General features: G+C 39.7%; 5 protein-coding genes and 1 non-coding gene across 13 annotated transcripts; 3 read left to right on the top strand and 3 right to left on the bottom strand.

The window, feature by feature from the left end:
- The first annotated feature begins 10,141 nt into the window (after positions 1–10,141).
- On the top strand, positions 10,142–30,223 carry LOC120736030 (collagen alpha-1(VIII) chain-like). The gene is made up of 3 exons (XM_040035997.1): positions 10,142–10,456; positions 25,198–25,456; positions 27,645–30,223. The coding sequence occupies exons 2-3, from the start codon at positions 25,201–25,203 to the stop codon at positions 29,594–29,596; spliced, it is 2,208 nt and encodes a 735-aa protein (XP_039891931.1). The 5' UTR covers positions 10,142–10,456; positions 25,198–25,200; the 3' UTR covers positions 29,597–30,223.
- A 1,668-nt stretch (positions 30,224–31,891) lies between these two features.
- jagn1b (jagunal homolog 1b) lies at positions 31,892–37,036 on the top strand. 2 transcript variants are annotated; one of them, XM_040037170.1, is made up of 4 exons: positions 31,892–32,020; positions 32,581–32,678; positions 33,846–33,918; positions 36,293–37,036. In XM_040037170.1, the coding sequence occupies exons 2-4, from the start codon at positions 32,590–32,592 to the stop codon at positions 36,707–36,709; spliced, it is 579 nt and encodes a 192-aa protein (XP_039893104.1). In that variant the 5' UTR covers positions 31,892–32,020; positions 32,581–32,589; the 3' UTR covers positions 36,710–37,036. The 2 variants fall into 2 exon arrangements, with proteins under 2 accessions (XP_039893104.1, XP_039893180.1); XM_040037246.1 differs by having other exon boundaries at positions 36,320–36,954.
- nfkbiz (nuclear factor of kappa light polypeptide gene enhancer in B-cells inhibitor, zeta) lies at positions 36,816–44,410 on the bottom strand. Of its 3 annotated transcripts, none has more exons than XM_040036781.1 (11): positions 43,594–44,410; positions 43,065–43,161; positions 42,828–42,991; positions 42,344–42,423; positions 41,696–42,042; positions 40,826–40,931; positions 40,599–40,745; positions 38,884–38,947; positions 38,624–38,793; positions 38,360–38,470; positions 36,816–38,203 (listed from the first exon to the last, which is right to left on the bottom strand). In XM_040036781.1, exons 3-11 carry the CDS (start codon positions 42,901–42,903, stop codon positions 37,979–37,981), a joined length of 1,326 nt encoding a protein of 441 aa, XP_039892715.1. In that variant the 5' UTR covers positions 42,904–42,991; positions 43,065–43,161; positions 43,594–44,410; the 3' UTR covers positions 36,816–37,978. The 3 variants fall into 3 exon arrangements, with proteins under 3 accessions (XP_039892715.1, XP_039892633.1, XP_039892788.1); XM_040036699.1 differs by having other exon boundaries at positions 42,828–42,979; positions 43,594–44,408; XM_040036854.1 differs by lacking the exon at positions 43,594–44,410 and having other exon boundaries at positions 36,816–37,947; positions 38,036–38,203; positions 42,828–42,979; positions 43,065–43,587.
- A 5,101-nt stretch (positions 44,411–49,511) lies between these two features.
- LOC120736104 (glycerol kinase-like) lies at positions 49,512–65,178 on the bottom strand. 5 transcript variants are annotated; one of them, XM_040036115.1, is made up of 21 exons: positions 64,784–65,177; positions 62,910–62,983; positions 62,717–62,823; positions 62,550–62,627; positions 61,566–61,645; positions 61,258–61,395; positions 61,046–61,155; positions 60,851–60,917; positions 60,560–60,577; positions 58,845–58,880; positions 58,668–58,735; positions 58,539–58,581; positions 58,365–58,445; positions 57,236–57,314; positions 55,466–55,562; positions 55,304–55,388; positions 55,084–55,204; positions 53,612–53,755; positions 53,413–53,526; positions 52,165–52,251; positions 49,512–51,522 (listed from the first exon to the last, which is right to left on the bottom strand). In XM_040036115.1, the coding sequence occupies exons 1-21, from the start codon at positions 64,874–64,876 to the stop codon at positions 51,512–51,514; spliced, it is 1,731 nt and encodes a 576-aa protein (XP_039892049.1). In that variant the 5' UTR covers positions 64,877–65,177; the 3' UTR covers positions 49,512–51,511. The 5 variants fall into 5 exon arrangements, with proteins under 5 accessions (XP_039892049.1, XP_039892184.1, XP_039892321.1 ...); XM_040036250.1 differs by having other exon boundaries at positions 53,440–53,526; positions 64,784–65,166; XM_040036387.1 differs by lacking the exon at positions 64,784–65,177 and adding an exon at positions 64,006–64,766.
- Positions 65,150–65,221, bottom strand: trnae-uuc. Its single transcript has one exon. It is a non-coding gene; the product is annotated as a tRNA-Glu (tRNA).
- A 253-nt stretch (positions 65,222–65,474) lies between these two features.
- On the top strand, positions 65,475–69,623 carry wbp4 (WW domain binding protein 4). The gene is made up of 10 exons (XM_040036955.1): positions 65,475–65,609; positions 65,707–65,779; positions 65,858–65,920; positions 67,453–67,579; positions 67,657–67,839; positions 67,947–68,017; positions 68,119–68,194; positions 68,281–68,501; positions 68,592–68,824; positions 68,926–69,623. Coding segments are annotated over exons 1-10 (1,251 nt in total). The 5' UTR covers positions 65,475–65,607; the 3' UTR covers positions 69,128–69,623.
- Positions 69,624–70,728: the final 1,105 nt, after the last annotated feature.

Here is a 70,728-nt window from a genome sequence, read left to right as displayed (position 1 = left end):
TTAACAGACAATGACTCAGCAGCAAGAAAGCAAAAAGCTCCATTTTTTTTCTTTTTCTTCTGGATCACCTAAAACTCCTTAATGTACTTCCCACCATTAAACTCCAGGAGTTTCCAGTCTTCTTGGCCCTTGTTCCAAGGCCAACAGAGGAATGAAGTGAAAACCAAAGCTTATGGCAAATAAATAAAACATTTGATAGGAAGCCTCTCCTAAAGTCCTGTTTTTTTTTCTCATACATGTGTAGTAATCTTGATATGCAGCAATTATATTGAAAGTTGATAAAGTGAGTGAGATGATAAAGTGGATAAAAGTGGAGAACACTGTATGTGGGTCTATAAGCCATGGAAACTCTAGCAGTTTAATATCAGAGTACATATTTAATATAGTGCCTCATTTATTTCCAAATATAAAAAACAGAGTTAAACACACAGCTAGGTCCATATTTGGATATTGATACAGTTCTTGTAATTCAGCCTTTTTACAGCACCACAGCAGACTTTAAATCAAACTGTCAACATGTAACTGAAGTGCAGACTTTCAACTTTAATTCAAAGAGTTAGGCAAAAGTGTTCATATCATCTGTTCAGGATTCTTTTATATTTCTGAATTGTTGCACACATTTTCAGATACTAATAACTGGACAAACTAGTTACTGTTTGTTACAACCCGGCTCAAAAGCCGCAACATTAAAAAAAAAAGGAGACGGATACCAGAGTGTTAGTCAGATGAGGTTTTATCTTAAAATGGCATAGCAGGCTGGGTGAAATGGCTGATACCACCAAGGTAAAGACAAGTGAGCTCCTGGGAAGCTTGCCTCAGGTATACTTTTATCCACACCTGACTAGGTGTGGCCAATTAGCACCAGCTGAAAACATTGAGATGATTAGGGGCTACAGAGGGACGTAACACTGTTAAATGTAACTATTGTTTGGCATTTAGTAATGGAGAACCTGTTCTATTGGGTTGACTTATGTGGCCACTGAAGAATAACCTCTGTTATTTGCTTTGAGAAGCTCTTTTCCAGTATCCTTTGTGTCATCATTCATTTGCACCATGAAGCAACGTCTGATTAGTTTTTCATCATCTGGGTGAACCTGCTACTTCTAACAGTGGTCACATCATCAATAAACACGAGTGGCTCAGTTCCCCTGGCAGCTATACATTACCATGCATAACACTGTCTCCAGCATGTTTGACAGATCATGTGGTATCCTTTGGATCCTGGTCTGTTTCTTTTCTTCTCCATATTTTCCCCATCATTCTGGTTTCATAAGTCCAAAGATTTTTTTCCAGAACCATGCCGGCTGTTTTAGATGTTTTCAGGAAAACTTGAATCTCTCCTTCTTGTTTTTGAATATAAATCAGTGCTTTTTACCTTGTTGTAAACTCTGTTTACATTCATGAAGACATCTCATGATTGCATACTTGCATCTGTCATGATTGCATGACAGTGATATACCCACCACCTTGGGAGTGTTCTTGACTAGGTTAAGATGTTGTGGCATTGTTTTTCTTAAAAATGGAAATAATTCTGTCATCATGCATTTTTATTATCTTCTTCCATGTTTCAGGCCTTTTGGTGATGGTGGGCTATCCAGTGCAATCAACACACCTACAGTTTTTGCATAACGGCTTGTCAGACAACTGTCCAATAACTTTTAAGGCTCTGAAAATGGGAGACTATGTATGAAAATTACTGTAATTCTTAATACTTTAGTTAAACTCCTTGAATTAAAACTGAAACTCTGCACTTCAGTCCACTCTTGACTTTTTTATTTTAAAGTGATAGTGTGAACAGTTATATAATTGTTTGAATACTTCTATGAACCTAACTGTAAGCACTCATTACATTAGATATACCCATTACATATATCCGATTGTTCAGTCTGACGTCATTAGCCGTGTCTGAGTCTAAACTCCGCTGCAGGTCCATATATCAAACGATCACTATGGCATTACTGAGAGTTGAAAAACTGTCTAAAGTCTTTCATCTTTAATAAAATGATCAGCGTTCTGCTCTACCAGGTGTAACAATTGAGTTTAACATCCAGGCATCCATGAAAACGGAATTTATGACATTTAACGGAGTTAGAAGTTAGCAGGGAGTTAGCTCGCTAGCTTCTATCTAAATACAATATAGCATGTCCTGACTGCGGGGTTTTGGAAACAAATTCAAACGTACAGCTCTGTTATCACTTCCAGCATAAATGAAGACAGAAAACTAAACAGCAGTGACGTTTGTAGGGTTACTGAAGTTTGGCTAGCTGGTATATAATGATGTGCTACGTGACCGCTAGCGACACAGCTATGTTAGCATAATATAAACAAGCTAACTTTTTTCCACTCGATAAAAGTTAACGTGAGTGTTCTCGGTGGTCAGGAACAAATGTAATCGCATGGCAGGATGCTGTAAAAGGACCAAACTTCAGCCAGGAGAACAACTGAGATAATCCATCCACAATACGAGGTTAGTCATTCATATAATGCTGCATGGGCTGGGCTGTAGTTACATCCTAAGGTTTTAAAAACTGAGCTTAAATAAATGATTAGTGGTAATAAAAGCCGAGGGAGGTCAACAGGGATCACTGACTGTTTTAGGAGCTTTTTGAGATCAAATAGAAGAAAATACATAACATTAAACATGTTAACAACACAAAAGCCATATTAAACGCAGACTACTTTAGACCCGGAAGTAGGATTCGTCGCGTCATCACTGAACAACCGGATAGACTATTTAAGTCATCATTGTTGTAATATCATCATGTGCAGTAAACACACTAGCACAAAGGGATGAAATTATTTTAGAACACCGTAAGGATGCACAAAGCTAATACTGACATGTTTTCTGATATTTTAAGTGTAGTCCAATCACAGTTATCTTCAGGTGTTTGTAAGTGCAATACAGGCCTCAGACCTCAGCCAGGCCTCATGTAGGAGTTGACTAACAGACTGCAGAAATTCAGAAAAAGTAAACAGTTATAGATTATAGTCACCATTTTTCATAAATGTAATTACTCCAATACTGTTAAAGGTAACATACTCCTGAGCAGAAAAGCTGTTCACAGTAGCTCTATTGATAGATTTTTTTTTCAGCTTGTGAAAACAGTCATTTAATGTCATGTGTTGTTCTGGAGGAGTTTTTTTTCCATGTCTGAGAAATTAACTATGATGATGTCATCTGGGTTATCTCAGCTTAACATTTTTAGCTGAAAATTTTTACTGAGCAGGAGGGTCCAGTATTAAAACTGGAAAAGCATGGAAAAATAGGATTTGTTTTGCCACTTAGCAAAATCGTGCCATTCATATATCGCAAGCACTACATCGCAATGTTTGTTTTTTATGGTGCAACACTTGTGTCTTTGCAACAGCGCCTTCCATACGATTTAGAATTACTATAGGGCAAAAGATCATTATTATTATTTATTACTTCATGTGTTAGAAGCACTACAAAGGTATGGCAGCATCCAGCCTTAGCATCTGATCCTGAAATAGGTGGCTATTTTTATATACTAATATACTTTTGGTATTAATAAATGCACTGCATTCCACCTTGTTGTTTAGGTCTCTACAGAGAAAGCAAAAGGCTGGGAAAAAGTTCACTCTATTGAGGAATGTTAAACTGCAGTAGTTAGGCTATAGATTAGATGAGCTAGATTATCAGATTGTCCGCATGCCCCACTAAAGTAATTCCTCCCAGCTGTTTTATTGTCTGCTTGGTGACGAGTTGATCGTCCTTTTAACCAACACCAATGCACCAAAGCAGGAAACCACTAGTCTGAGGCTAACCAGTTTACCAACATGGTGGGTTTCTTCACTCGCAATAACGATAATTAGGAGGCTGTGCTTACTGGGTCATTTAAGGACAAGGCTGAATGCAGCCATAAGAGCATGTTGTATTAAGGTCACCACCACAGAGCTGGCTAATGATTCATGGTTTTATACTGGCTTGATTGAAAGCAAAATAATTCTTTGTGCGACTGTCATTCAAGCATATCTAGGAAATCAGCACCTATGTAGGTCTCGGGAGAATGAGTGCACCAGTGCATAATAACAACACATCTGGAATCATTTTACATCTCAATCAGTGTCTAACAGCACACCAGTACATAAATGTGTCCTGAACTAAAGTCTGGTAAAAAAAATAAAATAATGAATAGGTCTGAGAACCTAGACGATTGCATCATACTTCAAACAGGGAGAGATCTACACGTCAGCTTGAGGTCCCACTGTTGTCCATTCACATTCAACATGCTGATGTATTAACACTACACTAACAGACAACGCAAGAAAGGGTGCTTAAAGCACTAACTGGAGGCTTTTTTATCCTCCCCATACAAATCCCTCTTGTTTCTTTCCTCGCCATACAGACTTAATGACCACAGCAAATGTTGGTAAAGGCGGTTAGCAGCTAACGATCTTTTTCCTGTGCTATCACGTGGAACTGGCATGCTTTGGGTTGCTGGGTAATTGGTCTGACTTCACTAAAAGAAAACATGCTGTGACAAAATGAATTAACTGTATTCGAATGCTTCTCCAACCCAAAAAGTGGCTCAACCAGTATTTTTTATTGTTTTTTCACAGGCCGTGCCACATGGCATGCTACAGTAAATGATTTGAGCGGCATACAGTGCTAATTACAATATTTTACTTCTTTAGCCATTTAAATTTTTTTGAAAACGTAGTTCTGGTATTTGTGAGGGCTCCTTTTTTCTTACTGTTTTACTTCAGAAAAACAACTTTACTTCAAATTCAGTTTTCAACTGAAAAATTATTTTTTTCTTGCATTGTTCTGAGAAGGTCAAGTCTAATGACTAAGTTTTACTTTGACAGTTAATTGAACAACTTACGTATTTGCTATTAAATTCAACTACAAACACACTCCTGAAAGTGGGAAATTTAAATGATTTCTTGACAAATCTGTACCAGATCTTCTGCCTTTCACACCATCTCTTAGTTTTAATGAAGGGAAAAAGTCAAGAATGTCTTCTCCAGGCTTTTGTAGATTCCTTTCCTTGCTCTGCTCATAGCCTCATTGCCAAACTCTCAAACTGTCCTCCAAAGATGGAGAAAAACATTCGAGTTGCAGGTCCAACTCAAAGCAGGCTCTGAGACGACGGGATTAACAGCCAGACAGAAAAATTCAGAGGTGGTCATGAGAGAGCAAATAGCTCGTCACCACATTAAGAAACTGGTTCCAACAAGAATCAGTGGGTTTGCTTGTTTCACTGTGAGGAAGTACTTCAGGCAGCGTTGACTGATCTATAACCTATACTATGTACACCATATGTATGTAGTCACTGGGAACGTATACACAGTTCCACTCCATCACATTAGTACCTTTATCCTACTTATCCCACAGCTGTAACTGGCACTTAGATTGCATTGTTTCATGTAATGACATCATATAACTAAAATCTTTCATCAGCCCCAATCTTAAAAGTGCAGTCTACAAGTACAGAAAGCTGACCCGCTATATACTCAGAGCTAGTGGTACAGTATATACGTCTACCTAGATATTTCTTCTTTTGAGTTTCTCAGATATAACCGAGACTGCCTCACAGGACCTTTTTTCTGCCTTTGACATTTTGGCAGACACAGGGCAAACAAAAAGTGAATGTTAGGAATAATTTTTGCTTTTGAAGAGTGGCAAACAGGACAAGTCGTGACTTCCTTATGTGGAGGCTGGATAGTATTGTCAACTCTTGCGCTTCCACAACTGGGGAGTCAGGGCAACTCAACAGTATGTTGAGTATTACAGTCTTATACAATACAACTTTCTTTATCTTCTTCATTCAGTTGATCCCTTTGAAGGTCACTAAAGTGGACCCATCTCAGCATATCTCTAGCATCCTCTTCTGTTACACCAACCTTCTGCATTTCCTCCTTCATTTTAATCCATGAACTTCCCCTGAGGTCTTCCTCTTGTCCTAATGCCTGGCAGCTCCAACTTCCTTTGTCCAACATATCCACTATATCTTCTCCACCAGCCCTCGTCTGCACTTACCACTCTTACTTTGTCTTCAAGCTGTTCAACCTGAGCTGTCCCTCTGATGTACTCATTTCAACTCTTGTCCATCCTTGTCACTCCCAGTGAAAATGTTTGTGGCTGGGTATACTGGCAAGAGGCAAACTATAAGCAGTGTAAAAATGCAGAATGCATTTGTTTGTTTGTTTTTTAAATCAAAGCAGAAAATTCAGAAATAGCTGAGGATCAAGTGTGTCTGATCAGGTGTGATCAGCTGGTATGTCTCTATTACAGTTGTTAGTGTTTTGTAATTTATAAGTGCTTTTTATTCTAATTAATTTTGAATTTTTGTCTTCACTTTAGTTTCACTGAGTTTCCAGAATGGTTTTGCTCTTATCTGTTTAGTTTTAGTTTGGTGCTAAGATATCACCCAGTGTTAGCAAGCCTGGTTAGCAAGCTCCTTTCATAAAATGTAAGAATGCAGTACAGAGAAACTTAAAGATCAGTAAACTACTAGAATTTTGCTCACCCAAACTGAAGGGCAGACTTCTGGGATGGTATGTAAGCACACAGCAAGCCAGCATATTAGTCAGATAATCCATGAAAAAATGCACATGCACTGAAGTTTGATAACCTCAAGTAGAGGATGAGACCTGATGGCACTAATTAAAGGACTTTTCAGTCAACGTCACCACTCCCCTAACTCCAGATGGATGAGTAATAAAAAAACACCCTCAGTTCTTATAGAGGGATAGCCACATCACCAGCCGGGCGCATGGGCAGAATGGACACCCAACACTGTTAACATGACAATTAGGTGACACAGGATTTTCAAGAATTTTCTCAGACGAGTTTAAATATTGTTGAACTTGACCTCAAAGTTAATTTGTTGGTCAAATTTTCTGAAAATTTTGCGAGTATGATAAGAAGGAAGTCAATTAAGATTTTCACATTTATACAATTTGCATCTAATAAGAAGTAGGAGGGCTAGCAAAGGCAGTACATTTTTTTTTGTACCAGGCTGTAAACATGCTTTTTAATGTTGGGAGTCAATGGGACTGACTTTTAAGTGGCAACTCGAGGAACTGCAGTTTTTATCTCTTCTACATTTCCTCCATTTTCCAGCTCTTGAGGATGGTTCCTTCACCTCAAACAAAAGCAACGACAAGATGAAGGATTAACAAATTGTGAAGATAACAATAAGTATATTATGCTTATTTGGAACATCGGTCAGACCCTGAGCCACTGGTGGAGGTGTTGGTGGTTCAGTCATATTCAGGCATAGCACCAGAAATTCATGCCTGATCAGCACTTTTATTTTTGACATGTCATGTGTGGTACAGAGTTATGTCATATACCCTCAAGAAATATCATTGTCATTATTTGCAAAAGTAAGATCTCTAACAAGAGGAGAGAAAAACCCAAAAACTTCATTTCTATTCTTCTATTTTTTCTTTTCTTAAATTATGTTAGATAAGAAAAAGTTAGACTTATTTTACACAGCCCAAATATATTTTGAGCTTCAGTCGTGTCTAGCCTGTATTCAGGTGGGCTATAATGAAACAAAAGCACCACAAATTTCTGTTTTCTCACGAATTCCTTCTTCCTTTTTTCAATAATCACACTGCTGAATGCCGTACACGTTATTTTGTCAGTCTCACCAGTTTAGCCCCTAGCATTTTTTCAATGCCCATCAGTCTCACCCACAAAGACCAAGCTGGCATCTTTTCAAAAGGCAAGTTACAATTACTTGGCCACAAAATCCACTCTGTGGAGAGTTGTTACTACATTCAATTTGCCCTCAAGTGATCACAACAGAGAGGGAGTCCAAAAAAAAGCTGATTCTTGTGACTGGTTGACCCCCCCCCCCCCCCCCCCACACACACACACACACACACACACACTTCATTTCAGTCTTGTTAGTTTTGGAGCACATCATATATCAAGCTTTTGCCAAATGGTAGGCAAAATACATGCCAGCCAGTAAATTATACTGATGGTGACTGGATAAATCACATTTCAGTCAATCATATGGAACCACTTTTATAGCTCCTTCAGCATCTTTTCAGGGAAACAGTGGGATTGTTTGACACGGATATGCTTCGGGTTTTGAAAGTCATGTCCACTGGAAAGCAATAATCCTATTTCCCAAGTTTTCAGAGAAACAAGAAGAATGGAGCAGATACAAAACACAGCTCCACTTGTTAGTATTATACATGACTAGGAGCTGACTAACCAAGATGAAAGGAGGTTGACCGAGGAACAGAAAAACAGCAAGTAATAAGAAACTTTGTCGGGGTTGTCTGAGCTTTTCATGTTGCTGGAGCGACTTGGCCTCGGGATCTAAGTGGCAGGCTAATGAACAGCAATTCTGCATGCAGACAGGTATGATGTCAGTATTTCCATGCAGCTGACTGCTTCTTGTTCTCTGGTGTGCTGGGAAAACCAATGTCTGCTGTTTGGCCTTTGAGTTGGCTTCGCAAGAGGAATTGTGAAAAATGAAGATTAAGTTTATCTATCAAAATTTTCAAAAAATACACATTTTCTTCATAAATATGGCTGTGACTTCATTTTTCTGTCCACATTAATTAGTAGTAAACAGTAAGTGAAGTCATGGCTACTTGCAAATTGCTGTAATGAGCACAAATTATTGCTGTGAGACTGAGACGCAAAAAAGCTGACAGAGGGGGGAACCAAAATGTTTTCTTTAAAAGCAACCCCTGCATGACAACACAAGAACTAAAGAAGTAAAATAGTAACACGAACAAAAGCTCAAAGAATAATTCTCAGATTTGAAACAGCTGTTCAGAAGGTCCATGGTCACCCCATGCCGTCTCTGTTTGGTTGGCTTTGGACTAAAGCTAACACTGTCAACTTTTCAATGTAAAAGCTGTGGAGAGGAGCTGCATGGGCACCCGATGCAGGTCTGCACAGCCTTAGTTTAGCTCAACTTAGCTTGGCTCCTATTAGCACAAAAACTATATGGTTAAATGTATTGGCACTTTTGTCAGCGAATAAAAATGAGACGAAAATGTTCTGGAGAGATGAGATCCAATTAGAACTGATTAAACTGTGTAGAAAGGCGGTTTGAGTTTGGATCACTGATTGAGAAAAAAATTAGAGGAAAATATTAGAACATTATTTACATTTTTAAGAAAAGACAAATTCGTACTCAGTAAGACATGAAACTAGTGATTAAGACATTGACTTCTCCAGGAAAAAGTTCACTGAGGTCATAGATTGAGGAAGCCAAAGGGCTGTTTTCCTATAAATCTCAATACAAGTGATCTTCCTTTTCAAATCATAAGAGTTGCCCCCTGCTGCCCGTAAGAAAGAATGTTATATACAATTCAGACAACCACAAGCTCTCTTTGTGAGAAAAAAGCACTTGCAATAACCGACTTACACTGTAACTGCTGTATTTTGCAAACTTTTGACACTTGATGAGACTTTGACAGCAGAACTCATTAAATTCTCTTACATTTAATAGAACATTTAAGCACAGATAAACACTGAACATCAACACAAAAACCTCACTCTTTTAAGCCGCTGGTGTTGGCACCAACATTAATCCTCCACCTACTGGCTGGAATTTGGCTGAGTACAAAAGTAAGATGGTGACCACTGAGGATGAGAAGTATTCAGGCTTGCACACGCAATTTTTTCACAGTTACGATGCAAAATCATTCACCGTGTCATTATTTAGCTGTACTTATATGTATAAATGTCCTGAAATACACGTCAGGAGCACATAAGCATGGTATTTGCAGCAACTTAAGGCTTGTTACCGCTCTCATTGTGAGCAAAGAATGCTAGTAGCTAGCATTTAGGTCAAATTTGTGATGTACCGCTGCTCAGTTATGAGTATGAGTTTTATACTAATAGATCTGTTTGATTATTGCTTTTATTTTAAATAAGAAAACACAATTCCAATGTTAAGTAGCTTCATATCCTCTCTTATGTTGTCTCAAAAGTCCTTAAAAAGTAGAAATGTGAACAATTTGACCAGTTTCTAAATAGTCCTTTGTGGTAAGGTTGTTTTATCAACTACTGTGTGTGCACTTTGGTTGCCACAAAAACCTCCCCACTCAGCTAGAGCCTAACCTCAGCTAGCATTGGCTAACCAGAGTAAGACCCTGCCCTTAAATCTTTCTCCATGCAAAGAATGCACTGAGAGGTCCAAGTCAAACGAGAATCTTCCTCCTCGTGCAGCTGATTGGGTTTCTTCTTTCCCCTCACTTTGTTTCTGTGTATAATAACCTCTTAATGCTGCAAACATGGAGTTCCAGTAGTGGTTTCTCTCTCACACAGATCCTGTTTTCTTCCCCCCGTCTCTCCTCGTGCACAGATCCAGCTCCTCTGTGCTCTCAGCCTGTGCAGCTCCACCCACCTGTAGATAAAAGCCAAACCCTCACCAGTGCTGCTGTTCAGCGTCTGTCACAAACTCCTTAAAAGCTCAGTGATACCACAGCAGCAGCAGCACACACAAAGGTAAGTGATGCATCATCAAGCCTTATAGTTAAATGTGTTCATTTTGATTTGGTTTTGCTTTGGCATGGTCGTCTGATTGCAAGGCAGAGACTGGATCATTTTCCTTTTTTGCCTTTTGGGATTGCACATGCAAAGGAACATGGAAACTGAGAAGCAAGTAAATGTATCATAAGACATCCTACTTCACAGCTGTGAAGAATGGGCTGAGATGTCTCCGCAGATCACATCTGACATTTTTCCCAATGCAGAGAAAGAGGGAGAAAGAAAAGAAAATCCAAAAGAGACACCTGGGAAGAATAACCTGGGCTTAAGCTTGTTAAAATAAATGCACAGTGCAGCGTCTCGGCAGGATTTAGCACCAGTTAGTGGAATGCCTTGACATTTTAGAAAGTTTAGGTGCATGTTTTTCAGGACAGGAAAAACATGCACTTTTTCCTCCTGTGTTTATGGATAAGAAGATTTGGGTGTTAAGAGCTTTCTAGTAGTAATCTGTCCCACATAAATAAGAGGAAACAGGATTTAAGAAAAAAGTCTCCTCAGCAGAACACTGGTGCTGCGGGCTGGAGACGGAAATTTTTATGCTTCATTAAATTTTCTTTTAGAAAACCTCTTCTGCTTCTTCTTTGTCTTCTTCTTCTTCGTTGTCTTCTTCTTCACTGTCATGCAGAAGTGAAGGTTTTCAGAGTTTCACACTGCAAGCCAGACTTTAAAATAAATTTTCTGATGTGGTGGTTCAAAATGACACGATGCAAAGCGATCAGACTTATTGTATCTTTATCCTCTCAGCATAGTTTAAGGACATTAAATCTCAATGTGCACCTGTCCGTAAAGCGTAAACAAATCATGTGTCCATGTTATGATCATGTTAAATATGTCAAAGATGAAGTTGTTTGGGTTCATTCAAACAATTTTACACTGCAAAAGTGGCATTAAAGCAGATTAATTTGGTGCCAGCAGAGCCGCACATGTAATGAGCTATACAGACTTGTGTGATGACTGAGGCAATAAGTTTTGTAAGTGGGAGATGTGAAATATCTGTTTTTTCTCTAAATTCATGTACCATTCTTTAAAAGCAGCACCCGTATCTAGGGTTATATATTTATATTAATAAACTACAACTGTTAATATGGGTTTTGGTAATTCAATGAGCTGTGGATATAAAGAGGTCCACACAGCTCACATCAAGATAAGATGATCAACCATTTTTCCTTAGCAATAACATGTCTGGACCTAACAGACATCCAAGAAGCTTGCATGTGTTTTTCATTGTTTTTCTAGGACTGCATTTGTTATGTTGTCAGAAGAGGAAATTTGTAATAAAGTTCAACTCAATCTGCAGATCAGTTTTAAGTTACTTAAAAAGTTTGGATTTTGAGAATGAGACTGTTTGAAGCCTCGCAAATGTGGTCAGTTTGCGTCCAAGGGCCAGGATGTCGCTGTATCTGCTCAAGTGAGCACTTGAGTTTTTTGGCCCCAGAAAAGCTTCGCCATTTAAAACTGTTACAACATGCTGCCAAATAGTAAAGAAAATGTATTTTGGTGGCTTTTTGATGAAGAGTCGCACCTCTATGCTAAATGCTAAATCTGAAGCAGCTATTAGCGTAGTTTGGAAAAAAGACTGAAAACATATATTTAAAAAACCCTTTATATGTGTCTGTAAGCAACAATGTGTAAGCAATGTGACAAAGTTCCTTTAAAAATTGCTGTAGTAAAGATTTTAAAATATGGAGACTTTTTTTTTTTAATCTTTGAACATAACCAAGCTAGCTGCCCCCTCTTGTCTTTGTACTAAGCTAATGCTCTTGCTAGCTTTCATATTTACTTTACTCTCAGTGTTTGCATCAAACTTTCATCAAAAATCACAATATTTCCCAAAATGGTGAAATATTTCTGTAACCATTTCTTACAGTGAACAGAAATCAAGCTATTTATCAGCTATTTGGCTGTATTTTAGGTCAAATTATTCCACTATTTAAGGGATACTTCATCTTGTTTGCTAGGAGTATCTGTGAGCATGCTGTGATTTCACATATTTATTACTCTGTTAATGTCTCTTGACAGCTCTCCTCTCCGAGTCTGACTCCTTTGCAGTTCTCACCTACCAAACAGGAAGTGTTTATGCAGCTCTGAGGGAATGTGCCTCTTGATCCCACAGCTGCAGCCTCTGTGATTTCAGGCCATGTGTCCAAATGGTCTCGTGCTACTGTGCAGAGTACTGCAGCCATAGAAATGTCTCAAATGATGAAATCAGGTTCACTTTATGGCAATCTTACAGTGTTAATCAAATACAGATACTGTTAATGGTTCCACATTAGCTGCTGTCCTGACACGCTTTACTTTCTTTCAAAGCCACAGGTGGTAGCTCTGTTTCAAAACACCACTTTGTAGTTCCAGCTTTAAATTTTGCAGATTTATTACAAAGTGACTCTTATCTAAACTCCTAAGTAGAAGGAGTCCTAGTTCTTATAATCCCTCATAAATAGTGTGCTGCGAAAACATCTGGAAGTAGGAAAAGGGAAGGAACATATTTTTTCCCTGAGTGGCATATTTTATGGTGTGACTGTATAACACATTAAGCTTCCCTTGGCTGTTGTCATGTCACCAGTCCAGGCGATGTATGCATGTCACATCAAGCCGTAAATGCTCCCCAGCCCACTTTATGATTGCAGTAAAATTGATATGAGTGCATTCAATGATTGATCAACTGTAGAGGTAGAGGAAACCATCAAAATGAAATTGCTGGTGATAAAACCCAAAAACAACCCTTCTCAAAGCAACATATAATCACCACCCAGTCATTTTTAAATATTAGACTGCTCCCAACCTCCAAACTACAGCAATTACTAATCCTCTGGAAGGGATCATATACCAACTCGTGCTCGTGATTTTAATATCCTCAGTACTATATTGCAAAACCATTCATCTTAACATGTTGGAAACCTTCTGTGGTTTTTGATGTCAGTTTGAGGACAGAACTTGGCATGTTTGGGTCTTTACCAGCACATTTTCAGAGGTGTATTTAAGTAGAAACACCAATAAAACATAGTAAAAGTTCTAAATTTACATTATGAAAGCTTGACAGAAATTAGAGTCTGATGTTCTTGCCATAAGCATGACTTGAACATTAACAAGCATGTGAAAAAGAGTTTTTACAGTTCTCTATGCAGTAAACTTACTGCTTTTGTAGGAATTACAAAGGTAAGTATCTCAAAAATTGTTTGCTGGTCTGGAGCATTCCGTTTTTGTCAACTCAAAGACAGTCTTCTCAGCAAATTCACCCTAAGGTCAGACCACACAACTCTTAAAGAAACTACAACAAACACAAGAAATACAGACTCTACAGGCCTCAGTTAGCATGTTAAATGTTAAAGTTCATGATAACACGATTAGAAAAAGATGAAAGAAGTGTGACTTGTTTAGTAGGGTTTCTAGGAGAAAGTGTCTTCTCTCTAAAAAAAAACACTTCTGGTGTTGTAAACCTAATGGATGGAGATGTTTGGCATAATCCCTAATGCACAAAAGCAAACAAAGCATATCAACACGAACACTTAATATCAAACGCATCACAGTGGTGGCCAAGTGATGATTTGGGTTCGTTTTGCAGCCACAGGAATTCGGCACTTTGCAGTCATTAAGACGACCATGAACTCCTCTGTATGGACTTAAATGTGAGACCATCTGTCTTTGGACAGCTAAAGCTTAGTCCAAATTCAGGCATAAAACAGGGCAATGATCCCAAGCACAGCAGCAAAATTATAACAGAATGGCTGATAAAAAAAAAACAATTAAGGTGTCACAATGGGTCAGTCAAAGTGCAGGCATGCTGTGGTAGGACCTTAAGAGAGCTGTGCATACATGAATGCTTCCAAATCTCAATATCCTGAACAAACTTTGTAAAAAAAAGAGGGGTCTAGAATTGGCCCACAATGATGTGACAGACTGTTTAAGTCAAAAAGAAAACTGTTACTTTATTACTTTATTTATTTAGTTAGTTATTGCAACTAAAGGTGCTACAAGCTATAAAATCAGTGTGCAAGTAACCTTTTGCTTTTGTAGCCGTTTGATCCATGTTTTTTAAGAGTCAGGCCTCTCCGTGCTTTTACAAAAAAGAACAAAATGCATCTAAAGGGTTAAAATAATATATATGTCATGTCTATATTATTTTTAAGACTTTTATTATTAAGTTGGGGTTTTTTTTGTGAAATGTTATATTTGACCTCATTTGCTTTCCACAGTATTTAAATGAAAACGTGTGAAGACACGAGGGGAAATCACCATTTGGTGCTATCAACTTTCCAACCACCTGTTTCGCGCATGTTTAAAATTTGCATTTTAAAAACAAAGCGAGTGGAAAATCTCCAGTTTTTTTTTTCAAATATGCACTACATCTGGATGGAAAGTTTACTGTGGACATCTGAAATGTGACAGCTGAACTTCTGTTCTTCTACACTGGGCGATGTTTCCCACTGAAATAGGAAGTAGAAAAGCACAAACATTAGTGCTTGAGTAAATATAGTATCTGATTGGAAATTGGAAAAACGGAGGCAACACAGGGTGTGCTACTGGAAATCTATTTATGCAGCTGCAGAATTCTCCAGTGGAGTCTGTGGTTTTAGCACAGTATTACTGATCAGATCTGATTATTAGCCAAACATTGTTATTACTTTTAAAAATATTCTTTCACTGGTCCATTTTTAGCACCAGCTAAATACGAGGGAGACCAAGAAAGATTGTGGCAGAGACCGCACAAAGTTCAAGGGAAAACTCTAAATCTGATGCAAGCATTTCTTTGTTGCTCTACCTATAAATCTTCCCTATTTAAATTACATTCGATAAGATCCAAACATAAACGTTCTCATCCTTTCTTCTCATTGAATTTCTTTTTCTTTAAACATGGAAACAACCTAAAGTGCCTCTTCGGTCTGGGTTGCTATTAGTTGCTGTCCACTGACATCAGATACTCTGTTTTGACAGAACTCAAAAGCTAATAGGAAAATAATTCTCCTCCCACTCCAGTTTTTGCCCTGAAATGAAAATTGTGGGCAGGCACTCTGTGACTTGTGGTTCCTACAACTGCAGGAGAGGGAAAAATATGTCAGTGAGATGGGTGATGAGGTCGGGTGGACTGCGTGGGTGTATGTGCAAGGCTTTTCAAAAGATAGAGTGAGCGGTGAGCAATTAAAAATGCATCCAGGTGCTACATCCATGCATTGTGGGATTTGAGGCTGTGTGTAGATGTGACATCAATGGCAAAAGCTGAAAGATATATATATGTAAGAAAGCAAAGTTAGCAAAGATGGAGAGATAGGAAGCTGAGCTGGGGAAGCGTTCACACCCATTTTGCTTCATTTTTTAACTCACTGCTTAGGGGGAAAGTTAATATTCTCACTATGAAGATGAGCAGGAAGAGGGAGAAATGATCAAAAAGTTACATGATGATTGAGCTGAGATGAATCAGCTGCTTAGAGTGAAAACAAAAGAGAAAAGCAGCACAGGATTGGAGAATAACAAGGAGGAAAATGGGGATGATGATGATGCACAAAACCTAGTATAAATTATGATAAACAACAAAAATAAATCTTATTATTAAAAAGCAGCCTTTGCCAGGATATCTTTTCCCCCCACTGGACTAATGAATCAAGTATCCACCCAGCCTGTGAAAAAGGCAAGTAAACAAAATAGACTGTATTGATGAACTGAAAATCTGAGTAGTAATGTAGTTTGGCACCCTCTATTGAGCCACTTGCCTCACTACAGGTCCTGTCTGATAGATATCATTATTAGTAGAGCTGTTTTGACTTTATTTTCCTATCTTGGTTCTGGATACAGTGAGTTAGTTGTTTTTGGCTTCAGGTGTGTGTTGTTGTCCTTGTCTGCAGAAACTCCAAGCATACCCACAGTGTGAGTACTCCAGACTGAGACTGTAGAAGTGGAGTGTTTTTCTTATAAAGGTTAGCATCAGCTCACATAAATTCATGCAGTGGGTCGCACGTATACTCAGGTACATTCCCCAGATGTCGTCTTGGCGCTCGTGTTCCTGTCAGCTGATTGTTGCATTCCTTTGTGTTTGTGTGTAGGAGCTGAAAAGCGTTTCCACATTACACTGACAGAATTGTTACACACATTATAGTATGAGAATATTGTGTCTTACGAGGTCAGATGGGTTTGTTTTGACCGTCCAAAAGCGATGTTCATATTTTAGTGTGTTTTGACTCAGTCTATTTAAGAAAAAAAAAAAAGGTCAGTTGAAGAGAACAACATCTGTATTGTTCTTGGGTCCGCTGGAGCTCAGGTAGTGAAATCCCCATGGCAGGGTTGTTGAAATGAAATAAAGCATGATGCTGAAGCCTGAATCATGAGCCAGATCATTTCATGCTTTCTTTATGTTAACTTCAATTCAATTCAATTTTATTTATATAGCACCAAATCACAATAACAGTAGCCTGCCTCAAAGTGTTTTACATTGCATTGTAAAGACCCTACAATAATAGAGTCATACCCTAACAATTAGATGACTCCTTTGAGCAAGCACCTGGTGACAGTGGGAAGGAAAAACTCCCTTTTAACAGGAAGAAACCCCAGACAGAGCCAGTCTCAGGGAGGGGCAGCCATTTGCCGTGACCAGTTGGGGATGAAAAGAGGAAGACAGAACAAAAGACACATTCAACAATCCTAAATTCACTTTGACCTATAGTCAAAGTTTCTATGGTGACCTGTCCAGATAAAAAGAGAGGAACCTTTGTGACACTAAGAGCTTCCTAACCCATCAGTATTACTGCATTGTTTACTTATGTTTAGTCATGCTCTTGGAAATGATGCACAGTGAAGTTTGGCATTGTTTTGCTGAAGATAGCAATGTCTTCCTAGAAATGTAAAAATATGTCTGGACTAATTTTCTCACGTGACATCATGTGCACAATGCTTGAACGTTGTCCACCATATTGAACTATTGCTATTAGTGTACTCCCCAAATGGTTGGCAGTGGTTTCCAGGGATTGCTGGCTGTCAGGGGAAATCGAATGCAAACAAGGTGCACCACCAAGAACCTCATGGTGATTGCTTTGATTCCTAGCAGGTTGTAACGGTTGCCTATAGTTTTTCATGTTTGTAGTAAAGCTTGAAAAAGTATGATGCACCTTTTTTAAAAAGGTGCAACGTTTAATTTGAAGGCCAGCAGTCTCCATTTCCAGTTTCTTTTGTGGTTTTCACTGTTTCACTATAGCTCGGAGTGTAGCCAGATGGTGCTTGCCATCATGTCCATCACTTCCATTCCAACTACAACTGCAACAATATATGCTAGCAACCAAAGCAACCAGAAGGACGTTTTTGCCAACCAGTTGGAGAATTTCCTCTAGCAACAAGTTGCCAAGGAGTTACTGTTGTCTGTAAGCTTGCATACCTACACTAGGACTTCATTACTTTCCCTGCAATTGACATCAAGTTCTAGCAGCTACTCACAACCAATCAGGGAGTACTTATTGTTTTCCTAATGACTAGTGGTTGCCAGATGGTTGCAGACCAGTCTCTAGGCTTGTGTAATGGGGCCTTGTTCACTTCATCCACTTGATCCTACATTGTGACCATGATTGCAATGCATCCAAAATGTTGGATAAGTTAACACCACACTGTCAGAGGATGTCTGGAAAACCTCAGTACATATTCCATTCATTTGCTTCCGCTTATCCTTTTCAGGGTCATGGGGGGCGCTGGAGCCTATCCCAGCTGTCATGGGGCGAGAGGCGGGGTACACCCTGGACAGGTCGCCAGTCTGTCGCAGGGCTCAGTACATATTGTTTAGCATTAATAGAGCTTAACACTTTATTTATAAATGTATAAATATTTGAAGTATCATGGTTGTACAAGGCATACACAAGGTACTGATATCTGAACATGGACAGAAAAAAGCTCTGCCTAGTTGTTACCGCTTCACATTACTGTACACCTCAACCATTTTAGGCTCGAGAGAAAAATTCCAATGGTTCCTGAAAGATGACAATTATTTTTTTAATCTTACAGCCAAAATGACAATATGTCCATTAGGCCAGTATAAATCCTGCTCAGTTAGTTTCTGGATATTGTTTTGAAATTGTTTTAGAATTCTGGAGTTTTTCCATTGCATTTGGATTTGTTCACTAACAATGGTCTCAGCCATTCAGCATTAATTTGTAGCCTTAACACTTGCACACAAAGGCTTCTCTGTCAATGATCAGTATGTATCATTGGTGTTGAAATTTCAAAAGTTTGCTTTATATCCTGCAGCACAGTTAGTTTCCCACTCTTATTGGAAAAGAAGGACCCTCTGTTTAAAGTACAAAAGCCAAGCCCGACCACAGGCAATTAAGACTGGCACCCGTGTCTATAAGCAATGACATGCCTCTGTTCCTCACCGTTTGTTTATCAAGCAATAGATTCCCCACATCTGGAATAAGTCAGGAGAGGAACCCAGAGGAGAAATGGAAATGTGATTATTTCCAAAGCCAATCTAGAGGTGATAAAAGACTGGTGGCTCATCACCAGGCAAAGCCAGCTGCGGTTGTATGTATTGGCAAAGAGGCTGAGAGGAACCAGCAACCACAGTAGGCTGAGTAGTCTTTGTTGCATGAGATTGTCATCGAGTGCCGGGTGTGGAGGTGTCTGAAGAGATTTCATCAAAGCTGAGGTCATGCACAAGATGAAAGTTTAAATCATAGAAGGGATTCTAAGTGGATTCTATTTGGTTGTTGTTGCAGAGAGGAAATATTTATTGTCAAGCTATTCGTTCAGGGACACAGCAAGACCATATTGTGTTGAAAAAAGATGTTTGAGAGTAGTTGTTTTTCATCTGCAGCTTTTGTCAGGTTCACTGTGAAACATAATTGTGAATGCATAATGGTCATGCCTAGTTTCCTGACTAGACTAAACTCTTCAGTTTGTCCAATAATTTTGTCAGAAACAATGATTGTGTCGTGAAAGTGTCATTATTAGAGCGTGTGCTTTTACTTTAAGCACCTCATAACTACATGCTTCTTGATAAAGAATTGCAAACCTTTCGTTGTGCCGGGAGAAGCTGTTCCTCTTAAATCTTAAAACGAAGGTGGAAAGCAAATACATGAGAATTTTACTGCAGCCGCTGTGATGGGAAAAATGTAATAACCCAGATCAAAATGATTCAGGTTTCTTTATTTGTTTTGTTATAATGTTTGCCACGCAAGGTACTCAAGTATCAAAGCTAAACACTGAGTGCAATGTCATTAGAATTCAATACTTATTGCAATTTAGTCTGTGGTCTAGACGCTCCAATTGCTTTCCCATTAAACCGTCTGTAAACCAAAAAATGACTGATGATATCGACCGTCTGTAAATAAAGGCTAGCTGTATAATTAAGGGCAGCTACCCTGACAGCGTGACACAATCAGTTAATAAGCTTCAATAAACTCTTCAACTGTATCACAGCACCACAACACTGGTGTAGAGTGGACCGTGCTTGCGTTTTGATTCGGATGTTTGTGTGCACTTGCCTGTATTGAATGTCAGTTGTGTTCATTTCCATAATTTGTTATACTATACTTGCCACTTGGAAAAGCCATTTTTAATCTCAATAATACCTTTTATCTGGATAAATAAATTTTATATATTGTATAAAACATCTGCCACAACATGTCCTACCAAATATTGTCTGTTGCCACCTCTTCAAAATTTGGCTAGACATGTGTATACTTTATACAAAACAGTCGTAGTGTGTATACAGATGTGCCTAAAAAGTGGCCGGCCAGTGACAGGTGTACTTACTGAAATGGTCTGCTAGGTGTACCCAATAGTGTTTAGCCACAGGTGTACCCAATGGGGAGAATAGGAAGGAATTTTTATGATGTTTTTGCAACAAATTGTTAATTAACTGTTTGAAAACGGTAAAACCTAAACTAAAACTGCATAGAAACAGTCGCCTCACAGCTGATTTTTGCTCACTATGACAAATGGTGTGGGAGGCAATGCCAAGGAAGAAAAATAATAATAAAGAACTTAGCCGAGCATAACATGTACTTGGGTTGTTTGCTTTGCAGCAAACCCACCAGTTAAAACTGGGTATGTTTTTGTATGCTTTATGTCTCTGAGCCATGAAGAGTGGCATATCCTTGGAGGTCCTCTTTGTTATTTCCTTGCCAAACATGTGTTCCTTTTTTGTCTGCAGAGCGAATTCCCAACGTGTGAAACCATGTTCTGCTTAGAAGCTCAATATTTGAGGATCAGTCTCCTGCTGGCTTTATAGCTGAAAAAGATTAAACAAGTGACTTTGCTCCAAGATTGAATGTTTGGAGATGCACGAAAAGCAAAAGATTGTCTCGCCTAAAATGTGACATTAAAACGCTGACATGACTGAAATCCAGTCAGTTGGCAAATCGTTTTTTATTGAAGCGGTCTGTTCTTTTTTTCTCTGGAAGAAATTCATTAAAAATGTAAAACAGCAGCTGAAACTCTGGAATTTTAATGACTATTTAAATTAAATGTTCCAACAGTGAGTTTTCAAATATTTTGTGCCTAAGGGTGGATTTATGGAACCATTGCATAGGTCTTTGAGTACACAGAGGAAAGGACTATGGGTATGCAACCAACACAGAACTGCTTGTGTGCAGTCCTCCAAAAACAGCCCAGTAGTGCACTGGTAGAAACATTTGCTCACGACAAGGAAGACGCATGAACAAATATAAAAAGGCATGCATAATGGCTGCAGTGGTCCCACTTTCACTGTATTTAACACTTTGTTCCACATTCTCTTTCCTCCATGAACCAGCTGCACAAATGTAACGGGTGCTTCCCCATGTTTTGACTCAGGTGGTTTCTCTAATTGGGGTGATATCTCTGTAACTTGTCATAGACCTTACCCATAGATTTCCATGTATTTACGTATATGTTTGCCCAAGTTAGCTTTAGCCAAACAACAGAGCATTTGGGTAACAAATATATGTGAGTGCACTGACATGAAAGAAACACAAAGTTTGAATGCTGAGGAAGTTTACTTAAATATTAACGATATCAGTTATCAGTTATTTATGCCATATGGGTAATAGACGGTCAGTGTTGATGGGTTACATTAGGGTAGTAGCAGCAGCAACTGCTTCATAATAATGCTTTCCAACAGCTATACACACATGGCACTTTCAGTTGTTCTTCAATTTTTTACTTCAGGTGTTGAATCTAAAAATTGAACCAAATATATAGAACCACCAACCAGTCTTCTAACAATCTTCCTTACAGGCTTTCCTATTACCTTGGTCTTCCTGTGACCACTATGAACTTTAAACACAAAGAAATAGTTAGATTAGGGGCAGTTTGCGTATATAGCTGTATTTTACCTTGTTAAATATTTGGGGTTCAAGCACAAACCATAAGTCTGAAAAAGTTTCATAAATTAGGTGTGTTTGTTGTTGCTTCTCTCTGAGGTTTAATCCACAAAAGGCAAAGAAATAATGAGTGAACTGATCCTCCACAAACAGGGGAGGCAAACAAACCTAAACAGACATTTTCATCCCAAATGTTTTGCTAGTTCTGACAGTTAGTTACAGTCAGTGATATTAAAGGCCATGTTCTTCTTTGAAAAACAAAAAAGGTGATACAGAATTCATTACAATTTGTCATTCAGTTATGATCATATCAGTTCTGAAGCAAAAGTTCACTTCAGGAGTGGTTGTGAATCAGTGTTGCAGTGTTTAAGTGTGATCTTTTTTATTCTTAATGTTGTTGTTTTTTTAATTAACTTTCAGTTAACTGTGAGTTTTATGGCATTTAGGTTTTTCTCTGAACATTTCATTGTTGGTATTGTGCTTCAAACTTTAACAGCTCTCATAAGAACAGACTCCACAGCTTCAAGCAGTCTGACCTATTTGACCGGACTAGAGTTTCACTCTTTCCTTTCAAAATTAATCTCTAGTCTATATGTGCTGTTTAATCACATATTTAAACTGGTTTTCTTGAAGCATTTAGATCCGAGACTTGATAAATTACCAAATTCTGATAAATATCAAACCCAGCTTCAGTAAGCTTTAGCTTTAGTACTTCCAGGCTACACTTGAGGTGTTCATTCATAGAGCTTTTCACTGTTTACTCTCACTGTTATCCTTCAAAAACTCAGTGAACGCCTGAACTTAGAACCTCCAAATTTCTCCAAACTGACAGTTAAGCTTTTGACTGTCCAAACTGACAAGCAGTCCTCAAACAGTAACTCCCCCTTTTAAAGTTTTTTAATTAGCCTTTTACTTTACTTTATTTTTTATTTATATAGCACATTTAATAACAACAAAATGTTGACCAAAGTGCTGTACAAAGATAAAAATTACACAGTAACAAATGACATCAAAGATAAAAGATAAGAATGATCTCACCTTGGATAAGAGCCTCAATTTTAAAAAGCACCGCTGTACAACAGAGTTAATTTGTTTCTTAAAAGTAAACTTATTATCCAGTATAACCCCCAAATTTTTTGCATGCGGTTTAACAAAAGGTACTAAACTGCGCAGGTCAAGATCTGGGGTACTGGAATTACAGCTTGGTCCAAAGATGATCTTTTTTTTTTCCTTGTTAAAATTAAGAACATTTACGCCATTCAAGTCTTGACTTTATCGGGACACTGAAATGACAGAAACGAGAGCTTAGAAATAGGTCTAAAATTTGCAAGGACAGAGGAATCAAGATTAGGTTTTTTGAGGTTTTTTAGACTTTTAGGCACCAAACTGCAAAAGGTGCTGTGTTATGTGTGTTGGTATTTTGTAAGCACAGTAGTTTGAATGTTGAATGCACAATGTAAAAATCGTCTGAAGCACATCCAAGACTCTTTCTGTCTTTGAGTGCTTTTTAGTAGTTTTTTCAATTACTGGAGATCAACACTCACACAGACTCGAACTTGAACTCTAAAGACTTTACTGAAGACTTTTTACATGCTAAGCTATTATGTTGCCTCTTGGCTTATCTCAGGATCAAACTTATAACCTTGAAATATGTAGATATTGTTCAATAACATTATGAGGCTTTTAGAAAATGGTGGAGAGAAGATTCTGAAAGCTTCTGCTGGTAGTTTTCTCTAGCAATTAATTATTTGATATTGAAATATGTATATAGTTAGATGAGAAGTGCAGTCACTTCACTGTAAGTGGGTCCTTGGTTTATGTCCACTAGTCAGCTGGGGCCTCTCTGTGTAGAGCTTGCCTGTTCCCCCTGTTCCTGTGTGGGTTCCCTCCCACAGTACAAAGATTCTAAACTGGCTGTAAGTGTGCATATCTGAATGGGTGTCCACATCTCAATGTTAACCCTGCAGTAGATGGCAACCTGTGCAATAGCTACTGCAACATATTCAAATCAACCCTAACATCTCTAACATGCTGATTTTGCAGAGAAACTAGACACATAAGTATTTCCATTCTAAAAATAATCCCCTGGAAACATCCAGCCAACACAACTTAGCTTTCTTTTTAGAATAATTGCTCTAAAAAAATGTAAGCAAGCCTTCAGTTATTGCAGCTTTCCAAAATGTTTGATCTCTTTGGTTCGGTTTCAGGACACACAAACACTGCAGCTGAGGAAAACATGCATTCACCCATCAGTGTTTATTTTCACACAGTGCTTTTGGCAGTGCTTAGCTGATCTCCTTAGCGCAGACATGTTTAAAGAATTAAAGATTATGTTTAAAACTGGCCACATCCCCTGTGGGGCCTCTTAATTATAATATGTATGTGTGAATCACTTCAAGGATGTGGGAGGCTTTTACACAGTGTTTCTGAAAAGATGTCTAAGCTAGGTCACATATGTGCAGTGGAGGGTTTGGGTGATTTTCTTTGGTTTGACAAGTGAATTTTGTAAGCTCTTGAAAGCTGGCATTTGAATTCATCTATGTACCAGTATGGTTTAAGAGCATGGCCATAAACTATTAAGAGGCTTAATTATTATTATTTTCTTCTCTAAATAATTAAATGCTGTTTGCACAGCATTTATCCCATTGATGAGTAGCACAAGACACCCTAAATGACCAAACTCTATTCACATTAATTAAGTAAATTACCTAGAAGTAAATACTACATTCAGCACGGTGGTACGGTGGTTAGCACTGTTGCCGCACAGCAAGAAGGTCCTGAGTTCAATTTCACCATCAGGCCAGGGTCTTTCTGTGTGGAGTTTGCATGTTCTCCCCATGTTTGCGTGGGTTCTCTCCAGGTACTCCGGCTTCCTCCCACCGTCCAAAGACATGCAGCTTGTGGGGATAGGTTAATTGGATAATCCAAATTGCCACTAGGTGTGAATGTGAGTGTGAATGGTTGTCTGTCCCTATGTGTTAGCCCTGCGACAGACTGGTGACCTGTCCAGGGTGTACCCTGACTTTCGCCCTATGACAGCTGGGATAGGCTCCAGCGCCCCCCACGACCCTGAAAAGGATAAGCGGAAGCGAATGGATGGATGGATAAATAATACATTCATTATACAAATATATGTATCAATGTCAACCAATAAAGCTGTTTACTTGTGATACAAACTGTGAAGTTTATTTGCTTTTACAAAACAGCATTTTCTGTATTTTATGGGAAGATGTGAAACTAATTGATATTCATCTAAAGAATCAAGATACCTTCAAGATACCCTCAAGGATACCGCTAACGAGATATATAGATATGATATGAAGATAGATATGAAGATCTTTCATGTGTGTAGATGCTTTCATTTAATTTCACTGAAATTTTTATATCTGTCTTATAGTTCCACTTTTTGTTTCTCAATTGCAGAAAATGGTGGCCGTATCCCTCCATTCTTTCTATCTTCTCATCACAGTGTTACAGCTATGTTTATTATACCTTGCTCATGGTGGGGTGTATTATGGACATAAACAGCCACCCCAACAGCCCCAGCCATTGCCACAATATGATGCATATCCACAGCAACAGTTTCTGGAGAATGAGATGCCAATACTTCCTCAGTATGGACAAGAGTTTCCTCAACCGCCATTGCACATGGGTAAAGAGAGACCACTGACAAATGGCAAAGGTGAGTTCAATATGTTTGTGAAAAATTACTTTTAGCTCCTGCATCTTGTCTAATACCATAATTAATAAACTAACAACCTGCTGTAAAACAGATCAAATACGTCAATGGGTCCTTTTTACATATTTATCTATATATTCTTTTGGGTTTTTTTGCCTGTCCCATTTGGCTCTTTTGCCATCAGAATTATTGTCTAAAGGCAAAGAAAGATGCCCAAATCGACCAACCCAGCCTTGCCGTATTGGTCTATTTGATTCGCCTTTTGTTGTTTATTTTATTTTAACCTGCTAAATAAAGGACAGACTTGACTGGGGAAAAGAAAGGGGAGAAAGAAAGAGGGAAAGAAAAACAGTGGGGAAGAGGAATGGTGATAAAGGGCAAAAAAACAAAAACCAACAAAATAAGCAGACAAAAAATACATATATCAATCACCTGGATCACCTGTTGAGAAAGAAAAAAGAGAAAACAAGCAGAAAAAAAGAGAGCAATATAATAAACAACATCATTACGATGATCTATGGGAATATAAAAGTAAATACTAAATATTACAAATTATTGTGCAGCACGTAAGATCGACATCGACATATTTATCTGTATATTCCAACATATGACATGAACTAAATTCTTAGCTTTTTTGCATTGACTAACTAACACCTTTTTACTAAAAAGTGCCTTCAAATTCCATTATAAATACAGGGGAGATGGCGTAAAACTGACAAGATATTAACTTAAGTGCACTGCTACAATAAATTAATTATTTACATGGAGCGCTCCCTGGTTTTTAATTTTCTTTCTTTCTTTTTTTTTTCTTGTTTTTTTTTCCTCCTGTGCTTTTGAGACTTACTTTACAGTAGATTCATTATGTCTGTTTTCATTATTTCAACAGCACTGTAAATAATTGTTTTAGTTCATTATTAGTTCATTTATTTATAATTAAATGACCTAATAAGGGGTCATCCATTTTCAGATGCAGTGAGTAGTAACTGTATTAAATTTTTTTTAGTTAACATCGATCACTAACTACTGATAACCAGTGTTGGGGAGTAACGGAATATGTATCGCCGTTACGTATTTAAAATACAAAATATGAGTAACTGTATTACGTTACAGTTACCGTTTAAAAAGGTGGTATTCAGAATACAGTTACTTTGTTGAAATAAAGGGATTACACGGCGGTCTTTTCCTGTTTCATATGTTAGGCTATCCCCTCTCTATTTTTGGTAATTCCACACCGGTGGAAACCCAAACAAAACACACATTAAGAGGCTCAAATGCCTGTGTCTCAATCTCGCGTCTCATAATGACGTGAAGAAATATTTTTTAAAATGATTTAATATGAAGGCAATAGGCCAGAGTATTAAAGGCATAGCCCTAAAGAATGTAGCCTCATGGGCAGTGTAGTCTGTGCTGCAGGGAGAATGGACTGCCATACCCGTTATGTGTCTGTGAGCGAGGAAGGGAGAAAAAGGTGAGTGGAAAAGTACGAGTTGTCACAGAGCAGAAACATGTAAACAGTTTCTGCTCTGTGAGCAGAAACTGCATGTAAATATAATAATAACCACTGCAGCCAAAAAGAGTGCCTGACGAGCTCAGTTGTAAGTATGTTATTAAGACTCCACTGTACACTGTGTTCGTGTTTTCCTCCGAAACAATAAGTTCCATTGGAGCAGCCTTTCAACCCCTCTCTTTCTCTCGCTAGCAAAGCTGACCCAGACAACAAAGTAAAGCTAGTTTTCGGCTACGAGCCCAACACGGAACCCGACGTATTAGCCAGAGGTCCCTTTACTATGGTTCAGAGCCACGGACCTGTTTTATATACGCACCGAATAGTTTTCTATACGAGATGACTGCAAAAAGTGCAGCCGTACCAAATATCCACCCTACTGGTACTCATTTTATATTAAGATTTAAAAATCTAGTTGCTATTGGTATGGCGAGTAACCATAATAGTAATAGTAATGTCGCAAAAAGCAATAGGACATTCATGTAGTTGTAAAAAAGCATGATAATATATTAAGTAATCCAAAGTATTCAGAATACGTTACTCTCATTGAGTAACGTAACGGAATACGTTACAAAATACATTGTGGGGCATGTATTCTGTAATCTTCCCAACACTGCTGATAACTGATCATGTCAGATCATTATTTAGTGGGTCAACACTTACCTCTTTTAGTATTTTCCTTGACAGGACAAACCTTTCCCAGAGGAGCTAAAGGTCCACGCCCTCCTGTTCCAGGGGTAAAAGGTCTCCCAAAGGGACTGCAAGGAATTCAAGGTCCCCCAGGGCCAACAGGACCACCAGGACCACAAGGCCCTCCTGGGCTTCCAGGACAGGGATTGCCAGGTTTACCAGGAAAGCCAGGCCCTCCTGGTCCTTCTGGCTACCCAGGAGTTGGAAAACCTGGTATGCCAGGATTGCCAGGAAAACCTGGAGGACCTGGATTACCAGGATCAAAAGGTGATCTTGGTCCTAATGGTGATGTAGGCGTAACTGGACCTCCTGGGCCTCCAGGACTTCCAGGTCCCTCAGGACTCCCTGGGATTCCAAAAGCAGGAGATCAGGGACTTCCAGGACAGCGAGGTCCTCTAGGGGAGCCTGGCCAAAAAGGTCTGCCTGGGCTTCCTGGTCCTCCAGGCCCCAAAGGAGACAAAGGACTTGGTATACCTGGTTTTCCAGGCTTGAAAGGGCCTGGTGGGCCACCAGGTCCACCTGGACAGGTGGGCATTGCTGGCATTGGTAAACCTGGTATGAATGGTCTTCCTGGACATCCAGGAATACCAGGAAAGCCTGGTTCTCCTGGAGAACCAGGACTGGCAGGGGCACCTGGTGAAAGAGGCCAACCAGGCGTACCAGGTGTACCAGGAATTGGAAAACCAGGAAAAGATGGTTTCAGTGGGCACCCGGGGGTATCTGGAGGGAAGGGGGAACCAGGTCTCCCTGGTTTACCAGGGAACCCAGGCTTGCCAGGTTATGGTACACCAGGGTTTCCAGGACCTAAGGGTCATAAGGGACATGCTGGTCTTCCTGGAGCACCAGGTCCAAAAGGTGATAAAGGTCACCCAGGTCTCACAGGTGTCATTGGTCCCACTGGTTCAAGTGGAATACCTGGCCCACCAGGTCCAATAGGCCTTCCTGGTAGTCTTGGCTTCCCAGGATTAAAAGGAGATGATGGTGTCATAGGACCAAGAGGAAATCCAGGAGTAAAGGGTCAGACAGGTCCTCCAGGGATTCCCGGACAGCCTGGTAGATCAGGAGAGGGTGGACAACCAGGACCAAGAGGCTTACAAGGGTCCACTGGCCCAAAAGGAGAAGCTGGTGTTAGGGGTTTACCTGGTGCCCCTGGTGCTGCAGGATTAACAGGAACAAGAGGAGAAGGAGGACAGGCTGGAGAGAAAGGCCCCCAGGGGCCACAAGGTATTCCAGGGCTTGCAGGACCAGGGGGCCCAATTGGACCCCCTGGGCTTCCTGGACGAAAAGGCGATGCAGGCTTACCAGGTAAACCTGGCTATCCTGGTGAGGGAGCCCCAGGACCCCCAGGTCTTGTTGGTCCACAAGGTAACCCCGGTCCCAGTGGTCCTCCTGGATTTCCAGGGCAACCGGGACAACCTGGACCCCCTGGACCTCCTGGACAACCTGCTACATTTCCTGACCTTGGACAGATCCTTCCTATGACTGGCCCATACAGTGGCCAAAAACAAGGTTACAAGAACCCAAATGGAGGTGAGATTGGTGGAAATGGCCCTGAGCTGCCTGCATTCACAGCTAAACTCACAAATCCATTCCCCCCTGTGGGTTCCCCTGTCATCTTTGACAAACTCTTGCACAATGGCAATCAGGACTACAGTCCTCAGAATGGTGTTTTTACCTGTAGCATACCAGGGATCTACTACTTTTCTTACAACGTACACTGCAAAGGAAGTAATGTGTGGGTGGCACTGATGAAGAATAATGAGCCAGTTATGTACACTTATGATGAGTATAAAAAGGGATTGCTAGATCAGGCTTCAGGGAGTGCTGTACTCCCATTAAGAAAAGGAGACACTGTGCATATACAGCTACCATCGGAGCAGGCAGCAGGACTTTATGCTGGTCAGTATGTCCACTCCACGTTTTCTGGATACCTACTGTACATTATGTAATAAAATATAAAAAAGGTGAGAATAATAGCACAGATCTGACCATAATGTAAGTAAAACTACTTAAGTCACAAGGTACAATGTAGGTCAAGTTAAACGGGTTACATCGAGAATTGGGAAGATCTTCTTTAGTTCTTACTGTAGTTATTATTATTATTATTATTATTATTATTATTATTATTATTATTATTATCATTATTATAACAACACTGTATGTACCACAACTGTATTTACTTACAAATAAATATCAGAAAGGGAAGTTATAAAACCATGGCCAAAATTTGTATATAAATGTTATGATAAATCACTTGGCTTTTAGCCATTCCATTGTCTTAATTACACATATATTATTATATTCATCTACAGAGAGTATATCATGGCTTCTGATAACTCCTCATACAGTGCAGATTTACATTATATCTTCTTTTTATTCACTTGACAGGACAGCAGTTTCTGTTCTACAATTATAAACCACATACTGGGCATGTAAGAACCTATCACTTTATTTTTCTTAGTTATAAATTACAGTTGGGTTATGTATTAGGGTTCATCATGTGATTATTAAATTATTGTTAGACTTTTTTTGTTTTTTGTATTGTTGAGCTTTTTAATATGAAAAGATATTCATATGCATTTTACCACACTTATTCACTTAACAATAACATAACCATTGGCTATTTTATTAAATTTCACACCAGTCCCACACAGTCCAAAACAGAACAGCAAAAAAATATACATGTTTGTTTTGTCCACAGTAGTTTGATTTTTCCCTTTGATGTCCTTTTTTTTTATTTGTAATAAATATAAACTGAAAGGTATGTGTGAGTTTGTCAGTATTCTCTGTAATTTATTTGTTTGACTACTGATTACTTGGATTTGTCTTGTGTGTTGAACACTAAATAGAGAATTCATTCCAAAATGCAGGACACATAAAATAGCAATACCTATTCATATGACTGTGCCACTTTTTTTCTTGGGTTGTTTGGGTGGGGTTTTTTTTTTGTTTGTTTGTTTTTCCAAACTGAGGATAAGCCATTTTGGTATGACATTCTTTAAAAAGTACTTTTCCTAATATTCCTTTATTTTCAGACAAAAACTGTGCTGTAAATACGTGAATTTTGATCTTTGTTGTTTTTTCTTGGCAATATGATGGTTTAATAAAAAAATAAAAAAAAATAAATAAATAAAATTTCGTCTTGACCTAATTTTTAAGATGATGTTTGTGCTTTGCAAGGCAAAAGCATTGTGCTCTATAGATTCCTACACCAATGACAATCAACAAGAATGAAAAACATGTAGCCAAGACCTTAATCAACACAGCAAAATTGAACTGGACCATGTCTGGACTTGATTCTTTGTGGTATAGATTCAACAAAGTGCTGGAAACATTCCTCAGAGATTTTGGACCATATTGACATGACAGCATCACACAATTGCCGCAGATATGTGAACTGCACATCCAAAATGTTAATCTCAAAATGTTCTGCCACATCTCGAAGATGCTCTACTGGATTGAGATCTGATGACTACAGTGAACTTATTAACATGCTCAAGAAACCAGTTTAAAGATGATCTGAGCTTTGTGAAATTGCACATTATTCTGCTGGAAGCCCCCATCAGAAGATAGGTCATAAGGGGTCATGTGGGATGGACTGGACATGGTCAACAATAATACTCAGGCAAGCTGTGACATTTAAGCAATCCTCAGTTGGCACTGAGGGGTCCAAATGTCACAGCAGAAATCAGACCAGGCAATTTTCTATTGTCTAATTTTCACTGAGAAGAGCGGCACCTGGTGAGGTCGTCTGCTGCCGCAGCCTATCTGTAGGCCAACGTTTGGCATCTTGTGCATTCAGAGTGGTTGTCTGAGTTACTGTTGCCCTCCTATTAGCTCAGTGCAGTCTGACCATTCTCCTCTGACCTCCACAATTTTTCATTTGTGGAAAAATCCTAGTAAATCATCAGTTTCTGAAATGTTCAGCTTGTCTGGCACTGAAATCGCCTTTATTCACTATTCTGACGCTCGCATTGAGCTTTAACAGGTCATCTTGACTGTATACATGCCTAAATGCATTCATTATTTGTCTGATTACATGTTTCAGTAAAGAGCAATAGAACAGGAGCACCTAATAAAGTGGCCAGTGAGTTTATGTTTAAAATAAAATAGCCTATGACTGCAGCAGTGTCAGTGTGTTGCCATCAGATCATCCAGAGAAATGCAATCTGCTTATCAGAGGAATTAAATGGTTAACATATGACAGTCACAGGAAAGCAAGAAGATAGAGACCAATCAGGGTTTGACACGTCATACATTCTGTCTGTCGTCCCTTTTTCCTTGTATGAAGCTCGCCAGCTAGCTGCTCTGTAGCCGTTGTTAACCAGGTTTTTAACGGTTAAATGCTTTTATTCTGTAGCAGAAAATAAAAGGTAAGTGCCGTTGTATATATCAGATGTCTCAACAGACGACATAATGCCATTGCCGGTGGTCTGACTCGTATTTATCTCTCGCTAGCACTACTTTTGTTTGACTTACAGTAGCAGTGAATCACTCACAGGCATTAGCTTGCTAGCCCAGCCATTCCCAAACAATTTGTAACTCAACTTATCGACATAAGTCATGGCAGCTGAAGTAAAAACGAAGTATCTTCTGAAACATTTAAGCTGACATGCAGAGTGGGAAACTCTGTATGTACTCTTAAACGCTCGTACTCTTAAACGCTCCCCGTGCCACATTAGCAGCATTAGCAGATAACTAATGAATTAAACACCTGTATGCCGTGATTTAATAAGAGCAAAGTCCCCTTCCACCCTCATTTTAGAGCTTTGTTACTTCTACAAACGCAAACGTGAAGCTTTTAAAGTGTAAAATATAAGAGTAACGGTATTGCATGACTGACTGAGCAGTCAGCTCATTGCTGGAAATGACTGGCTTACTGATGTGTAATTAGACATTAGATGATGTTAAACCTGACATGTTTTGCCTTCAGATATCCATCATGGCTTCTCGGGCTGGTCCAAGAGCAGCGGGCACAGATGGCAGTGACTACCAGCACCGGGAGCGGGTCGCCTCTCACTACCAGATGAGGTTCATTTGTTTGTCATTAAATGAGCAATAATGCCCAAATTCAACTCTTAAGGAATTATATTTATTTTATTTTTTTAAATATTTTATCTTAAGTGCCCAAGTAATTAAACATTAGTAGTGTTTATCTGGAATCACTTTAGTTTTAATTAGTTTAAAAGCTGCTAAGTGTTAACTAGGGCCCTGTTAACTAAACTGATATAGATGACAGTATAAAAATGTATACCTCAGTTCATTCAAGGCTTTCTTTCATCAGTGTACAGTCCTGATCATTCAAATCAAATAATAAAACAAGCTTCACCGTTCTTAAGTATTAAACTACTCATTTGAAAAGCTAAAAAGAGCAGTACAGCTGTTCTAAAACCAGAATGTCAGTAGTATCTCATTTGGCATCACAACTATCAGCTGGAGAGACTATTCTCAAGAGCTACTGAGAGAGATGCTACAGGAACATGTCAACATGTCCAGCATCTCATGGACTACTTACTGCAGCCAGTCTGTAAGGTAGTATATCTAATTAGGGTGGTGTCTCGTCTAATTTGGTGATGTGCAGAAGCTCCAACGGGGACTCTGCTGCCTCCATTCCTGTTCAGCTCATACACGTCAAACTTTCAGGAAAAGTCCAGGTCATGCCTCGTACAGAGATACTGATGATTCTGCAGTGGTTGTATGTATTAGTGATCAACATTTAAAGGAAAAGTTACGCTGCACAACCTGTCTGACCTGGGACGGGATGTGGTCATTATCTCATCTCGTTTCACAAGTTATTGTTTGTAAAACAACAAATATGACTTTGAGCACAATGTGGGTCAAGGTGATCATTGTAAGCTTGAATAAATTCTGAGTAATGCTGCAGGAGAAGTCGTGATTCTTTTGAATCATGGACCCACAGGCCTCTTGCAGTTGCGTAAGCTCATCCTCCTTCTTGGATGGACAAGCCAAAGCAAATACAGCCTTTTGAGAAGTACTGTTTCTGAGACATCAGAAGCATCGGCCTGCTTAAATAAGTACATAGAAGAATCTCTTAGATATAAATTACTGAGTGAGTGATTGTGATTTGTTGCTATGCAAAAGTTTCTGTATTTAGGAGACTTTGATCCACTAAATTTTGAGTCGTTTAAAATCTAACATCTGATTGGTCTTTCTTTTATTATTTTTTTATGTTCACAGTGTTTCCTTGAAGTCTGAAATCCGTAAGCTCAACATTGTCCATCTGCTGATCTGGGTGTTGATGGCAGCTCAGGTAAGCATTCTTGTGCAGAAGCATGTTTTACGTTCAAGGTTCTAGGTTCTTTATTATTTGTCACATGCATAGTTATACAAGTATAACACACAGTGAAATGTAGCCTGACACGCTCCTCGACATGTGGACAAAAATTGGGGGGGGGGGGGGGGGGGGGGGGGGGGGGGGGGGAAGGGGGGGGAGGGGGGGGGGGGGGGGGGGGGGGGTGGGGGGGGGGGGGGGGGGGGGGGTGGGGGGGGGTGGAGGGGGGGGGGGGGGGGGGGGGGGGGGGGGGGGGGGGGGGGGGGAGGGGGGGGGGGGGGGGGGGGGGGGGGGGGGGGGGGGGGGGGGGGGGGGGGGGGGGGGGGGGGGTGTAGAGGAAGAACATTATATATATATATATATATATATATATATAATTATATATCTTAGGGGTGCAACGATCACAAAATTCACGGTTCGGTTCGGTTCGATACTTGGTGTCACGGTTCGATATTTTTCGATACAAAAAAATGTTCTGCATGCTTTTTAATTTGTCATTTATTAAAATTATAAATATAATTTTAACTCAAAAGTACAGTTTTTAAATTTAACCCAACCCTTGTGCGTGTTTTTTTATTTGACAGCGAATGCGCACCTGCGGACCACTTATGTGCAGCCCTGGTTATTTAGCTCATCATATTGCAGCCACAGAAATTCTTTTGTCCATGAAACCAAAAGCTGCACTTTCTTTTTGCCTTATAGTCTGATTTGTCATAACTTCTCCGTTTTGTGGTAAGCTTTTTCTTGGCTGTCACTTCTTCACCCTGACCTGCTTATTGGCTCAGCAGAACTGAAATGCTTTTACACGCTCACTCACATAAGCTCAGCGATTTCTCGCGCGATCAACCTCTCACATGTTTAAGCTTGCTGCGGGAGATTTCACTTGCCAGTTTGCATAGTAAGCTAACGATTAATAAGACGATGCAGAGGAATTGGTGCACAAATTATCATCACTCACACGATCAGTGGCTGTCGCTCTCTATACACAGTTCGCACGATTGCAAAGTGAAAGCAAAAAAAACGCGCAAATTCAAACGCGACTTCAATAGTCACATATTGACAGTGGCCACCGATGCCAATGACATAATTACCCAGCTACATTTCTGAAAGAAGCAAAAGCATTGACATATTTCCTACAATAGCCGACGGGCAGGGAAGAGATAGATTTGGTAGCCCGACTGAAAAAATCGCTAGCTCCGGGACAGCGGGCTAGCGAATTGCAAGCCTGTATCTGATTGAGGAATCACTCATCTTTGGAAAAGAGAGTTATTACAGAGAAATGGCTCTTTCCAAAATAAAACTATACTATCCGCTTTTTCTGGGCTATATTCTCAGCAGCATATTAAACATATAAGGAGAATCATGTGCTAACAGCTGTCTAAATGACTCGGCTAAAGTTAGTAGCATGCTGCTTGTTTTTTCTGCTTCCACTGTCTTTGCACTAGGAGATGTCGGCGTAAATGGCATTCAATTTCGTTGTGTTCCCACTAGGCTGGTCAGCGTTAATCTCGTTGAAATGACGTTAACGCCACAACACGGCAAATCTCCGTTAACGAGCTACCGCGATCGCCCGTGCATGGGCAGACGGCCAACACGTTAACGAGCTAACTGCGCTAACACACTAGTTCCCACCCATGTAATTAGGCATTGCATGGCACATCCAACATACTGTTTACTTAGTCCATGACTGCGTTACCTTCAGGGTCATACGTCAATGAAAACCAAAATATTCCAAACGCCAGACTGAATGAGGTGGGGGAGGTCCATGTGCAAGGAGAGCTTAACTTCTGTTCTCGCTAGCTTGCCCGGCGCCTTTCCTTCTGACGATGCCTGTCGTGGTGAGCGCTCAGTGAATCTCGTTGCGTCGACTATCTCCGCCTAGGCTGCACTGTCGAGCCTAGGCGGAGTAGTCGAACGCAGATAACTGACGCACACACAACAGCATCGCAAAGGAAAGTTGATAAAATAAATTACAAATTTTGTATTGTTCGATACATATGCGTACGAACCGAAAGCACTGTATCGAACGGTTCAATATCGATACGAATATCGTTGCACCCCTAATATATATATATATACACACACACACACACACACACACACACACACACACACACACACAGTATATACACTGGGTGAATGTGCAGTAGTAGCAGCAAGCAGGTGAATTCTGTACATTAATATGAATAGATATCTGACTATTTTACAGGATAGACAATATAAACATATTTAAAATTAAAGGAATTGAAATGTACATTGTGCCTTGGTTTAGTGTCTGGAAGAGTCCTGTCTCAGTCAATTATAGATGATGTGAGAGGGCGGGTGTGTGTGTTTAGGGCACGTTCTGTAAAAGTTGAGTGTGTTTTCATTTCTTTCTCAGGTGACGGTAAGCCAGCTGAACCTGGTGTCCCACAAGGTGGTGGCCTCTCCATACCAGTGGGAGTACCCCTACTTACTGAGCATAATACCCACAGTCTTCAGCTTCTTGGCACTGCCCCGTAACAACATCAGCTACCTGGTCATCTCCATGATCAGCGCCGGGCTCTTTTGCGTGGCGCCACTGATCTACGGCAGCATGGAGATGTTCCCCGTGGCTCAGCAGCTCTATCGCCACGGCAAAGCATACCGTTTCATTTTCGGCTTCAGCGCCGTGTCAGTCATGTACCTGGTGATCGTCATCGCCGTGCAGGTTCACGGCTGGCAGATCTACTATAGTAAGAAGCTGCTGGACCAGTGGTTCACCACCACACAGGAGAAGAAGAAGAAATAAATTCAGCTGAAGCATGCTTAAACTCCAAGGTCAACTGGTTTGAAGGACAGAGAGGATCCTAGAGCCGAATTGCCAAGACTAAGAGACTTTATTGTTGTCCAGCTTGTTTTTTTTTCTATATTTATATTTGACAGTGATTACATCATTGTTTGAAGAAAATCAGTCCTTGGACAGATTGTAACCACCACCTTCCCCTCTGTACATGATTTCTGACATTTCATCATTAACAGCAACAAATCCTAAAATGTTTTGTGTACTTCGTTACTTTTAAGTACTGAGAAAATGCAAATCACATCCAGTAACATTAAAAAAATGTTTAGAAAATTAGAAATTGTAGTAAAAATTCTGGGATTTGGCACAATATTAGCCAAATATTCCTCCAGGTGACTTCGTCCATTTCTCCAGAGTTGGAGGTTTTCCACAATGTGTTGGAGACGCACATAAGATTGCCCAAATTTAAATCATGCCTGTTTGATTTTTTTATATGTATATAAGGCAGAGTCCCAGAATTCTGTATCACCCCTCCTATTTACAACCATAAAGTTGAAACTTAACTAAAAATGTAAAACAAGACAATTCACACATCACAATAGTTACCTTTACAATAACACACAGTCATGAAGACAAAAACAACACAGTGTAATTGCATAGTTAGAAAAAAGTTGGTTCAGTGATTTTTTTTTTTCCCACATTTTGCATATCATTATCAAAACATTACCTAGATATTTAAGATCAGAACTCTTACAAAGATTTAAGCTTACAAAATTAAGTGTAGATTTGATGAGGGATGCACCATTTTGTTACATTGTTGTTACATTTTGGCCCAATATGCCGGGGAAAAAAAGAAATCATTTGATACCTTTCAAAGTACTATCTCTTGATGAGATGGGTAAATATTTTCCACTGCATTAACAAAAGGATTTCACTTGGTGCTAAAATATTCAAAAATTTAAAAAAACAACCCCAAGATTCCTTTCCAAACTCTTAAAACCTGTAAAGAATAATCACACTGACCCTACTTGATAAAAGTAACAACAAAAATTTAACATAAGTACAATTTTTTTTCTTTTTTTTTTTGTAAGCATTACACCGTAATGAACAACTCGACATGTTTCACTGAAACAACCACCATCTGCCTTGTTTGGCAAATCATATTTATCATACTCAACTGTCTGACTGACAGTGTTCTTCAGCTTTATTTAAGCATTAACATGTTTTCCTTTCAGGATCTGCCGCACCTGCAGGAAAAAATTTTGATTTTGATTTCAGTCAGCAAACAGTGCCATCTGCAATTCCTCCAGCATGTATGTGAAGTGACACCCTTACCTTTTCCCCAGCAGGACCTTCAGGTACCAGCTGAGACGGCAGCTCATTTTCTAAGTTCCTAATCCCAGGATCGGCTCCCTTTCTCATAAGCAGCTTCACTGCTTCGGCTTGAGTTTTGTGATTGGTCAGAGAGCTGACGATGTGCAGCGCCGTGTTTCCACTGAACGTCTGAAAGGAGTGGACAAGACACCACATGTTACTGTTTGTGTAGTTTTTATGGGCGCAGTTTGGAGCTGTGACAGCTGGGAAACTTTCTCTCTGGTTTCTTGTAAAAGGCAGCAATCCACCCTAAATATATTGTTTGTCATGAAACAGTAGGCATACCTTAACATTTACAATGGACAGCATTGTTGGCTGGTCAAGAAAAATCTTCAGCAGCTCCACATTTGCCTCCTCAGAAGCCATATGGATAGAAGTCCGCCCACTTTTCAGATCCTGGAGAGATTAAAAATAAACCAAATGAAAACCAGATTGGAAATTTAGATCACTGTATCTTAAACCAAACCACAAGAGACGGGAAAACCCGAGCAGTTTGGTGTGGAGCAGGACCAAGCCAGCTAAATGTTTCCCTGAAGTGGTAATACTTACCTTTGTCCCACAGGAGGCGCCCATGTTCAGCAGAATCTTGATACATTCAAAGTACAAGCGCTTCCGCTGCCCCAGCTCCGTGGTCATGAATGTGCAGGGATTTTCCAGGTTCCTCAGGTCCTTCACAACATTGTTGTGAGACAAGACGGCCAAATGAAGAGCAGTCAAACCTTCCAGACACAGAAACAAATTACAGAATTTAATCACAAAAAAGGCATTTGAGCATCCTAAAGTTTTTAGTCACACAAAAACACACTCACCATCGTAACTGAACATTTCTACATCGATCAGTTCCCCATTTCCTTTTAAGGCCTTCCAGATGCCCTGTGGAAATATGAGTGGGATTAAGAAAATATTCTTAATACAACTAGAAAAAAAAAGCATGACTGCAACACTAAATTCTATTCTGACAAAACGTTATTTGGCCTACATTTGTCACAGTTGCAGGGGAAGTGGATCAGAGTCCGGGTTTATTATTAATTTTGGTGCCATGTGATAAGACAAAGGTCTTTGGTACATTTGAGGAAGCAGGCAACGTGTTTCACATTAACTCTCAGCAATACGCATGTTATACATTAACAAGATGAGTTGTGTATCTCTGTTGTCTTAAGGGCTTGAGATGAAGGCCTCTTTTTTTATAGTCTACAAGACAAGACTTAAAGACTTACTCAATTTCTTGTTTTTGAAGACCTGTCATCCAAAAGCCTTCTTCGGTTAAACCTTTAGTGGGTTTGTTATCATGCAGCCTTAACTCTTTACCCTCTAGAAACCTTACTAGGAGTAACCCCTGAATTTAATGATATATACTGAAGTGTCAGAACTCGTCAATAGGGGTACAGGGGAGGACGTCAAATGTTGTCTTTATGGCAGAACTCTTGTTAACTCTTAACAATGAATGGGATGGGTCAGCAACTCTCAGGACACACTCTACGGTAGTAACCATACTAGGGGTTAAAAATATGGGACTCTGATCAGCTTTGAAAACTGAAGTATGTCTAGTTGCCAGTTTCAGCGCCTACAATGACCACTGGATTACTGACCTACACCGATATCTGTCTCCTGTTTAGGTTATGACATTTGATTAGTTCTTTTACACTAAACCCTCTGGTTTTGCTGCTCAGAATCAGACAGTTCTGTTTCCCCTACTTGTAAGCACTCCATTGAGGAAAGCTGTCCCAATTCTGGCCCTGTGATGCTTAAACGTGGCAAGACTGTCGTCATCTATACGACTTGGTGTTGTGGTTTCAGTGAAAATCTTCAGGCTTTATTATGAAAGCTGAATTATGTTTTACAAAAGAAATGAATCCTGCGTTTGGAGTTTAGCCAGCCTTTCTCAATCCCCAGGTATCACCTAATGCCGTTTTCCATGGGCGTGGCTCATTTACTCACAAGGTGTCATTTGCCAGCAGAGCTTCACGCCCTGGATTGGGGCAATAGTGAGACAGGTGTGCCACTCCCATCTCGCTAGGAGATACGACAGTATTTGTTACTTTGTCCTACTGTTGTATCATGGGAATACTATACTCTGAACAATCACCTTTTTTACATCTTAAACTTGTGTGTTTAAGCCTGTTGTTGCTATAGAAACAACCACAAATATTTTTCTTATTTTGCGTCAACAAGAACACCAGATGCCGTTCTGATGCAATCCCAAAGGGATTAGTGCAGGGAATTTCGCTTGTTAGGTAAATGTCTACACTGTATAGCCACTTTGTATTTGATAGCAGCAATTAAAGTTTGAGAATTTTTAAAGCTAACTTAAAATTTCATGTTGATCCAAAGCAATGCTCTGAAAAGTTGCTAGACAGTATAATCTTGCGCTGCTTAGCAATGGAATGATTTAATTTAGATTAAATTAGTGAATATTTGAAGCCTAAAGAGGTCAACTTTAAGTTTATGCTTTAACTTTTAATCAGCATTTAATCTATATATACATATGCAGGTAGGTAGGTAAATACTGATAGTGATTTCTTACCCCCAGAGTGAGATAGTGGCCTTTCTCAGCACACACATGCAAAGGAGCACGGCCCCAGCAGTCTCTCGTGTTGACCTGAGCTCCGTGAGCCATGAGGTCTTGGAGAATTAAGTACTGATTGGTGGCAGCCGCGATCTGGAGAGGGCTCTGTGGAAACACAGCTTACAGGTTAATGTGTCTTGATGTATGAAAACCACCATAAATCACAAGCCACTGAATGTCTTTACCTGCCCATTGTGTTCTTTAATGTCCAGAAAGCAAGTTCCAGCCATTTTTGCAGAGAGCACGTAAGCCAGAGCACGCAGACCTTTTGCTACTGCTATGTGAAGGAATCTGGTGGAAGGAGTAAAAAGGTCAGCTGCAGCAGAAATCCACAGAAATGCTGTTCATGTGTCAGTGTTTGGGTCAGGCTTACTGTACATTTGTGTGATTTCTAATAATTATTCTGCACTTTTAGCCAAGTAGGCCTGTTAGAGCTATTTTCCATTTGCTCCTCAATGATTTCCACCTCTGTCTGCGTTTTTTTTTTTTTTTTTTTTTTTGCTAAATTGTTTACCCTAAAAACAATAACTTTCACCTAGTGTTCGTGTGACTTCTCTACCCGTTTTCCAACCGCTCCAACCTGTTATCCACTACCTTTGCATATTATAACCATTTAATCATCTTTTTCCCAACCATTTGAATATTTTGATCCGTTTCAATTGTTTGCTTTTGTCTTTGTAAACTCTTCACCCAATATGTTTATCTAACTGTTTAAAAATCAATGATCCATTAGCTTATTTTCATATTTTTGTCACTTTACCGGATAACTGTAGATATTGGAACCTTTTAGCTTTTAACCATTTAGCTATAAATTTGCTGGGGGGGTGCTATTTAGCCTTCCACTGTTCTGTTACTTTAGCCTGTTTCAGCTGATCAGCCTTGACTTTTAGTAGTTTCACCCATGTAGCTTTTTACTTTGACCTAGCTCTGTCTGCCCATATAATTGTATCTCTACTTTTTAGTTTACTATTTAATCTTCTCACCTAATTTTATGACACTGATCTTTATTCAAGTAACCACTGGTCAGGGTAATGCTTTCGTTCATGCATACATACGTGTCACCATCTGAGTCCTGCATGGACAGCTGCTCTAGGGAAATTCCTTCAACTTTGCGTGCCTCCTGCTGTATTTGCCATTGAAACAAGGTCATCCTGCCTTCAGGAGACGGGGTCCTTTGTTCGTGCAGGGGTGGATACTCGAAGCTGTGCTGCATTTGTTGATTTACGAGAAACTCTGGTTTCATTGGAGCATTTTCAGAAGCAGCAGTTGGAAACAGGGTGGTGGTATTTTGACTGACAGGCACTGGAGGGCTTAACTGATGATTATTCATACCAGTGGGAGAAGTTTCGTATTTTGGAGACATGCGTTTATGCTCCAAATTGTAGTTGTCCTGTGAGCAGTTCTGTTAATACAAGAGGATCAATGTCAACTTTTACTAGGAATATTAATAATTGGCTTATTATGGGTTGTTATTATTCATAATAAACACACTAATTTGGGCTGCCTTTACATGCAGACTTTTCTCAACAACTTGTACTTGGCTCTGAATTTTGCCAATTCTTCCTCATACTGGAGGAACTCAAAGCACTGCCATAACTCAAGACTTTACACGCTCATGTGCACCTTTATAAAGAGTTCAGATGAAGCCTTCTATATGTTCTATTTTCTGTACTTTACTGGTCTACTTGCACTCAGGGCCATACCTGTAGATTTTTACGTTTCATCATTAGCATTTGCTTCACAGTTCTCACCGGTGGTGGCTTCACATCGATGAATGAGCACCCTGTAGGGAAATTAGAAGTTTTACTAACCTGGACATGAAAGACACACTGTGTCTTTCACACACTGTAAATATGTGCCACCGCATAAAGCATCAAGTATTTATTCTTCAGTGAAAAATAGGAAACAGTGCATGCAGTAAGGGGGTAAAGTTCATTTATCAATAAAAGCTCTCGGTTGATTAGGTAAGCATTTAGTCATGTGGTGTGCTTTAGGCCTGGCACACAAAGTCAACAGTGCGACTAATTTAACATTCGCAAGTCTGTCTGACTTCCTCGTTCTATGAATCTCGAAAAATAAAACAGGTGGAATAAGGTGTTTGGAGGCAAAACAATGTGTGAGGTTAGAGTTTCAGACTTTTTAGAGCGGTGAATGTGTTATCAGTTTACTGAAATTACACAAACTCACCTCTGAAACTCGAGCCAAAGTGAGAGGCCAGCAGAGTCTGGCCTCCTGAGATTTCAATCCCTCTAGAATCCAGCATGTTTACGGAGTCATTCACTGATTCTCAGCCAGCGTTCTCTGTCAGTTTTCTCTGCTGCTCCCTCCACACACACAACCTGGAGGGTAAACTGCCTATTATTATAAATTTTATGAAAAACAAACAGCAGATGTGTGATAGTGAAACATGTACAGGTGGCTCACCTTTCTGCTTGTAAACGCAGGATCAGAAACAAGGAACAACTGCAGCACAAAATGCCCCGCAACTGGTTTCCTCCTACACAGGGTTACTGAGGTGTGTCTGTTAAGCATTTCAAAATAAAGGTTTTACTTTATGCATAACTGCAAAACATTTATTCCAACTAAAGCCACCTAAATTCTACTAGTTTATGTTTGCAGCTCAAGGTGAAAGTCGAGATTAAAACACTGAAAACAAATTTATATGCAAATAAAGTACATTAAAGTATTAAAGTAAGAAAAAAGGCTCTAAAAGCAGTTGGATTTAAGCCTATTTAGAAACATAAAAGATTAGCGGCGATCAGTTTATATGCAAATGAACTTTACAGTTTGAATACATAAGCAAACTTATGAACAATGCTGCCTTTTAACACCACTCAGTCCCAAACGCAGTGCAAATTTGAACTAAGTACTCTTCAATTAAAGCAGATTATTGTTAAATATGTCCTGTTACTACATTAAACAGAAAACTTCCTCTTAGGTTCCAGAGGCTTACCTGTCAAGTTCTGCGCATCTGCAGGATGAAGACCTGTGTTTTGTTAATGAACACCTGCATATAACTGAAAGCTCAAGCTCTGGATGACGTTAATTTGTTGTTGGAGCAAACCACTCCCCTGTAACAGCCCTCGTTTGTTGGGATTTCCCCTCTGGGAGAGGAAGACAGGTTGTGCTAGACTTTAAAAAAACAGATCCTGCGTGGGCGTTATGAAATGCGTGATAAGGCAGAATGGGATGGCAGAAGGATAACGTCCTTATTCTGAAACAAAGAACAGACAGACAGACTTTTACTACAAATTTCTGCTCAGCTTTTTAATACATATTTTTTAAAATCTGCCTTTTTGTTGGTTCTTTGCCTGCTTCGACTACACTTGATCTGATCCACTTCAAATTTGGCAGCTTTGAAGTGGATGAGATGACTTGTTTAGATGAGCATTTGTCATATTTGTCATACATATAGCATTTGAGTTTTTGAATGTTTCCCATGTGGTGACTGTGCTCTGCTCCACTCTGTGTGGAGAGTATACCTCACCTCTACGTTTAACCATCACCGACAGGTACTGAACTTACCCAAAATGAGTCCTTTAATCCCGAAACCAACTCAAACATGCCTTTGAAGGAATGTGGAAAAAATGAGAGCCTGCCAAAAAAATGTGACCTATGTCTGCACTTGTAGGTTTTATTGTTTTTACTAGGCTAGGTTGCTGAGGTACGCAGGCTGGAAGAATTGTGTAAGGCTCATTTGTTGATTAATGTTGTCAAAACAGCATGTCTTGAATGACCCAGGCCCCGTAAAAGGTGTTTCACTTCCTGGTCAGTCTGTGCAAGTTGTTAATAGCTTTAAATCTGGAAACATATATTGATTCCATTTACAAGAAAGCTAATCAGAGATCAGGGTGTTAAGAGGCTTTGGCGTTAGCCACAATGTTTTTGGAAAGAGTTTGTTAGCTTGATTGAAAGTGTCCTTATATCCAATATCTCAATGTGGTAATCAGGGGCAAACTGAACAGGGTTATAAGAACTGGAGGGAAAAAAAATGATGAAGCTGTATCATCAGGCTGTCTTAAGGAAAAGCCCGGTCTGTTGTTGCTGTCCGTTAATTAATGCCCTTAGGACAACATGATTTCATGCCTCTAGCTAGCAAAAAGGTGTAGGAAGGGATCGTTTGTGCCAAAAACAATTAGTAAGCTGAGTAAGAAGATGCTGTGATGTATTTCTATAGTTGTATTGAAGTTGTTATTATATATATATATATATATATATATATATATATATATATATACACACATACATACATACATACATACATACATACATACATACAGTGGCTTGCAAAAGTATTCGGCCCCCTTGAACTTTTTCACATTTTGTCACATTACAGCCACAAACATGAATCAATTTTTTTTTTTCCAACAATATCTTTATTGCGTTTCAAAATTACATACAGAAATTGGAGTACTTCCACAGCAAAGGAAACATCCAGGGCAGCTAAATTATTGTATAACAGTCAATCGCCCTCCCTTGCAAATCAGACACTTATAAGATGTTAAAGAGCAACAGTTAAGTGGAAGTACAAACTATATGACCTGTAAATAATAACTTAGTCAAACAAAGGAAAAGGAAAACACAACCCCCCCCCCCAAAAAAAAAAAAAATATATATATATATATATTAATAATAATAATAAGCTTCTCTATTTCCAAGGGTTGCTCAACATCAACTCGGTTACACTATTGTGCATGGTTCAAAGTTACAAACTCAAATGTACAATTCACACAGCATTAAAGATCAAGTATAAAAGAGATTAATTTAGGAAACTGCAGAGGACCACCAACATTTACACCCCATCTGCCCCATCCACCATACTGCCAAGATCCATATTTCCCATATATTGCATAAAGGGACCCCAGATGTTTTGAAAAAGTGGTAGTTTCCCCTTGATAATGTAAGTAATTTTTTCCATAGGTAAAGTTGTAGACAATTCCTTAATCCAGTTAATGTATTTTGGTTTACTGGTCTTCCTCCATGAGAGTGCTATGACTCTTTTTGCCAGCAGTAGACATAAGTCCAGGGCGGTAATTACCTTTCTAGACATAAGATGTCCATCAGGATATAACCCTAAAATAAAAAGTTTAGGGTCAAGAGCTAGTTGTGTACCCAATATAATATCCAGAGCTTGTTTAATCTCTTTCCAAAACCGTTGTACTTTATTGCATTCCCAGACACAGTGGAAAAACGTCCCTTTCTCCTCTCCGCACCTGAAACACAAGTCTGGGATATCACCATTATACTTATTAAGCCTTTCTGGAGTCACATACGTCCTCATTAGCCAATTATATTGCAATACTTTGAGACGAGTATTGGTAGTTTGTGTTTGTGCTTCAGCACATGCCTCCTCCCAGTCTTCGGAGGATAAATTCTCCTGTAAATCTTCCCTCCAGGCATTAAGTTTTCCTAAAGAAGATTCAGGGGAACCCTCTACTAACATATTATATAATTTGGAGATTATTCCCTTTCCAAAGCAATCTCTTTTCATTTCTGTTTCCAAAGTGGAAAACGGAGGGATTGACAAACACTGATTTTGAGATGATCTAATAAAGTTTCTCACTTGTAGATATTTAAATCGATGTTTGCATGGGATATCATACTTGGAAATCAACTCCTCAAATGACATCAAAAACTCACCCTCTGATCCCACGAGATCCCCTACATCCTAAAACCAGGGTCTGCTCTGCCTGGAGGGAAAAATTGATTACCCCATATTGGGCTAAAGCGTGCGAAAGAGGTGGGTTCACCCAGGTATTTTTTAACCTGATACCAGATCATAATCATATTTCTGACTATAGGATTTTTTTGTCTTTTTTTTTCAACATTTTGACTTTTGCTTAGTATAGGTACTGGGGAAGGGGAAGAGGTACTGAACTGTTTTCCATATTTGTCCAAGGCGGGGGGGATTTATCTGTAAAATAATACATCATAGTCCTCAATTGGGCTGCCCAATAGTACCAAAGTGGATTGGGACATTTGAGGCCTCCTCTTTTATACGGTAAGTACAAGAGCGATAAACGGAGCCTTGGTCGTCTATCATTCCACAAAAAACGTACAAAAATTGTCTTCAGGTGTGAAAATAAGTTAGCAGGGGGTGACAAACATGAATCAATTTTATTGGAATTCCATGTGAAAGACCAATACAAAGTGGTGTACACGTGAGAAGTGGAACGAAAATCATACATGATTCCAAACATTTTTTCAAATATATAACTGAAAAGTGTGGCGTGTGTAATTATTCAGCCCCCTGAGTCAATACTTTGTAGAACCACCTTTTGCAGCAATTACAGCTGCCAGTCTTTTAGGGAACGTCTCTACCAGTTTTGCACATCTAGAGACTGAAATCCTTGCCCATTCTTCTTTGCAAAACAGCTCCAGCTCAGTCAGATTAGATGGACAGCGTCTGTGAACAGCAGTTTTCAGATCTTGCCACAGATTCTCGATTGGATTTAGACACCAGACAGGTCAGGGATAAAGTTATTGAGAAATTTAAAGCAGGCTTAGGCTACAAAAATATTTCCCAAGCCTTGGACATCCCACGGAGCACTGTTCAAGCGATCATTCAGAAATTGAAGGAGTATGGCACAACTGTAAACCTACCAGGACAAGGCCGTCCACCTAAACTCACAGGCCGAACAAGGAGAGCGCTGATCAGAAATGCAGCCAAGAGGCCCATGGTGACTCTGGACGAGCTGCAGAGATCTACAGCTCAGGTGGGGGAATCTGTCCATAGGACAACTATTAGTCGTGCACTGCACAAAGTTGGCCTTTATGGAAGAGTGGCAAGAAGAAAGCCATAAGAAGTCCCGTTTGCAGTTTGCCACAAGCCATGTGGGGGACACAGCAAACATGGGGAAGAAGGTGCTGGTCAGATGAGACCAAAATGGAACTTTCTGGCCAAAATGCAAAACGCTATGTGTGGCGGAAAACTAACACTGCTCATCACTCTGAACACATCATCCCCCACTGTCAAATATGGTGGTGGCAGCATCATGCTCTGGGGGTGCTTCTCTTTAGCAGGGACAGGGAAGCTGGTCAGAGTTGATGGGAAGATGGATGGAGCCAAATACAGGGCAATCTTGAAAGAAAACCTCTTGGAGTCTGCAAAGACTTGAGACTGGGGCGGAGGTTCACCTTCCAGCAGGACAACGACCCTAAACATAAAGCCAGGGCAACAATGGAATGGTTTAAAAGAAAACATATCCATGTGTTAGAACGGCCCAGTCAAAGTCCAGATCTAAATCCAATCGAGAATCTGTGGCAAGATCTGAAAACTGCTGTTCACAAACGCTGTCCATCTAATCTGACTGAGCTGGAGCTGTTTTGCAAAGAAGAATGGGCAAGGATTTCAGTCTCTAGATGTGCAAAGCTGGTAGAGACATACCCTAAAAGACTGGCAGCTGTAATTGCAGCAAAAGGTGGTTCTACAAAGTATTGACTCGGGGCTGAATAATTACGCACACCCCACTTTTCAGTTATATATTGGAAAAAAATGTTTGGAATCATGTATGATTTTCGTTCCACTTCTCACGTGTACACCACTTTGTGTTGGTCTTTCACGTGGAATTCCAATAAAATTGATTCATGTTTGTGGCTGTAATGTGACAAAATGTGGGAAAGTTCAAGGGGGCGAATACTTTTGCAAGCTACTGTGTGTAATATATATATATATATATGGTGTATAAATGTAGGCTGATAAATAAACTAATGTTTTGATGAACTGACTGATTTTTGACTTCAACTGAAGACATTTTTTTGTTTTAATGTTGGTTTTTAAAAAATGATTTTTACTAGTCTGTTATTTTTTGTTGTTCTTGCTGTTGTTTTTGTTTTTACATCCATCTACTGATTCAATTTAGGTTATACCTTGTGTACCCACATTGTGCTTTCACATGGAATGGATGGATCCATGCATCAATGTTGTTTACACCCTACCATCTGAATGTTGCAGCAGAAAATGACTCATACCAGCCGTATTTTCTAATCTAGTGTCCCGTTTTGGTGTGGTCTTCTGCTGCTGTAGCTCATCTGCTTCAAGGTTTAACACTTGCTAGTTGCTTACTGAATATTTTTTTCAGACAATTCTCTGTAAACTTTAAACGATTGTGCCACATTCAGTCACTTAAATTTACTCCATTGTGATGTTTGGTTTGAACTTCAACTTGTCATCTCGACCATGTATACATGTGTAAATGCATTGAGTTGCTGCCATGAGACCGACTGGTTAGATATCTGTGTTAAAGAGCACTTGAACTGGTTTGCCTAGCAAAGTGATTGGGTTGTATGTGTGTTACATAAATTAAGTTTTGAATGCTTGCTCTAGAGACAGACAGACAGACAACACACACACACACACACACACACACACACACACACACACACACTGAACAGTTATCTAGAAAGCTGCAACCCGCAGCAGGCTCATTCTGCACAGCCACAGTCCTCGCTGTTGTCCTCCTTGTCCAACAGTGACTCAATGATCATCTCGATGTGAGCTGTTTAGCCTATTTATGTTTTGCAGCTACAAACTCCACATTAGTGGTTGAAAGTTATACATTACTTTTTTTAAGCAGGGCAACAACAGTGTAACTAAGGAAACGAATACCTTTTCTTGCTGGCTGTTAGATTTCATTTCACTGAAAGCAAAAACGTACTCACTCTGCATTTGTTGGTCATGTGTCATTACACATCTCTCTAATAATGACATGTCACTTCAACAAGGAAACTGTCACTTGAAAAGCGATGGCATGCACATCCTTTTCCTCATTTCAAACATTTCTCAAGTCTGAGGGTTAGTTTGCAGTTTCTCTTTTACTGCAGATCTGACCTACAATCTTCAGAGAGGTCAGCACACCTGGAGCAGCAGAGTTTGGGTGAAATTGCTCTTTAATGTGACAGCAAGAAAAACACCAGTTCACATGACAAGTACAAATACTTTCCACTGTTGGTGCATTTCAGGTAAGGACATGCAGGGAGGTGATGTCACTATTCAAAGCAATTTTCCCATTTCACAGTTAAAGGTCAGGGGGCAAACGTTGGCAGTTACACTTTGTTCTTCCATTGCTTTCCTCTCACATATTCATTTGTAAACTCTTTATATCACAACAGAATATTCAGCATTTTCACGTCATAAGAGGGCTGCATAATTTAATAGTCCAGGGTTACAGAGAGCAAGCACAGAAACAAACATGTACTGCCTACAACCTTCCCAACCAGGGACGCTCGTACTTCATCAGGCCCGACTGAAACTTAAGCCCCGACCACGAAGCAAAGAGAGCCACTTAAAGAGCTTGCGTCGGTTTGAATCATTTCACTGGAGAAACGTTCTGAACCTTTACGTTTTAGTGCAGCAAGTTAAAGTTTGTTTCAAACGAGCGTTCATTTGCATATCAGAAGCATGTTTTGCATGAACTGGAAACTAACTTCCATCAATTTAAATACATTTTTTTTAAAGCCCACAGAGACTCAACCAGTCGCTCAGAGCGACGGAAATCATGTTTACACATCGTAATCACGGCCTGTTTAGGTGCAACTTGCACAGTTTAGACGATTTCCCACTGGGTGTAGTGAAACTTAAACGGAGCTCAACATGTTAAAAACAAAATATGTTTAGCTGTAATTGTGACTCAGAAATAAACAGGTTGCTACAGTTAATTAAAAAAAAAGAAAAAAAGGGAAAAAAAGCCACAAGCTTTGCCGTGAGCGATATTCTGCCACATACATCTCCAGCCAAACAATGAAGGCAGCTAGCCAACATCACAGCTCAATCAATGTGGGGAGATAGAGGGGGGAAAGGGTGGGGAGGGATGCCTTCAGAGATTACATTCTGTTACCACCAGCATGGGCCTTTCATCAGGGTAGATGGCAGTTTTCACTGCAGCGATACCGAAAGTATTTCAGCTGCCACTGTAATTTGTTGTTGTTGTTTTTTTTTTTGTTAATGCTTCACTTATTTTTTTTTTTATTTTTTGCTTATCCAGTACATTCAACAAAAAGCAGGTGTCGCCCAAAAATGAGCGTACCAGCTTAATCTGGATGATCACAGATGAATCTCAGGGTGAACAGACCTTGTCAACCATGACTAGGCTTACACATTGAATCCATTTTGGGCTGAACAGTAACCAAGTTACAACTTGCTGCTGCCATTTTGTTTCCTGGTGTAAGAATATGCATGTGCGGCTTTCCTCATACACTGCACTCCCACGGATATCCAAACAACTGATCAAGTATGTACAGGTTCACTTTCACTAAAAGCAGACCCGTCAGTGCACCACGTCGCACCTGTCCCTTCAGTTTTACTACAGACTACCTCAAACTTTCTGTGTCTTAATCCCAACTGTTCAAAACAAGAAAAAATACATATACACCATACAAAGACTCGTTAGGACAGATAGTCTAAACAAAAACAAAGGAAAAAAAATTATAAAGTGCTCTAAAAAAGTTCCTGTAGCTCACTGTGGAGGGTCTGAAGGTTAGACAGTTCAAGGTTAACAGTGACAAACAAATTAGACAGCATCTCGCACTTACACATAAACAAGTATCTACATAAATAGTCAGAAATGCATCACCCTGTAAAAAAGGAAAGGAAACACTGCATGTGCAATGCTGCTAAAATTAATGGATACCGTACTGATGTGTTCTTTGCCACAAATATAATTTTTTTAAAATTAAATAACCATGAAAATGATATTGAAGATGTCCCATTAGTCAGAGTTGTCCTGATTTCGTACTTGGCGGTGAGGCTCAGCAGGAGGTCTGTGTCTCTCTCTGGAATGATTTTTGGGTAAGATTTCAACAAGAGCACAAGCGCTGGTCCTGTTTCCTCTCCCCCCCATCCACGTCAATTTAATGCCTCCAGAAATCACAGTCTACTTGTGGCCTGAAAGAAAAGTAACAAAGGGGCACACATTTCATTTTGAGAAAGGTTTACTCTCCACTAGAGCTGTCAAATAGTACTTATTACACTGTTAAAAAGCCTTACTAACACAAAAGCTCACCTAACGTCAAACTGTTCCAATTGAATGCTTGCAAAGGTAAATTGGTAATTTGTTTTTAAAAATCTGAACAGCTGGCACTACAACCATGAACAGGATGGAACAAGAGCTCTTTTTATTATGTAGAGTGATAGTTGTCAAGTTAGGAAATCTGAACTTTAATTGAGCGACTTTGGAAACTTGTTTCCAAAAAAGTTCATCATGTTTAACCTGCAATGTTTACCTACAACACCCTCAGTTACTTGTTTTTTTTCTGTCACTCTATCAGAGCAGTTTTTAATGAGTCATTGTTCAAAATAATTTTCATTTCCTGGAACTTGCTTCACCTCATCAGTTCATGCTCTGACTGAAACAAGCCTTTTTAGCTGCCATTACCCTCCCTTTAAGCTAACATTCCTGTGAATGCAAACAACAGGTAGGTGGAGCTTCTGTGCTCGCAACTGGAGCTGTGCACCCGAGACATCTGCTCCACCTGTGACACACGTAAACACTGGCATCACGTATGAGTATAGAGTAGACATACTGACCTGTGAGGTATTTCGCTCCGATTAACATCAGCATGCTGCCAATGATGTAGAAGCCAAGCGGGACGCTGCTGAAGATACTGGTTTCACCTTTTCCACGAAACGAGCACGGAACAGAGAAGAAGAGAGACGATGATTCTGAGCAGCGAACTAAAAACAAGTCAAAATGGCCTCTACCTCTGAACACTGTAGTAACATAGGAAAATATACACTACTTTGCAAAAGTCTTGATCCACTGGTCATTTCCTTATACTACCAAACCCCTGCGCTGCTTGGGTTTCAGGTAAAGATCCATATACTGGTAAATTTACCAGAACAATACTGACTATAATAATATAACACATATGTTAGATGTCAAAGTTGAACAATATAAATATATTAAATATATTCAAATAATATAAATATATATTGTAACATTAATTAGGAATAAACATAGATATCTTAGAATCATTATAGTGTGATTTTTGCTTCCATGCACCCAGAGTTTCTTTTCATTTCTTAAAGCGGTGTTGAGCAACAGTTCTCCAGAATTTGTCAAGGTCTTTCAAAGGTGTTCTTTGGACATTGGTTCCTTTTCACTCATTTTCAGTCCAGTCCTTGTACCTGCCTATTTTCAGAGGAATGATTTTTGTTTGTGCTAACTCAGGGGATGAAACAGTGTTGTGTCTACTCAAAGAACCAATTTTAAGCTTTGATTGGCAGCAGCTTCATTTATCAGCATGGCAATGATCCCAAACACACTGCTGATAAAGGAAAAGCAAACCTAGATAGAAAAACGCAGAGTAAAACCCAAGCAGTCATGGATTGGCCACCCCAGAGCCCGGACCTCAACATAGTACAAGAGTTTTGCACAGTACTGCATTTTATCTTAGCTTCTTGAACATATAAATGAGTTTTTCAGGAACAATATTTTAAAAATATTCATTGCAAGCACAGAGCTGCATGATAGTGTTAGTGACACAAATGGGGATGTTCTTCTGATAACAACAGAAGAACATCCCCATACACCATAATAATCACCTAATTTGACTACACCAGATTACAGATTGAGCCTTGGATAAACTCATGAGCTTCATAATGTTTTGACTAAAATCACCTATCAGTAATATCAGGGCAGTAACATTTTTTTTTTTTTTTTTTTTTTTTTAAAACGACAGGCGTCAAAATACATGAATGCGTCTTTTATTGTTTGAGGTGCATTTAAGTGTCATTCACTTTTTTTGATTTATGGCCTCGTCTTAGAGTTTAAACCTTTTCTGAGCTGTGAGTGCTTCCCACCGTTTCCATTGCAAACAGGCTCCATCGTCTCCCAGTTCATGGATTTCTCAACAGCCTTCTTCCACCGAGCATATCGAAACTCGCTCTCTGTAGAACACAGATAAGTGTATTTACTTTTAAGCATTATCTGATCTCATCAGCCAGCCAGATCTCTGGCAGCAGCCCAACGTACCTTCGGGGTTGATTTGAGGTTCGAACTTCTCTGACGTCACTTCGCTCAGGTCCTCGGGGTTCAGACTCCAAACGCTCACCCCCTCTGCTGCTCCTGCTGCCATCGCTGCACCGAGAGCTGTGGTCTCAGGCATGGATGGTTTCACTGGAAATGGACATTATATTTACTCATGATTAGGGATGGGTATCGAAAACCGGTTCTTGTTGAGAACCAGTTCCCACTGTTTCAATTCCTTGGAATTGTTTGCCATTTTTGCAAACGATTCCTTTATCGATTCCAGTCGCCCCGAATGACGTCACCACGTTGCGGAGCGTCATTTACCAGGCAGGAAACATGGCGGCTCAAACGCTCAAAAGTTTGACCACTGGGCAACTTGCAATACTTGCAAAGTAGATATTTCATTTAAGGGAGGAAACACTACAAATATGCAAAAGCATTTGCTCACAAAACACGCGATGACCTTAAATGAATGTCATGTTTTTAATTCCACTCCGTGAATCTCAACCCAGCAGCAGCGGTAACGTTTGCACGTCCTCTCCCGTTAATGCGGCAGGTAAATAATCAACTAACAGTGCATATTATGTTAGCACGATCTGCCTTATTACAAAACCTGCCATTACTGTGCATTTAGGTGACCATGATGAGAGAGACAGAGTCTGGCTCAGATGCTGGCAGTTCTCGCTGCAGTCTACTGGTAGCGTCTCCTTTCAGGCCAGGATAGACGAATGTCACCGAGCAGTGACTAAGTTTGTGGTAAAAGGCTTGCACCCATTTGCCACAGCAGATGCCCCCGATTTTCGGTAAGTGAATGTGTTTAATTGTAGGCAGGGACATTAATGGATATTCTTGTGTAATTGCTACAGAATAATTTATGTTATACTTTGTTATTGCTACAGAAGAATATTTATTATTTTACATTTACAATTTTTTTCCCGGGGGACCCTGTGACACCCCATTGAAGAGCCGTAGGCTGGGTCTGTTAAGATCTCACTGTTCGGTTTGTAAGGCCATGTTACTCCTAAATTTCTATCTTGTTCAAAGAGAAGATATAAAACAAAGTTCTAAGCTAATCGACCTTAGTGTTCTCCTTTTTTAAAAAGAATCGATAAGAGAATCGATAAAGAATCGAATCGTTAAACAGAATCAAAAATGGAATCGGAATCGTGAAAATCTTATCAATACCCATCCCTACTCATAATAATAACAACAACAACAACAGAAAAATGACAAATACATGTATATATGAATGAGTTATTATACATCATACTACATATGAAAAAACACTTATGTTAGTGGCTCAACTTAGAACAGCAAAGGTCAGAGGCCTATAGTAGCATTTCTTGTCCAGTAGTTTTACATCAGATAAATAGATATAACTTGTGGTTGCATGACTGGTTTGGTCAGTGCTCAACAAATAACCGTGTCAACTTCCTTGTGGCATGACACTTGAGCGGAGTGAACAGCGCTCCTACCAACAGGGATGCAGAGGATGTCTGCCTGCAGCTGCATCAGCAGCTTGTTGGATGTCATTCCTCCGTCTACCTGGAGCTGTGTCAGCGGGATGCCGCTGTCCTGGTTCATGGCGTCCAGTATCTGCGCACATCATCATATCAATGTTTTTTTTTTTTTTTTAAAGCAAAGGCAAACATTTCACTTGCTGAACACTAGTTTTCAAGAGAACAAAGCGCGTACCTCTCGTGTCTGGAAACAGACTGCTTCCAGCGCAGCAAAAGCGAGGTGGCTCTTATTAGTGAACTGAGTTAGCCCGCAAATGATTCTGTGACACGGAGAAAGTTTGAGTCAGACAGGTGCATTTTAGCAGACGCTTTAAGATGTTCACCACAGTCTCAGTACCCTCGTGCGCTGGGCTCCCAGTAAGGTGCGTAAAGGCCCGAAAACGCAGGGACGAAGTAACAGCCGTAAGATGTGCCGACAGAAGCAGCCAACTTCTCTGCAGCGGGAAAAAACACAAAACGGCAAATGAAGTAAAAATTCTGTGAACACTGATGTCATAAGCAGATGTCTAGTTTATACTAGAGATGGCACGATACCACTTTTTTATGTCCGATACCAATATCATAAATTTGGATATCTGCCGATACCGATATGAATCCGATATAGTGTGTTTTTTTTAAACAAAAAAAACCTTTTTTTAATATCTTGCTGCTTTTTGTATAAGTTCATACTCAAGTTAAAAACAAAACAAAACACTAAAGCTATTCTGTTATACCTGCTACTACTGCACATTCACCCAGTGTATATACTAAATGTCTGTATGTATATATATAATGTTCTTCCTCTACACCCCCCCCCCCAATTTTTTGCACATGTCGAGGAGCGTGTCAGGCTACATTTCACTGTGTGTTATACTTGTATAACCATGCATGTGACAAATAAAGAACCTTGAACCTTGAACCTGTATGCAAAAAATACACTGCACCCAAAATATTTCATAGTTCAGCAACACTGATCAATCTAATAAACTTAAACCTGCACCATGTTCCCTATTCTGGTATTTTAAAGAGTAAGCAACCTAACTAATAGGGTTCTAAAACTCCCAGCAAAAAATGAATAAATAAATAAATAAATAAATAAATAAATAAAATAGGGAACCACCCACCCTCCACCTCATGATCCTTAATCAACGTAATCAACTTTAATTTGATGCAGTGTGAAAAAAAATGAAAAATGCACAGAAATCAATTATTTTCCAAGAATAATTAAATAGATTCAACATCTTTCTTCAACAAAACTGCTGACTGCACAGATTGTATCTTCCCAAAGGAAAAAGTACTATAGCTTACTAGGGTATATTAGACTTAATAGTTACTATATACAGTAATGGACTTCAATACATTTTACATCAGATTAAAACTTTGGGTGTAAGATTCAGATAATTATTTATTAAAAGCTCGACATTTTAAGTGAGAATAAGAAAGAAAAGTATGTCTTTGTGCCCCCTTTTCCCTGTTCATGCCCTATCGGCCCCCCTGGCTAAACTTTGCTAGAGCCGCCCCTGCACAGTTACCAGCCGTCAGCTACACAGAAAAGGATCTGTGTAGATCCTTTTCTGTGTAATAATAAATACATTCTAACAACAGCGAAGTGGGCGATAGACAAGCAAGAGAGACGGACTCGCGACAGAAAAGCCGATCAGCTGATCATTGATCAGTTTCATGATTGAAGTAGCAGCAGGAGAGGGAGGGAGAGAGAGGCAGTCGCTCCATATATCGGTTGTTAAGCTTAACGCGGGAATGCTTTTTAAACATTCAGAGATGAACTTACACACTTGCTTTACTTCTCTCTGGGATAACTTCCTCAGAGATGAAATGCCGGATTGCTAGCGAGGCTACAAATACACACAGCTGCTCTATCACGTGACGCGCACTGCTGCCATGTCGCAAGTTTTGTGAGGTGCTTTTTTGATATTTAATGGATCAGATTACATTTTTTTATTTCTCTCCAATTTCCGATCCAGTAATTTATGTCAGTATCGGACCGATACCGATACGTAATATCGGATCGGTCCATCTCTAGTTTATACATGTACAAAGTCAACTTTTATTATTCCTTTTACAGATAATCCGGATACACGACATGCCCCGAACCAAGAGAAGAACTTACCAAGTTCTTCAGATGATCCAATGATCCCGAGATTGTCCTGCAACCAGCGGACCACAGCTCCAGCGATGGCCACGGAGCCCTAACAGCAAAGAGCAGGAAAACAAAAACAATACATATTCAGATTACCAGATACTCACGTTTCTGTATCCTCTTTGGAAGACTAAACGGGCCAAAATCTAAATAAATAAATAGCTCACTTAATAAATAAGAAAATTAAAACTACATGACAGTAAATCTATACTAAAAACTAAACTTAGCTAAAAAAAAATTATTTATTTTTTTTATGCTAACTAAAAATTTCCTTGGTTTTTAGTTAAAAAAAAAATAAAAAAAATCAGTTTCAGCTGTTAGGTGTGTTCATTGTATGTGTGTATTCATTGTGAGTCCTATTCTGATTTCCTTAAATATCGCCTCTGACATCTGCCCTCCACTCTGAAACAAACCTGAGTTAAAAACAAAAAGTCAAAATGCAATAAAAAAATAAATAAAACCAATTACAAAAATGCTAAACTACATTAGCTGCAACATACATATACTCACATCTATATTAATCCCCTTATTTTATATTTCATTTTCTTTGTTTATCTGTAATTCCTTATTCTTCTTTTTTAATTGATCTTGCCTTTGCAATTCCTGCCCACTTTTCACCAGTTGTATTTATTATTTTTAAACCTTGTTTATACATTTACACTACATTGAACAGGGGTCTGTCATTCAAATGTATACAGTGCCCACTGTGCCAGCTCAAATTTGAGAATAAAAACGTGACTTCCGTCATTCTGAGCTTTAAACACGTTTTTGACAGATTTCTAAAATATTTGCATTTTCTTGGTTTTATGATATGAAATTCATTAAAATATTGGATTTTTATGAAAAATCATGAAAACCTTATATCGGAACACCTGAAAGAGTTTTAACTTCGTTTTAATAATAATTTGTTAAGTTATTTAGTTTTTTTTTTGTTTTTTTTTTTACAAAGTCAATCATGTGTTTTTGATTTTGGCAGTTTTTGTCCTCCATACTTCGGAAAAGAGCTGAAGGATTAGAGAGAATATTATGAAAGTGGGCGTTATCGTTTTGATATTCATGTCAAATATCACTTTATTTATATATGCTGTATATACTGTACCTCCAGTGCATAACAGGCAGGCTTGTCCCGACCAAGTTTGTACGCCACAGTGGTCAGAAGTCCGTGCTCTGACATCACAGGCTGTAAAACAGCAGACACAAGAAAAGTAGCACTCTATGTAAATGCCTGTACGATGGTACCACAGTGTTTAAACTCAAGTCTTAGGTAGAGGACCTTAACCCCAGTGTTTCGCAGGAGAAAGCAGCCGGTCCCATACCTGAAACATAATAAACTCATACTTAGCTGGATTTTTAGCAAAGGGGTCAAGTTTTAATAAAAAGCAGACCTATAAGTACCACCTACGTGTTTTTAGCCTGCCCGTCCTGAAAGCACATCTGTCCAACAAGCGCTGCTGACTGATCCCCAAGACACTGTTTATTTTTTAAATAGAATACATACACATATTGGATTAACCTCTCACACTGCATGACAAACACTAAAACAATGTTAAAAAATTTTAAAAAATTAAGTCAGACTTACCCCTGATATTGGAATACCTGAAAGAGCCCCTGATTTCTGTCAAGAGAAAAAAATGAAAGCAAGTATAAGCGCCTAACAGTAAAATGGCATCAACTGTCTCTTGTATTAAGTAGATGTTGACACTCATGCCTGATTATAACTGGTTTTTTTTTTTGTTGTTGTTGTTGTTGTTGTTGTTGTTGTTGTTGTTGTTGTTAAAATCTTAAACCAATAGCACAAAAACTCAATTTTAACCACTACGAACAATAGCCTGAAAACAAAAGGGGGGGGATTCGTCATTATTTGACTGTATGAAGCCAAATAACAAAAACATACTGCTGAAATTTGAACTGTACAGAGTTTAGTGTAACAGTGAAATCACAGTGAGGGAAACAAAGGCGGGTGAGTGTGAACCTGTATCTACTAAAATGTCTTCACTCCTACACGTGGCTTCGGTTTGACATTTAAAAAGAGAACACATAAAAAGTCTGTGAAATAAAATCATGCCCAAGAGTGAAGAGATTTAGAAGATGGGATGCTGGAGGAGAAGAAGATGGTCCACCAATGACAACGACCCCAGGAGCATGCCACCACAGTGAACAGGGTCCATCTAGCACATTTCCAATAGAGCTGACATGGTTGTGTACTGGCTGTAAAAACACTCACTGGTCTTTTCTACTTCTACAGTTTCTCTGCTCTGTTGATGTAATGCCTGCAATCGGTCACTTGGGGGCAGCAAAATGAGCTGTGATAAGAACAATGCTTTATAATGACTGAGGGGAAATCTTTGGAGCAAATATTACTGACATTATTTAGTGTTTACAGTTTGAAAATTCTTTTTTTTTTTTTTATGTAGATGCTTATTAGTTTCACTGTTATTATAACATTGAGAGGATTTTTTAACATGTGGTGAGATTTGAGTACAGCACTTTGTGAACGCAATTAATTCACAGTCACATAGACGTCTTAAAGGGCCCACTATACCCACAGCTGTGGACCTCACGAACAGATGCCAGTTGGCACAAGCTGCATTTGATAGTATTTTGGTTGATCGTGCACTTATATTTGGGTGGCTGTAGCTCAGGAGGCGGAGCAGGTCTTCTACTAATTCGAAGGTTGGTGCTTCGATCCACTTTCCAGTGTCCTAGCCAAAATATGGTTGGGCAAGATGGTTAACCCCAAAGTAACTGTTTATGGGGTTTTTTTTAGAGCCCGGCTGAAGTCAGGGCAAAGATTTAGTTTCCGTGTATGCACAGCCACTCTGGATCTACTCATAATGGGTGCATGAAAGAAAAAGAGCTGCTTTGCCATGTGCATTTGGGCTCAGCCAAAAACAAAAACATGCCCACCCAAAGCATCAACAGGCAGGCTGCAGTGATAAACCTTTCCTAGCGTGACAAAGACTAAAAGTAAAAACACTTTCTGTACGCTTTTATATTTAGTTACTAAAGTCACATCATAGTGAAAACGCTGATCTTTCTTCAGTTTATTCATAATTCTTGGTTTTTACATTGTTTTTCCGTCTTTGGCTACACAGATATCACAATAGCATCTTATCAGAGGTTACTCTTATTCCCACCTCTACTCTAAATGCTTGACGCTTAATCTAATGGAAACATTAGCCTTCATATGAATCTTGGAAATGCACTGAGTGATGGTGTGTTTGTGTTGGGTTAAAAGCAGGATGGGTTGGCTTTGCATGTGAAGGAAAATAGGGATGGTGAGTTCTTACTTACCCGGCTAGAACATATTTTCTACCAGTGAGAGAAGAGAGACAATGGCACACAAAAAATGCCTAAAAGAATTTCTCAATCAACTTTCATGCACTTAAACAGTCTGAAAGCACACTGAGGTAAGTACAAACACAAAACAAAACTCTTATCATCTTTTAGTGTCTCGCTGCATGAGGCAATGCACTCTCTGAACACTACAGTCACTCTAACAGTGAAATCTTTAGTGTAAAAAGTTAATATAACCACAGATTATAGTGATTTTGTGATTAGGAGAGACAGTGTGCGTATGCTTACCATAAGGCCGTATATTTCTGATGAGCTCCTCACCCTGGGTAAGATCTCCATAGGAATACCAAAATATCTGATGGCATTGAGAGGTGAGACTTCAGCAGAATAATTTTAGAGGTGTTATAGGTGGTTTTTCCCCACCCTCTTCACCAATATGATAGAATACATAAATAACTATGATGTGACTTTCAGCTCTCATACTTGCAAAGTTCTGGATCCCAGTCCATCGTGTGAATGTTAAACAGCATGGTTCTGCTGGCGTTGGTCACGTCTGTGCAGTGGACTCCACCTGACTTACCCCCTGTCAGACACTGCGCCACAAATAAAGAAACACAAATAAAGTCAATATAGTTTTCCACTTTATTCAAACAACATGTCTATGACTTCTCTTAAAGAAGGAAGCCTGTGACTACCCAAATAAGCCAGGAGTCGACTGTGCCGAACATGGCGCGGTGCGAGACCACAGCTTGGTGGACCTCGTCCACGTTGTCCATCAACCAGCGAAGTTTGACGGCACTGAAGTAAGTGCTGATCGGGAGCCCCGTTTTATGCTGCAGGGTGGCAATGACATGAATGTGAATCTCTTATGTGAGGCCATACACAAAATACACAGGGATTAAAAAACATTACATACTCAAATAGATGAAAATAGCCAACACCATCCTACCTAAACTGCACTCAACAGAACGAAAGTGCAAACTCAAACACGGATCAACGTTACCTTCAAGTGGTTCTTATTTCTTCCTGGAGTTTTATTTATAAGCCGCTCAACCGTTGACTGAGTCCGCAGGTCCAGCCACACTAAATAGAGGCATGGCAGTTATTTCACAACATCCACAATCAGACCAACAGCACCCTGATGTAGTAACAGTCATGGCTGCTTGTGTTGAACATGGCAGTGTATAAACCAGAAATCCCTGCAGGCCAAAACATTAAGCGATAAATGCTCTTGTGCCAAGCTGATGCCAGCTGGGTCCAGATTTCTTGTGTCCTCATAAAGATGCAAAGGTGGGAATTCTGTTGGAGGAAGTCAGGTGAGGGGGAGCCAATAAAAATAAAGTTGGCTTTTTGGAGGGAACTGAGAGGCTGCATACACTCACTGGCCAAATTATTAGGTACATTTTCCAAGCAGGGTGCTGGAAACATCCCTCAGATGTTTTGGTCCATAATAACATGACAGCATGCACATCCATGATGTGAATCTGCTGTTCCACCACAGTCATCTACTTATTGTGAGATTGGTGGTTTGATCCCTCGCTCCTCCAGTCTGGAAGTCGAGGGCAAAGATACTGAATCCCAAGATGCCCCCAATGCATTCATTAGAGTGTGAGTGTATGTGTGTGAATGAGGCTCAAACAGAAGTGAAAAGCACCACTTTATAACTAAAACAACATGACAAAGCAAAAATTGAAATGTTAAAACTACACAAAAAGAAGGTGTTCAATTGAGTAGCTAAAATAAACAAAAGTCTAAATGAATATAATCAAGTTACACCAGGTAAACAGCTTAATAAAATAATAAAGATCTATAAAGTGCCTTTATCTATACAAATAGCTCAATAAATTCAAAAAAAGCAAGATTTAAAAAGCGAATAAATAGAATATCAAATATCAGGCGGCATTAAGAAGTCAGTGCTTATTTCAATGCTAATGTCAGGTCTGTAGGACACACATCAAACAAGTCGCACAGAGATATCAGACTGTACCGATTGCATTGTAGAGAGGCTCCCCCGTCTCTTTGTCCCAAACAAGCGTGGTCTCTCTTTGATTGGTCACTCCAATAGCTGGACAAATTTAAACAGCAGAGGTTTCAGAGCTTTGAAATGGATGAAAATGGTGCTCAGGTGGCAGCGTGAACCCCATGCACACATACCTTTGATGTTGGAGATGTCAATGTTGAGCTGCGTCAGCTTTTCACATGTCCGCTCCATGCACTCGTACACCGACTGCAGGATTTCTTTGGGATTCTCCTCCACCCAGCTGAACATCGCGAGAAGAATCCATTTTAAAACCAGATAAACATGTGTGGTGTGACGTGGAGGATTTTCAGTAGTTTTATCACTCACCCTTCTTTTGGGAAGCTCTGTTTGATTTCCACCTGATGATGGCTGAGGAGCTCTGCCGTTTTTGAATTAAACACCTTAAAAGAGACAAAACGTCACAGTGCCTTTACAGATAGGATTCTGGGAAAGCTTCCCAGGCCTGCTTTTTTCCTGTTTCAGCACAACAACATGAAAGGCTTTTCCACGCCATCATTTACATTTTCCCAGCAGCTGTGGGCTTTAAACCGTCATTCGTTGAATCACAAACCTGCTTTTCTAGACTATGCAGCTGCCATCAAGGGGGAAAAAAAAAAAATTATTAATTAAAACACTCTGGGACTATTACAAACATCTCATCTCATGCACCACTATCTTGAGATGACGTTAGCCAAGCAAACTTGTATTAAATTGACATTGGACAAACTCGACAAAGCTACTTGCAAATTTTTATTGGGCCGATGACTTGATTACACAAGTAATAATAGGACAGCAAACCTCCTTACATCCACAAATGGCACCTTATGGCAACAATAATCGCAGGTTTTAGTGCCAGTGTTGGTATGTTTGACATTCTGATTTAGCAGTAGAAAAAAATAACTAAAGTGAGATAATTTAATCTTACAGGATAATATCATTTTTGATTTAAAAAAAAATTACTTTAAAGACATCATTTGCAGTTGAAAAAAGATGATACATTGCAATCCATGTTACTGCAATATTTAGCATATCGCCAAAATGTTAAAAATATTGTATCGTGACTGAAGTACTGTGACAATATTTCACTATTATGGGGTCTCTGGTGATTTCCACTTCTACTGGGGGCTGGAGTTTATCTAAGCTGTCACAGGGCAAGAGGTGGGGTACACCCTAGACAGACCTGACATAGCAATATGCAACCGGTGTTAGAGGAAGCAAGTGTTAAAGCGATAAGCAGTGTAAACTCTGCATAGCATATGTCACCCCAGGACAATTATCACCTTCAAAAATACCTCTGCACGTGTCTTGTGGTATTAGATGCAAAGATACAGTCGGTGCAAGAACACTGGAACAATAAATAAAATAAAATGTGCAAAACTACATTTAAAAAAATGTAAATAAATAAAATCAGCAAAAATATTACCTTTTACTTGTTATGAAACGTTTAAATGCCACAGAACACACATTCACTTCACCCATGTGTCTTTATCTGACAGCTGAGGTGACTCAGAGCAATTAAACTCTTGGCACTCAACTATCAGCCACACCCAAGGACATAAATAAAAAAAGAACACATGTTAAAACAAAAGTAGCTGACTGTTTTGGGTGTGTGGCTCGTCTTCCTTTCTCTTGTTAAATACATTAAATTATACATACAGTCTAACGTTTCTGTCTTCTTTTTTTTTTTGGTAATACTATGTAATTTATATTTCTTGTATTACTATTTGAGTTCGGTGCTTTGTAGGAAAGTTTACTACTTGTTAACTGAAACTAGCGCATCCTTCCTAGCTTTATTCTTTTTCTTTTTTTGCCTCCATGTCCTTCATGTGCAAATCTTTGTCAACCATTCCTGGAATTGAGGCCTACATGGTACAAATTTCCCTTTATACAGATTCCAATAGAAGCTCAGAATCAACATTTTTTGGGAAAACAACAACCAGGCACGATCATCCAACTTGATGAATAAGGTAGTTTATCTTATGTTTTGTTTTTTACAGGGAGCACAGACTGCTACTGCAGTAAAGTGAAACGATACCAGACATTTGTTATGAATATATAGATTTCCTCTGTAGATACAGTACTGTGAGTTCCCGTATGAAAAGCACAGCCAAGGACACCGGCGGCTCTGTCCACAGTCATTTAAATGTGACCCGCAAGCTAGAGGAGACCCTCCTGCCCCTGCTGTCTCCGGTTTGTCTTACCAGAAAGCGGGTGGAGCTCGTGCCCTGGTCGATAGCAGCAACCAGTGGCCCCAGCATTATCCGGTGGGAAGACGCGGCCATGGTGCCGTTCATGGGCAGCCCCGGAGCTACGGGCACGGAACTGTACAGGAAACCGATTATTCCCACCGGCGAAGCGGTTCCGTGCTCAGGCAAAGTCGGTGGGTCAGTCGCTGCCTTCAAACGTAGCGGCCACTAGTGATGACGCAACTGTCTGTAATCGTGTCCCATGCGGACCAATACAATGTTCCCCCAAAAAAATTACCATTTTCAACGAGCATTAGGTGCTTGAGCTGAAGTGTAAGGCGATTCAGGAAAGTTCTGCAGACTCACTAACAAAAATAGTAGTTCCCATACCGGGAGTCGAACCCGGGCCGCCTGGGTGAAAACCAGGAATCCTAACCGCTAGACCATATGGGACATTAATTAAAAGGTGTGATGTCGGATATTTATATCGCCATTTGACAGTTGAGCGAGTATGGCTGTAGTAAAAAAAGAAGTGCTATATTATGAACGAATTTCAGTACGTCCCTCTAGGGTGTTTGAAGGAGTCTATGGCGTAGCTGCTGTTTTCTAAAAACCTTTCAGCAGGGTGACAAGAATACGTGCCGCTTTCTTCTTTATCCACCAGAGGGACATCATACATCGAACTTCAGTTTGACTTCCGTCTGTGTCGTTCAGCGGCGGCTGTCGATGACGTCATCACAAACGGACCATGTTGTCATTCTTGAAATGAGTGAAGCGGTCGTCTTCACATTTCATTCTTCTTAAGTTCTTGATCGTATTTTCGCCACAGAGACTTAAAAATGTAAGTAACGGGACAAGACTCTTGCTATTTAAGCTTTGAAATATATAACACACATGGCCAGTTATTCAGCCAATCTGACTGATTTCTGCATTTGTAGGGCTGACTACTGGAAGTCACAACCAAGGAAATTCTGCCAGTACTGCAAGTGCTGGATTGCAGACAATAAGCCCGTGAGTATACAGGAAGATGTGGCTCTGTGTTACCGAGGACGGCGTCCACGCTAATGTTTCTCCTGTTTTTCTCTGCAGAGCATCGAGTTCCACGAAAGGGGGAAAAATCACAAAGAAAATGTGGCTGCCAAAATTTCAGAGGTACTAACTTTTATTCTGTTTTTTTTTTTGATATACGAAGTAAGAGATTACATAATATTATTAAAATAATTGAGCAAATAATAAAATTAAGATCTATTTTGTAGCATCCACAAGTCTAGAAATTGAGCTTCATGCATCATGCTAAATTGATTTACATTCATATGAAAAGCTTCCCATTGAGGCCTTCAGTCTGTTTACTTACAAAGACACAGGTGTCCGTAAAAATCAATAAAGTCTTGAATTACCTGGGATCTACTATCCAAAGCAATGGACAGTGCACAAGAGAGGTAAGATGATTTACATGATGGTAGTGAGACCTGCTAACAAAACTATAAACTGTCACAGCCTCCAATGTATATACTGTATATGTAGTAACCAGTTATTCATTACTTTTTTTTTTATTCCATAATTTATCCCAGCATCTTTAAATTGCACCATTGTACCATTACACATATGTATATGGTATACAAGTTGTTATTGTTGCTATTGTCTGTACCGTCTGTCTATCCTGTTTACTTCAATAGCGAAAAACTTGCAGACTGGTACACTTGGCCAGCAAAGCAGATTCTGATTCGTTGGAAGTGATTAGAGGAATTACAGGATTAGAGGAACAGCCCAGGTCAAGTGATTTGGAGAGAAAGTTAGAGGGCGACTGTGGCTCAGAGGGTTGGGAAGCGCATCTGTAACTGGAAGGTCGCCGGTTCGATCCCTGGGCTCTCTGTCCTGGTCGTTGTGTCCTTGGGCAAGACACTTTACCCTACTGCCTACTGGTGTTGGCCAGAGGGGCTGATGGCGCGATATGGCAGCCTCGCTTCTGTCAGTCTGCCCCAGGGCAGCTGTGGCTACAACCGTAGTTTGCCTCCACCAGTGTGTGAATGTGAGAGTGAATGAATAGTGGTATTGTAAAGCGCTTTGGGTGCCTTAAAAAAGCGCTATATAAATCCAATCCATTATTATTATTATTATTAGAGAAGCAGGCTGAGATGGTTTAGACATGTGTGAGGAGGGATAGTGAATATATTGGACAACATGGAGCTGCCAGGCAGGAGGAAAAGAGGAAGACCTCAGAGGAGGTTCATGGATATAATGAAGGGTGACATGCAGAGGGTTGGTGTGACAGGCGAGTGCGCTAGAGATAAGATGAGATGATGGCAGATGATCCCCTAAAGGGAGCAACTGAAAGAAGAACCACATAATACACACATATTTTTTTTCTTAAATATTTGTCACTATAATATCACAAATTTTATACTGTTTACCCTGACTCCTTCCTTGAACAAGCTCTATTTTTGATTTATTTTAGCTTTATTATGCATAAAATGGCCCCCAGTACACGGTCACACAGGGCACACTATCATTATCAGTTTGTGCTCAAGTGACACACACGGGCATGAGCAGCCTGCCTGTCTTGGCACCATTCTCACGACTGGCACGAGAGATAAGGTGCAGACATAAACACAGCTGACTGCAATACTGTCTCCCTATTGGCCACAAGCCACTGCCACTCATCTCACCCTATCTTTCTCCTGCAGATTAAGAAGAAGAGCATTCAAAAGGCAAAGCAGGAGGAACGCATGTCCAAAGAGTTTGCTGCGATGGAGGAAGCTGCGTTGAAGGCCTATCAGGAAGATCTGAAGAGGATGGAAAGAGAAGCGCAAGGTAATTGTCAAGGGATGTTCTTTAACCTGTGAGTATAATTCCTTGGATTTATTTCAGCGGAGCATCTTTGTGTTTAGGTCTAAGCTCTCCGGAGCAAACGACAGCACGGCCACAAGTTCAAGTGAAACCCCAGCCAAAGAAGCCACAGAAGAAAGCAGCGAAGGCAAGCGGTAAGGTCAGACAGCAAACAGAAGAGCAGGTTTGGGTTGAAGGCCTAACAGATGATGGACACACGTATTACTACAACACAATAACAGGAGGTGAGGAATAATGGAAAATATCGTGAAAGTCTGTCTGTTTATAGTTTGTTTAGTTTTTTTAAATATATTTCATTTGATTATTGCCTTTGTCTGTTTATATATGACAGAATCTAAGTGGGAAAAACCAGAGGGCCTCCAGGGAGCGAGTTCAGCCTCTGAACAGACTCAACAGACTGGAGTTAATATCTGTTTTATATAATAAATATATATATATATATAATAATTTAATTACAAATGGGGTGTTCTGTTGCTCATATATCTTAATATTGTTTCTCCTAGAGTACTTCAGGCTCTGCTTGGATGGAAGCTGTCAGTCCTGATGGTTACACATACTACTACAACACAGAAACCGGAGGTGGAGTGTTTCTCTTTCTAAATTAATGGCTTCTTCTATTTCATGTCATCTGTGGGATTACATCCATTTTTTCCCTCACCCTTCAGAGTCCAGCTGGGAGAAGCCTGCTGACTTCCCCCCTGATGAGGTGCCTGGATCCAGCTCTGAATCCAACCAAGAAGGAGAGGGTCCAGAGGATCCCATGACCCCTCAGCCAGAGCCTCTATCAGGAGAGGAGGAGAGTTCCAACGGGGCCCCATCATCTCAAGAGGCTGAAGCCCCTGAGAAAACCAGCCAGCAGCCCAAAGTGCCAAAGATCAGCTTCAGGGTGAGTAGTTCAAAGAGAAGGCAAGAGTCTGTATAGACGAACTTCACCTTCTTCTTGTTACAGTTCAGGTTTCCTGATTTTTGTTTGCAGAAAAGGAAAGCAGAGACGGAGCCATCAGAAAAAGAGGATGAAGGTAAAGTGAGTGACGACACTCCTAAAGATGACGATAAAGAGGCGACAAAAGTTGAGGAGGTCCAAAACACAACAGCTGAACCGGAGAAAACAGAAGAACAGGCGACACAAAGGGAAACGAAAGCCAAGAGGCCAAAAGCTGCCAATCCATACGGAGTCTGGGAGCAGATCCTGCAAGAAGAGGATCCGTAGTAAGTGCAACATCTTTGAGTCGTTACACAGCGAGATCCTACATATGTGTACCGGCAGCTACTAAAGAGCTTTTTCTTTGTCTCTTTTATTCTCATTTCAGTGAAAATGTGGATTTGCAGCTGCCTGAAGTGGAGGGAAGCACTGCCAGCGCTCCAGCAGAGCTGCCCCCGGAGCCCAAGCCGAAGTTCAAAGAACGCATCATCACTTCCCTCGGAGAAGAAGGCGGTCCGGCATCGTTCCGAAGGAACAAGACACAAAATGGCAAATCGAGGAGCCTCCGACAGAGAGACAAAGACGACTGACCCCCTCAACAAAGCCACAAAAACAATAACGTCTAAGTCAGGATGCCGCAGAATGAGACTTTTACACTCAGAGAACTTCTACTAAAAACATTTTGACATTTTACTGCATCTATTGGATCTTTGCAGCAGTTTCAGGAGAAATTGGCTCGAGAAGTTACAAATTCTTTAAAATGTGTTTTTCTAAGTTTTAACCGCTGGGTACAGTTTTTGTGTACAATAGCTGGTGATTTAGATAGGTTGGTATGATGTTGGGCGTCCTGTTTATTAATGTGAAGAATTTTCTCAGCAAATCAAAGAAACATTTTCTACTTCAATATCTTTTTTTTTTGTTTAAGTAAGTAAGGCATCCGACTGGAAACATCAGTCTAATATTTGTCAGCTGAAGTGAATAATTGCTATACTTTTATAAAGCAGTATGGATTGTAGTTATTAACATGAGAACTATGTGATGTCAATAAATAATGACCTTCCAGTTAGTGGGGGAAAAACAACTTTAGAAAAAGGCTTGGCTTTTTTATTCACGCCAGAAAACATTTACTCAAAATAGGAGCTCAAGTGGTTGTTGGTCATGGCACACATGCTGGGTGTGACATGCTTTTATGGGTCAGAGTGTGTGTATAAAGCTGATATGTGGCTTTGCCGCACCCTGATTGGCAAAGAACCATGAAAGACGCAAACAATAAACAACACTTTGACTTTCAGTTTATAAATCTATATTAGGATCTCAAAGCTCACACACATTCTTCACTTGAGGTTAGTATCTCTATGAAAGAGATAATGAGATAAAGTACTTTGTTGAAACCCAGTGGAGACGTGGAGAAGGGTAAGAGAGGAGAAAAAACATTATTTCTGGCACAGTTCAAGACGACTTTATTTAAAATTGCAAAGTTGGGCATTGACCTTGGTGGAGGATGAACTTTCCGAGTGTCATCCTACTTCAGGAAAGGTCACCACAATACACTGAACTATATCAATACAGTCATTTTATTAGGTACCCTTTGCTAATACCAGTTGGACCCTTTTTTTTTTTTACCTAAAGAGCAATATCAGTTCTTTGCAAAGCTTCAACAAGGTGTTGGAAACATTCCTCAGAGATTTGTCGGCTGCACATACATGATGAGAATCTCCTGTTCCACCACATCCCAAAGGTGCTCTATTGGATTGAGATCTGATGACTGTAGGGCTGTTTGAGTAGAGTGAACTCATTGTCATGTTCAAGAAACCAGTGTGAAATGATCTTAGTTTTTTGACATGGTGTGGGATCCTACTGGAAGCAGCTATCAGAAGATGGTACACTGTGGTCATGAAGGGATGGACATGGTCAGCAACAACACTCAGGTAGGCTGTGTTGTTTAAATGAGACTCAGTTGCTACTAAGGGGTCAATAAAATACACCCCACGCCATTACAACACCAACAACCTAACAGAAATTTGATGTTAATTACACAAAATTCTAACCGTAACATAAAAATGTTGCAGTAACTAAGTGCAAAACACTTTATACCAGAGGTGGGCAATTAATTTTCTGAAGGGGCCACATGAGAAATATTCATTATATCTCTTTATAGGCTTATTGATCAAGAAATCCCTCAAACAAGTAA

This window comes from Simochromis diagramma, unplaced genomic scaffold (genome assembly GCF_900408965.1).
Source record: "Simochromis diagramma unplaced genomic scaffold, fSimDia1.1 OVJJ01000411.1, whole genome shotgun sequence".
Taxonomy (NCBI): Eukaryota; Metazoa; Chordata; class Actinopteri; order Cichliformes; family Cichlidae; genus Simochromis; species Simochromis diagramma.
This window is presented reverse-complemented; position numbering and strand designations above follow the sequence as displayed.

Coding starts and splice junctions, on each gene's coding strand:
- LOC120736030 (XM_040035997.1), top strand. CDS start 25,201: ATGGTGGCCGTATCCCTCCATTCTTTCTATCTTCTCATCACAGTGTTA. Junction 25,457..27,644: donor ACCACTGACAAATGGCAAAG/GTGAGTTCAATA, acceptor TTTCCTTGACAG/GACAAACCTTTCCCAGAGGA.
- nfkbiz (XM_040036781.1), bottom strand. CDS start 42,903: ATGCTGGATTCTAGAGGGATTGAAATCTCAGGAGGCCAGACTCTGCTG. Junction 38,948..40,598: donor GCCACTATCTCACTCTGGGG/GTAAGAAATCAC, acceptor ATATTTCCACAG/GGCATCTGGAAGGCCTTAAA. Junction 38,794..38,883: donor AGAAATGTTCAGTTACGATG/GTGAGTGTGTTT, acceptor TGTGTCTGGAAG/GTTTGACTGCTCTTCATTTG.
- wbp4 (XM_040036955.1), top strand. Junction 68,195..68,280: donor CTACAACACAGAAACCGGAG/GTGGAGTGTTTC, acceptor CTCACCCTTCAG/AGTCCAGCTGGGAGAAGCCT. Junction 68,825..68,925: donor CTGCAAGAAGAGGATCCGTA/GTAAGTGCAACA, acceptor TTCTCATTTCAG/TGAAAATGTGGATTTGCAGC.
- LOC120736104 (XM_040036115.1), bottom strand. CDS start 64,876: ATGAACGGCACCATGGCCGCGTCTTCCCACCGGATAATGCTGGGGCCA. Junction 62,628..62,716: donor TGACATCTCCAACATCAAAG/GTATGTGTGCAT, acceptor AAATTTGTCCAG/CTATTGGAGTGACCAATCAA. Junction 58,446..58,538: donor TGCGAAACACTGGGGTTAAG/GTCCTCTACCTA, acceptor GCTGTTTTACAG/CCTGTGATGTCAGAGCACGG.
- jagn1b (XM_040037170.1), top strand. CDS start 32,590: ATGGCTTCTCGGGCTGGTCCAAGAGCAGCGGGCACAGATGGCAGTGAC. Junction 32,679..33,845: donor GCCTCTCACTACCAGATGAG/GTTCATTTGTTT, acceptor TTATGTTCACAG/TGTTTCCTTGAAGTCTGAAA. Junction 33,919..36,292: donor GGGTGTTGATGGCAGCTCAG/GTAAGCATTCTT, acceptor GTTCTGTAAAAG/TTGAGTGTGTTTTCATTTCT.